Raw genomic sequence first — 71,383 nt, 5'->3', positions numbered from 1 at the left:
ACCTTGTTCACTCTCAAGTTGTCAGGAAGCCTCAAAGATCGACATTGAGATGGTTCATTAATTTCAGTGAGCTTCCATATTTTTGATTTGTCATTGGATTCATCAGTTATTCTAGGTTTCACATCTCCCAAGTTCCGAGCATCTCCATTCTACAAAAATAAATTTTCTCTAAACAATATATATATACATATAAATATATATGAAAGATTCTTGTATCACTAACAGAAAATTCATCAAATCATGCTTTTAGGCTCTACTCTACTCCTCATAAATAAAACATACTGTGTTAAAAGCATATAAATATGTAATTTTGTGATTGAAGTAATTGCTATTCAAGTTTCTAATGTGTGCTGGATATAAAAGAACAAGTGTTTCCGACGAACCAGTCCAGGAATAGTAACCACAGAAGCACTTCTGTCTGCAAGTCCTGCACTAGTTGCAGTTGCTGCTGCTGCCGCCGCCGCTGCTGCTGAGATTGGGTTAATTATAGGCTGCACGAGAGAACATTTGTTAGGCAAGACTTGATCTTTAACATGCAAACATAACATAAGAACCAATAATGTAATAATATTACCTTTGTAACATTTTCAGATGCTCGTGAGGCATCATAAGATATATTCTCAAACGAGCGCAACAACCTAAGACCATCTGAATTTGCCAATATTTTTATACCATTTTCATTGGCAGAAACTGCCAAGAGAGTGCCGTCTTTGTTGAAGCGGATTCTCGGGCTTGCCTAAGAATTAGTAAAGCCAAAAATGAGCACCTATCATCCTCAAAACATGCTCTTACTAGTACAAAATGAACTTACTGGAAGACCTCCATCAGCATCTATTGAAGTCAAAAGTTGAACATTGTCCATATCCCAAAACTTGATAGAGAAATCATCACCAGCAGCCAAAAATCGGTTCTTTGTTGTATCAAATTGCACAACACCCAAAGAACGTTTCCGGAAACCTTGATAGCTCCTTTTCACATTGCCTTCACTTTCATTCCATTCAACAATATGTGACTCCCCATCTTTACTTGTCCCACATGAAAAGAGCCTACAGTTTTCATTCAGAAACAAAAGGGACCAAAATTTGATGTTATTTTTCCATGTATTGATTTTCATCGAAAGACAAGATTTTGCAGTACAGTGAGTTGAGTATATTAACCTTGTACCATCAGCACTGTAAGCCATGGTTGTGCACCAGCGGCCAGGAGCCTCATAATCAACTCGAGATCCCAAATTGTCATACAACCAAGCTTTTATCTTACCATCCAATGCTGTTGAGAAGATAAACTGAGGAGGAAAAATAAAATAAAATAAAATAAAGAACGTGAAGCACCAGTGGAGACTGGCAATAATCTGTTGCAGGAAAGCAATAGACGCATAAAAAACCCAAAGTAGGTGACAAGAGACAATTAGAGGTGGTGAAGAAAAAAAGTTTGTGAGAATCAATTAGCTACCTGAATGTTTTCCTTATAATGAGGACAGACAGAATAAACAGGAGCCTCATGTCCTTCAAAGATATACTGTTTTGCACCACTAGCAGCATCCCATACCTAACATTACACAATAAATAAGCAACAAGGACATCCAGCTAATCCAGAACAGATACAGAAGTAATTACAAAAGAACAAACCTTGATGGTCTTGTCATCCCCACAGGTTATTACACAGAGTTGTTTATTAGGAGTGGAGAATGCAAGATCATTTACTCCCCCAACATGAGCATCAATCTAAACCCAGAAACCTATACTGTCAATTTTTGTTGAAGAAAATCAAAGAACACAACAGACAAACTCTATAATTCAGCTCAATTTTATACCTCCAGGTGCTGCCTTACATCACCACCGCCATGGTAAGAATATATTTGTACAATATGCCTCGAGTATGCAACACCTGTCATTGGAACAGATAGGCAATATCAGAGAGTTCATCCCATCCCTATAATATTTGATGAATGTGCTCTATAATGGATTGCAAAAGATTTTAGCTTACCAAATAAGGAACCATCAGGACTCCAAATCACACGGTTCACAGAGACACCAGGATCCTTGACTAAAGCCGCCTGAATTTCATAAAAAATAAATTTACTTTTCACTAATTCTAATATGACAGGCATTAAGCACAAAATATGTACAATAATTTAGATTATTGACTGCACAGAACACAATGGATAAACCTGAAGAGGCATAGAGCATGAACTAACATCCCAAACTTTGAAGTTTCTTGACACGAGTAGCTCCCTAGAACCAACTTCCCATAGCCCAACATCCCCAACATTGGTACCAACTGTAGCACAAATATTTGGTGATGAATTACCAAGTAAGGCAGAGAATATCAACCAAATGAAAGACATATAAACAATACATACCTAGAAGAAGAGTTTGTTGAACAGGATGAAAATCCATGCTCATAGGAGATGATCCCTGATTCAAAGTCCGTGCAACAGTCTTTGGCAAGTCATCTGGTGCATTAAAAGTCTGACCATGACCATGTCCTGGAAATGATACTGGCAACACATTAACTGGCAAATTTACCTGCATAAACAAGAGAAGTTAAAAGACATATATATAGGGATGAATATGTAAATAACTTCGGCATAAATAACAAAAACAGGAAAATTAGGCAAATTCACAACAAAAATAATAAAACATGGAGATCACTTCTGAATAAATTTCATGAACATAACCATCAAGCTAATTCATATTTGCATAACACAATCGGTTAAGTTAAAATAAGCTACCTCATCAGTAATTCCCATGGGCCTTGTCCGCTTTGCAACATGATCAGAATCTCCAGATGGGTAGTCCACAGAAGCGTTAGTTGGAGGAGTCCTTGGATGCTTCAGAGCAGCTATGCAAGGCAACAAAACACATTTGTTGTTAAAAACAAACAACCTGTTTCATACAATCTCAGCATGATGAGGAGAGCAACTTAAACATTCGTATCAAAACTAAGGATATTACCTGGGATTGATGGAGCACCAAGACCAATGGCTCCACCCCCAGAAACTGCTTGATGAGTGACTGTGGAAGGATTAGACATCCAACCTGCAAGTGGTGCTGGAACTGATGCTGGTGTAGGTTGAAATGGCTGAATACAAAAACCCAAGAACATTAAGATCAGAATACACCACAAATACAGAGCATTAAAACAGAACAAGCCAGGTAACCAACCCCATGTGCACCAAGAGGAGGAAACCCTCCAGCTTTTGGTAAGGATCCAAGCAAAGGATTATTTGCAGGTGATGGAGCCCGAGCACCATTTGGTTGACCACATGAATGGTCCACAAAGAGTGTTTTAATATCTGGATTTGGCCTCGGATTTTTACAAAGTTGATGCTGCCAATTCAAGCTGTAATTTAGACACGAAATAAGTTCCTTATTTGTGCACAACATCATGTATGAGAAAGTAATTAATGCCAACTAAATCCTTGATGTTAATGTGCATTCCGCAGAGTCTCTAGCGATTAAATAACCAACTGCAACCTCAGTATACTTGTATGTACATAAGGATTTTGCACAAGCCCGCCACAGATTACATGGGTGAGAACATATCTGTTAATGTTTATATGTACAAAATGCATTTATTAAAGACAGACAGATTCATATATCTAAGGACTATAAGAAAATTGTCAAGCGATAAAAGCCCTTGAAGAGACTTTCGGATAAAAACAAATCTCATCAGTTGGATTAACCATACAGCATCACTAGGAAAATTACCTTTGGTTAATGAGAGTCCGCAACCTTGAATTTTTAAGGTTAGGAAACTGCAATTTATCACGAAACAAGGGATTTGCTTCAATAAGCTTTTTGAGCTCTACCAACATAATTGCTCTTGCTGACTTTGTGTCTCCATACTTGGATAGTTGCTCATTCTCCCTGTAAACAAAACCACTTTCATTCTAATTGCTTTACTTACTTCACCCTAGGACTTCAAATTATTTAGCCTATGTCTAATACCTGAAATTTTCCAATGTCAGTAGCTGTGTGATTTCCTTAAAAAGCTCCTCATTGAATGTTGCAAACACTTTCAAATCCTTCACCAATATATCCACTGCCTTGGACCGATTTTGCCTATCAAAATCTCAAAAATTGTCATCCATGCATAGACAACTGTTGCAAATAAGTTATTACTCCTCAAATATAAATCGATATAAAACTGAAGAACCTTTTGCTTACTTATCCAATGCTTCTAGATATTTTTGCTTCCTAATTTCAAAAAAGATTTTCATTGAGTATCGATTATCATCCACTTTAGTGAAACCAGAGAGGTACTTCTCCACCTCATCCCAATTACCACTGTGCACCTCATCCTCAAAATACTTCATGTTAAAGAAAAACCCAGATTCCTGTTCAAGCCTGTTTTACATTTCAAACAATAATTAATGCGTCCACATTATTAACTGATAATTATTGGAAACATACCTAATAATAGCAATAATAAATAATTAAAAAAACTCACTTATGAACAGTCTCTTTGAACTTTTCCTCATCAAGGAACTGCAGTATCAAGAACACAAGCTCTCGACTGAGAGATGACATCTTAAACGCTCCGTTTCCACTTAGAAATGCACAAATAACACCCTAATTAGCACTAGATCTGGAAGGGAAATTCCATAAAAATACAAAAAAATAGTCAGCCATAAATAATAACAAACTATTCAACAAGGAAGACAAAAAATAATAACTTAGAAATTTAAAAATACACCTTGAACCAGATCATTTAACCATCTTCACCAAATACTCCACTAACACCAAAAATCATTGTTTTGGGCAAAATTACTCCACATAATAAAGCATTTAACGAAACATGTGAAGTGAAATCAGGATCATAAACAAGTAAACGAAGAGAAAACGAAAGCAAAATTAGGGTTTTGAAATTTTTTTTCAGGGATCAAAGAGACGTGGAAAGCAGCTTTATATCAGATAGGATTCAAAGATACAAAGGGCAAAATGAACCCAAACAAAAAGCGGGTCAAGCTTAAAAAAAAAAAAAAGAGCACTCGAAAAATAAAAAATAAAAAATAAGAACACAAAAAAAAAAATTAAAGTGATAGATTCTATAGCCTAAAGCAAAAAAGCGAAATTTCTAAGAAACTCACCTCGTAAACAAAGCAGAGAGATCAGAGACACAAAGCGAGAGCTAGAGACAGAGAGAGAGCTAACAGAAGCTTCTCTCTCTAAGAAAACGCAGCTTTATCTCTCCAGAAATGAAGCGAGATTTATCTTTCTCTTCCTAGACTTTCTCTCTCTATGAAATTATATATATATACATACAAACATTAAACCTTGTAGGAATGGCGATTTTTATAGGGAAGAGGAGACAGATAAACAAGATGATAAGCACCTTGACGTATCAATAAGAAGTTATCATTTCATATATAGGTTATCATAGAAATGAGACAGTGCTTATGAATAAGTCCAGTTGATTATGGTCCCCACTTAGCCGGCTACAATTTGTCGAGTTTATCGGCGCGGAATCTCTAGCTGACAACTGTCTAGCTCAGTTGAAAGATCATCTACGATAAAGTCTACTACTACCCATGTTCTTGCAAAATCATGGATCCACTTAGAGAAAGATCGTCTTGGTAATGCGATTGTTGAATGGATCCAACGGCTAGGAACTGAGGTGGAGGTGGAACTGAGGAATATGGTATGAAAGTTGAGAAAGCGATTTTTACCCTCTCAGATCCCTTATAAAACGACAATCTTTTCTCGGACAGGGCCCAATGAACTTACCCTCAGATTTGAGAGAATATTACTATACTACCATTGAGTGGTCAGTTGAGTTTACGGAGAGATGGAGACGTGGTACTGATTGTATCACGTGATACAGTATTTTTGGTTCATGATTTCGATACATGAGATGAGAAAATGAAGTTCACATTCTAAGAAAAATGTATTTTGCGATTTATCGCGAGATACTTTGGGGGAGAAATGATAGAGTTGATATGGGTTAAGCCATAATAATAATTAATTAGTGGATACATTAATAATGTAGGTAGGGAAGTTTGGTTGAAGACAAAGTGCATGTCACTATGAAAATTGAATCTCATCTGTTCGTACACACTCATTTGATTTAAATGCACCCAAACTGTGTAAAAATTTTATGACTTAGTACTACCTTAATTTTATAAAAATATCATTTAAGTGACAACAATTCTAAAGTATATCAAAGTTAATAAAAGGATAATGCTAACTCTATTCTATAATATTTATCACATTTGAAAAAATATTTTATTTTAAAATATTTGTTATATTTGTAATTTCAACGAGTAATGAATATTTTTTTCATATTTACCGTTTTTTTACATGACTAATAATTATTATTTTAATTTAACTATTTTTTAAAAATAGTATTAAATTAATGGTAATATAATCAATAATTTATTACAATTTAAACAGATTTAATAGTTTTTTTAAAGGACGTGAAATTGCAAATGTGACGAGTATTATAAAATAGGGGCTGTAATACATAATGTTAATTGTCATAATTTTTTATTCATAAAATGTTGAGGCTTTATTCAAAAAATTTTATATATTGCTTTCAAGTTTGGGGGTAAAATTGAAACTTATTTATATATATATATAAATATAAATCAAAAGAATGAGTTTTATTTAATTAAAAAACGGTCAAAGTTGTTCTTCACGGTCTTTCTACCTCCGTTCCATCCTTTTTGGGCCACTTAATTTTTGTTTTTGTGTTTTGCTTAAGTAATTCTCAAACTTGCGTGGATTTTGAATAAATATTTGAGATTTATTTATTTTAATAGATTTTGAATATATTCTCTTGTATCTATTTATTTTAATACAGTTTGAGTTTTGGTTAATTTATTTTTTTATATTATTATCAGCACTTGTAATGGTAATTTTATTTACATTAATTCGTTGTTATTTAGAAGATTTCATCTACAGTAAATAAAAAGATAATAAAGTAGAATAATGTTTGTTAGCGTAGTGTAGTGTACTTTCCGCTTATGGCACAAATTTATTGCTCTACTGAATTGAATGCTTGAAATCAAGCTAAAACTATTTGTTTATGCAATTTATGATTAGACTTATTTATATTTAATTTCTTTTGATGAAATTTCTATATTTGTCTTTCCTTTGCTTTTTTTTATTTCAAATATATAGTTTTTTCCTTATTTGAACGGTGAATAACAAAATTTTTTTAATTATATTCCTCCTTTTTTTTTTTTTCTTTTTCCCCTCAAATTCACTCAAATAAAACCGTTCTTACTTTAAATTTTCAATATATAAAATCAAACAACCCATATTTATCCAATAGATTTTTTATTGCCACATATTAATAATAACATTTTTTTTTTCCTAAGAAAAACCCGATATGAACAAGCCCCTGCTGGGAGGGACAAAATTAGCTGGAATTACGTGGCAATCAACCGTTTTTTGTTTTTTTTTTTAAAGAAATGAGGCTAAATAACTTACATTAGGTGGAATTATATCGAAATTAGCTAAGTGTATCTTATCAAAATTGACACTCTCTTAAACTTTAAAGACCAGTATAAACTTTATGCTACTGAACAATATTAAATATTATTAATCATAGTTGTGTTATATAGTAATTTCAAAGTTTATAATTCCAACGTATTAAATATTATTCCGTTTCACTTTAATAGCAATATTTATTCTTTTTATAATGATTAAAAAAATAAATTAAATTTATAAATTTTCTAAAAATACATGATAAAATATCTAAATTTTCCTTCTCAAATATAAATATAAAAATAAATTCTACCTAATAAATATGGATAAGAATAAAAAAAATAATTAATATAATTTTAAAATTTTAAATGAACATTTAAAATAAAATAAAATAAAATATATATTTATAGCTATTAAAATAGATCATGTTTATTTGTTTTCTATTTAAATCGAAAGGAATGAGTAGTAATTAACTAGGGTCAAAGATTTGATTGAGAAAATAAATCTTAAGACCGATAAATCGGACCATGCAGATTATTAAACTCAGGAAAGTTGACTTTCGGACGTGAAACAAAAAATAATTAAGAAGAAAAGAAAAGGCCGACATGAGCTCATGAGAAAAGAATGAGATGATCCGCATAGTAAATTAGACTATTATGAAATTCCACAAATTTCAAATCACGAGAAAGATCGACGGTGATTATCTGCCAAGAAAAGACACCCCATGACAGGTAAAATTCAAAACACCATAGAAAGAAAAGGGTAAGATTCTAGCATTAAACGGGAAATGATGAATAATCCAAGCCCACGCCCTGGTAAGGAGCGTGAAATAGACGAAGAACTGACAAAGGAACAAAGTGGTCGTGTGACTGGTGTCAGGGACTGGGCCCTACAATTTTTTTGTTGCAGTCTGAGGCAGATTTGATGTGATGGGTACCGACTGCTAAAAATTATGTCCTTGTGGTATTAAACCATACGCGTGTGGTCTTTTTTTTTTTTTTTTTTTTAATTCATTTAAATTAGGATATTCTCAAACCTTGTATAAAATCAAACAGTTTATTTTGTGTAAATTAAAAAAAAAAAAAAAGAGTAAACGAATTTCTTGTTCGCCACATAATTTTCGGATTGATTTTATAGAGAATTTCAATTAAAAAAATTATTGAATCATTTTTTAGCTGTCGACTCATAAGCGACTTACCCGTTACTTAAACGGTAAGTTTTATGATTTTTAAAATTTGATTTTGAAAATAAAATTGAAAAAACCGTCTAAATTTCTTTAATTTTTAAAATTTAATGCGATTTTGGACAAAAAGAAATTTCGTAGCCATTATAATTGAAATCCAAGGCTAATGGTGAAGGGGAAAAAAAAGGAAAAGGGAAATCGAAAGGCTCTATAAATAATACAGAAAAGGTAAAAGATCATGAAAACAAAAAAAGAAAGAAGAAAAGTGCAGCGGTAAAGCCTAAAAAAAGTATCTTTAGCTTTTGTTATTATCAAGCCAAGACTCTCAAAAGCCCTTCTTATATTGCATGTACGTGAGCAATGACCATTGGTTATGTGATAGAGTTTTTTTCTTTAAGAATTTTCCACATACTTCCTTTTTTCAATTAATTTTCAATTTTTATTATAAATATATTCCTTACACTAATACCAGTACGTTAATCAATAGAATCAAAATGTTTAATTTTTTTTTATTTATAAAATATATATTGGTGAGAATTGAATGCAATGATATATTATTTAATATTTTTAATATATTTTAATACTCGGTAATATTTAAGTAAAATCTTCCGATAATAGCAACTGTACAGGGTTGTTTAGTAAAATGAGTTATTTTAGTAGTTGCTATAGTAACTGTTAGTTGTCCTATTAGTTATGATCTATTTTACAAGAGTTTCATCGAATATTAAAAGGTGTAATCATTCATAATCTATTTTATTAAACTCTAAACAATACTGTAAACGTTATGCCATCGAATATTAGTCAAAACGCTACATGAAAAGTTATTATGGTTTAAATTTTGAAACTCTGACTTTATAAATAAAATTAGCTTAAAATGCAAGAAGAATTTTTAATGTTTTGATAAATAAAGGATAAGAAAGGTTGAATCTGATGTATAAAAAGAAAATGCACCAAAAAAGGAATTTAGGAAAAGAAAAATCAAGACTAGAGACAAAGGATGTGAAATGAAAGTTCTTAAAAAGAGTATTTTCCCACATTACATGTCTCATTCATGTATATATAAATAAATATATAATATATAATATATAGTACATAGCCCAATTAAATTTATTCCCCTTGACGCTAAAAACAAACCATGACAAGAAGTTCAATCAAAACCTTTCATTTATAGACATCCTTTTGCAACCCCACTATTGTATGTTGTGGGTGCCCTTTAGAGCGAGAGAAAAAATTCCACTTGCATCATTTTTTTTTTATTTAAAAAAAAAAATTCCTAAAACCATCACTATAATTAACTAGTGAAGTTGAAACTTAATTAACATTTTATTAATTTTAAGTAGAAACTTAATTATCATTAACTAAAAAAATTATATAAAAAAAAATTTATTCTCACTAGTGGAGATATAATTAACAACTCAACAAATCTTTGGAAGACTTAGCTAGCCTCAGATTTTGACAAAGCTTTGATAATGACTTTCTTGTTTTTCACCCTCAAGTTTTGATTGGACGGGTCTATATCTAACGTGATAAACTGATTCTATATAGGAATTTCACCTCATTCTCTTTATATTTTCAATTTTTTTTTCTCTCTCATTGAGATATTCAAATAAGGGAAAGACTTATTTACATTCTGCATACAAGACTACCTATACATCAAAATAATCAACACTATTTTAATTTAAATGATGGTATTTATGATCATAGAGTGAGAAAAATGATAAAAACATTATTTTAATTTAAATGATGGTATTTATGATCATAGACCGAGAAAAATGATAAAAACAATAACATTTGTTTAAAAAACCCTTTTTTAGTTACCTTGTTATATGAATTGTCTATACATCGAATATAGACAAATCGTATCCATTCAAATAAAACTTTCTCAATAGTTCCAGCTTTCAAATTCATGACTTTATAAATAAAATTTATTTGATTCAATTAAAAATTAAATGAATAAGTGGATTTATTTTATTTTTGAAATTATTAAATGAATTTTAAGTGGAATTTCAAAGAATTTCCTTTTGATAATTTAGAATTTTAACATTTATAAATTTCAAAGTAATTTACCACAATAATTAATAACTTATAACAATATTCATTATCTATAATCAAAATATAGAATTTATTATTATTCTCTAATTGTAACAATGAAGCAGACAACAAGATGAGGATAAGAACTAAAAGTTCATAGAGATACTACTTGATAGAGCCTTGAATTATCATATTACCTAAAAAAAGTGAAAGTAGATCAAAGACAGCATTCCTAGGATAATATTTTTTTAATTTAAATTTAATTATGTTAGGATTTATGAAATCAGAGACATTTCCTATTATAAATGCTAGGTTGAGACGTGAAATTGATTTTTTTTTTTTAAGAAATTGAAATTCAATAATGATATAAAGATTAAATTACAAAAAAGAAAAATAATCTTTGAGGGCTATAAATATACCTTTTGGTGGTCTAATTATAGGTTATAAAATTAATTGTCATTAATAATTGATATGGTACCAAAAAAATAAAAAAACAAAAAGTGGGGTCAAGTAGTAGTGGACACTAATAGCCACACACATGTCATTGTTAATTGCCATGTTAAGAATTGAAAAGAAGCATAATATAAATTCTTGGACAAGTCCAAAGAAAATAAAGTATTTGTCTAAATGGAGGTTTAAGTACATCAATATTGGTTGGAATAGAGCGATTGAGACTCTTTCTCTTTTAAGTAAAGATTTTAAATTCGAGTCTTGAATATAGAAATTATTATAAAGTTATGAGAGTCGTCTCTATATAGATCTTACAGTATTTAAAACTCACGTATCCAGAATTCGGTGGTTATATTAAAAAAAAAAAAAAGTACGGAAGGGTTATTTAGCTGGGGGGACAAGGTCTAGACTTCAACTAGTGAACCTTCTTTTCTTATTTATTTATTTGGATGATCACAACATAATTGTTGACCATAATCACATAGATTCTCCCTCAAATTAACTAGCTTCCACTACGTATTAAATAAACATTAGTAATTAAAACCTATTGCCACACTTTTCTTTTTTAAATTTAAAATTACACTATATATACACACACACATTATTGATGGAGGGGGTGTCAAGAGTGGGCTTCACCTCTAATTCAATTTATTTTTTAAAATTTTGTATTGTAAAATAAAATAAAAAATTTAATTGTACCATTTAAAATAAGTAAATTTTTTTACTTTGATTTCAAACTTTGTCTATATATATACATATACATATAGATTTTCCATGAATATATTCATATTCTTTGAGTAAAAAAAAGACTTTTTTTTGTAAATATACAAAGGTATTTAATATAGAACAATTAGCAAACATAAATACGAAGGATTAAATAATTAAAAGATATGTAATGCTCGGTTAAAGAGTGTGTCGAAAAATTGGGATATTCGTTCTACTGATAAAAAAGTAAACAAAATCGATTGATTCTATTTAATAGTTGAATGCTAACCCCTAATCTTATTGGTATCAAGCATATTAGAATCGATTTGAAGAGTAATTTCCACTAGTCAATTCATACGTTGTAGTGAATAATAAAATAAGTAAGTGATTTTGATCCTTGGCATTTAAAAATGTGGGTGGTAGGTTTGTCTAATGATTGGCCGACCACTCAATGTTTGAACCTTTTTTTATTATTTATTAGCCACTTTAAAAGTATTGATTCAGTCCTATGTCGTAGTAATACTATTATAATAGTTGTTAGCTGTATTAATAGGTGTCAGCTATTTAACATTTTATAAAATGTTAACAAATGAAATGACGTTTCTTTAACTGTAAATGCTCTTATAAATGTTAAGTCACCGACCATTATAAATAATTGAAATAGTAATTTGACTTTAGTCAGAATGCTAAGCTTTAGCTAAAAAGCTATTCAACATTCCATAACAGTGTTTTAACCATTTGGTTATTATCTATAACGCACTCAGATTTCATTAAATGTAATTGAATTGACAAAATTTCTTTATCTATTCTTTTAGTATTTTTTTTTTTGGCCTATATTCCGAAAATAACTCCATTATTAAATTCCTTAAAATGGCGGTATGATTTTAATGAATATGTATATTTACCTGTTGGAATTTAGTATTTTTATATAAGATTGATTTCTAGAAAAGCGAATTTCCAAATAAGTATTTCCTTCCAAAAATGTAACATTATCGCATTTCTTATTTTGTAAATCTATTATTATTCTACTTAAGTAGCTAATCTGTACAAAATAAAAATAAGAGCTAATTACCATAATACCCTCGATTTAGATAATTAACATGGAAAAAAAAATTTGCCACATAATTGGCAAATTTTTTAAAATAAAAGGGTTAAATTTAAAAATTAAAAGAAAAGAAGAAAAGGATAAATTTTTTGCATTCCACCTCAAAATTAAATTTTTTTCCTCACCATCTATTATCTACGTTTTCGGCGATACTAATTTATGCTTGAATCAGATATATTATTTAGGTAAATAAAATATTTTCATCAGTGGCACTTCTAAATTTTGAATATATAATCTTACTCCTAAAATTTAGGATTTCTTTAAATAGATAAATGATTGAAAAAACATAAATAAAGCTGTATCTATATATAAATTTTATTTATAAAATTAAAACTTTAAAATTTAAAATTATCACCGTCGAAATGATTAAAATTATTTATATTTAAACGGGGAGACACGCGTAGGAATCTTAAAAGAAAAAGAAGAAAGACAACGGAGAGAGATGTGTACCAAACAAATTCAAAATGATATAAGTTAATATAAAGAAAAATTATTAAATTGACTACATAAAATATAATAATATAGTTAAAAGCCTACTTATAATTGGCCATGGCTTGAGTTGTTACGTAGCCAAGCCAACGAACTATTTAACACTTTCTATTAGTTGCTTCAGCTAAAATTCTACTCTCTCTAGTTGATAGAGACACCTGAAAAAGAAAAGAAATATAAAATAATAATAATACTAAAAAAAAAAAAAAGAAATAAAGAAAAAGAAAGATGTTGATAATGCCAAACCATTGATGGAGGAGAGAGCTTTCAAGGAAACTCACAATTGAAAGGGACAATTTTATCCTTGAAAAGTTTGTTTAATTGCTTTATGATTTTGGTAACTGAATCATTTAAATTGAAAGCAAGCATTGAAAAGGAAACTTTTTTTTTTTTTTTTTAATTTTAAATGAAAAATATCAATCAAACCCCATCAAATATGAATGCATTTCTGTCACTTTTCATCTGCTTAAACAATGAGGTTTTGTTGGTCAAAATCCACCTTCTTGTACTCTTCTACCTTAGATTAGACTCAAGCTAACGTGACACCCTTTCGACCAAATCAATATATACTAGGGCAATTCCCATTTTTACCCTTTAGGCCGGATTTAGAACAATAATTTAAACCTAATTTAGATTCTAGCCAGCCTGTTTTAATAGACTAATTATTAGAAATCCAGTCACACTCTAACTTTTATCATTACTGCCTTCAAAATATAAATTATTTTTAATATTTCAAAAAAATAATAAATGACGTTTTTTTCAATATTATTTTTATTTACGTTATATATAACAACTGTTTTTTCAAATTACTTTTAATTTTATAATTTAAAAAATTAATTATTTTCTTAATTCATATCCAAAAATTTTAAAGGATGTATATGATTGTCTGATTACTCTGATGAGATGAATCTGTAGGCCCAATTGTGACAATGCCATGTTGAGACCTAATCAAACTAAGCATCTCTTTCAAAGGCCATTCACACTCTACTTCCAAGTTATTCAAATAAGCCCCCCTAATAAGTTAATAGCAACCCCTCACCAAAATTAACCCAATAATCAAAATCACTTAATTAGTAATCCATGTTGTTAGAACTTCATTACTACAATTTAATTGGGTGAAGAACATGTTATATATAAATTTCATAATTCAATTTGACGTCTAAATAATTTTTAGTTTAATTAGGGAATCAGTGTAATTATATCTGTTTGAAGATAAATCCATAATAATAATATAAAAAGTGTATGTAACTATTGAAGAATAAATGAAACAAAAGATAACTCTTACTGAAATTTAAACTCATTTCTATTAAGAAAATCATTTGAGTTTGGATTACAATTAAATATATTCTTTTAAAGTTTGATAGTCATCACAAATTCACATTATAATATTTTTGAATATCTATTCAAATCAAGATAGAGTATGAAAATTAAAAATTTATGAAATCAATAACAATATATTAATTAAATTAAAACAAGGTAGTTTTGGTATAGACTTAACTAATTTTCACCTGTTAAATCAGCTCATGAGTAGATTTAGTAAAAGTTAGCTCGCGAGGTAATGAATCGAGCTCGATCTCCACTTATTTATTTAATGAATTTAATAACATGACTCAATAAGTTTATCAAATACGATCAAGTGATTTTTGATTGAACTAAACTTCTACAGTTCTAAGGCAGCTAAAATATTTTACTCAGTTTTATATATTGATAATAATAAAATGTGTAAATTCATATTAGCAAGTTGGATTTTATATGCTAAAATAGTAATTTATAAATTCAAACCATCTAATCAACCAATTTAAAAATTGTGAATCGGTGTTAAAGTATGTATTAGAGCTAATCAGGTATTATTGTTCTTATGTCTCTTTCGTTATTTCAGTTCATTGCATTTTTCACGTATAAAAAAAATAATTATAATCTGCAGACATGAGTGATGATTCACATGACATGACATGTACTGTGTAAGGACATTGCTTTATTATTTTCCAAAACCATGTAAGTCCAACGGTTAAAAACTTTGAACCTCCAAACAGCAGAAAACTGTCTGCCTCTTATTTTCTATCCACATTCCACCATTTATGTGTCTTCTGTTTTTCCAAAAAAAAAAAAAAAAAAAAGACATGGGCCCCATCTTGGGTACGTGCAGTTATGTGGGTCCTTCTATCTTTTACTTTTAAAGCACAAAGTACTTCCATTTTTTAGATAAAGGATAGGTGTCTTTATTTTGGTGTAAGTAAGTGTAATTGATCTAATAATTTCATATATCAAAAACATTTTTATTATTCTTAAAAAAAACATTGATGAAAGTCATATTTTATTTTTATTTGCTAAATATGTTTCACATTATTTTATTATTATAATATTTTAAAATAGCCAATCATGTCCCTTTCAATCATGAAAAAAAAAATTTCATCTTATTTTATATGCACCGATTCGTAATTAAATAAATGAGAGTGATTCTCATTTTTAGACAAATATTACTGATCTAAGTATAAAAATATATGTACAAATAATAAATACTCCGTTCACTAATTTTTTATTTATAATTTTAAGATTTTTACTTCTTACACGAATGATTATCGATTAATAAAGTAACTAAATCACATATATTATGATAAAATATTTTTAAAATTGACTTAATTTATCTTTAATTTCTCTCATTACTTTAATTTTAATACTCCGCCCACTAAAATGTGATTTTTCTCTTCAATTATAGTTTAATGAAAATTATAAACAATATTCATTGTATCTGGTAGAGATTAAATATATATATTTCAAACTATAAATGAATAATTCTTTAATAAATAATTATTTAATCATTTTCATTATATGCAGTTAAAATACTAATTTGCTGTCATATATATATTATATATATAAATATAAATTCAAACCATCCTCTATCAAATAATAGTTTCTTGTCAGTTGTCACGTTACAGCTGGGCGACCGTACCAATTGCATGGCTTCTTTATTTTCTTTTTATTATTTATTTATTTGGTTGTTTTCTAAGATAGTCCGAATACTCACTGCCCATGCCTTGTCTACATCATAACTTACACGCGCCATCTCGGAGAGTATACTTTACTCTCTGCACTGAAGTGGTCTAGTAGTTTCATGACGTGTTGTGTCCTTTCCAATATTTTTATTAATATATTTTAATTATTCATATTTTTCTCCAAAGTCGAAACAGTCAATCCAGTTAGGCTACCAGATCCCGAGATTATCGCAAAACCAACTTATCATTCAAAAAATCTCAACAAGTGAAATATCTCGATAAATTGAGTTCTCGATAAGTACTTTTGGGTTCACTTTTATTTTTTCTGGCGTAAGGCGTCAGTTGTCAGATAGTGGGTCTTTGGTTTTTTATTAGGACAGTGGGGTTACGTTGTCAATGACCTTTTTTTTTTTTTTTGAGATACGGAAATTAATTTTATTAATTATGATTAATAAATTAGAATTTGTATTTACGTGGTCAATAGAAAGTGACTGATCTAAATTCTGAAATGTCTATGGAAGCTAGTGATATAATATTTATATGTATTGAATAAGGAAATTTGTCAATAAATGAGAGCCAAATCTTGAAATCTATTTCCACAGCTAGGGCATTTTTGATGTGGACTTCAATGGGTCACATTAAAAGTCTTTCTTTTAGTTGGATAGTGTTGGAGTAATTTTTAAAATTTTCTTTAGAGCGATACTTAATATGAACGGTATTTAATACGAACATGACATATTCATTGTTAAAATCACAATAAAAAAGTACAATAATTCATATATATATATGTGATTCTAAAAGACGAGCTTTTATACGTTGCAATTTTTAAAATATCACATCGCACACAAGTTTTGATTACCAAATTTGACAATTTTTATAATTATATAAATTTCGTAAAAATTGATATTTCTTGAGAAGTTACTAGAAAATTATATAATTAAACCTATAAAGTATATTCATGGAGAGGCAAAGCAGAAACTTGACTATTCGTGTTTACAATTAAGACTTTTCCAACATAAAAATAAAAAAGGAATATTCTTTTTTAAAGTTTTTATCTATTTAATTGTAGAATTAATTAAAAAATAATAATAAAAAAAATAATAACGAAAGTTCTGGATGGTTGGATGGGCCCATATTTCATCCTCTTTTTCAGCAAAGAGAAAAGTCAATGACTCAGTGTTCCTCAAATTAGTACTAGAAAAGTCCATTATCTAATGTTGGCATTGGAGAAAATATTACCTCTTTTGTCTGTCAAGAATAGTTAAATTTTGGTTTTCTTTAGTTCAAAATCACCTATTTTTGAGAAATATCTTTTGAAAAATAATTTCAAGAAAATTATTTTATAAAAAGTGTAATTCAAATATGTTTGGTATGAAAATTAACTTCCTCGAGAATAAATTGCTTTAAATTAGAAAAAAAAATAATATCTATAATATAAATTTAAGTGTATTTGGAAAATATGATAAATTGGTAAATTTATTGCACTTAATTAGAAAAGTTCCCAAGTTATCTCTAAGGAAAATACTTCCTTTCTATAAGGGAATATGAATAATCTATTTTTTGTAAAGTCGAATTGATAATGCAAACTAAATATAAACACTTTTTGCACTTTCTTAAATGTTACACTTACCTCCAACTAAATATTAGGTTCGTTCAATTTAATTTTGAGATATAAATTACAAAAATTTCTATTTTTATTTCAATATTTTCACTTAAACAAGTGATTTTGTGTTATATATCATTATTTACCTGTTGTTTTTAAAAGAAAATAGTTAATGTCTAGAAAGTACTTTTTATTAAGAATATCTTTTATTTATTTATTTTTATTAGCAATATGGTAGATAATTCTGAAGATAATTACTTATGTTTTAATCCACTATTAATTTTAATTATTTTGATTTAGTGTTCATACCATATGATAGCGGTTAACTGATTACTATTTGTATTTGGTAAAATTTTGGCAATGAAAATATAAAATTACCATCAAGAGCATAATAATTTATATATATATATATATATATATATATATATTATATTTAAATTGAAATATACTAATTTTTATTTTAATATATTATATTATTAAAATAATATTTAATACAATTTTATTTTTAATAACTATCAATGAAATGATCATAAAAACATCAATTTAAAAAAAAAATAGTTTTATTAGCAATAATTTTTATGAGGTTAATGAAGTTTTAAATAATATAAATATGAATCAATTACTAGCTGATGCTTGACGTGAAAAACCCTCAAAACTTAATTTATGGAAGCTGATTTAGACTTTTATATGCTATTAGCTGTTAATTAAAAAATTTATTAAAAACTTATCAAATACTTACAATCTAACTATTTTGATACGAAATAGTATCGACTACATGAATCAGCTAAATTAGCTGTAATCTAACAATATCTTTTATTTATGCATATTCAGATGTTAATCTGATTTATTTTCTTTCAAACATAATAAAAAAAAAGAGAGAGAAAACGAAAACACCAACCTATTGTTTGTCCTTTTACCAGCGTTGGTGTTTGGTGACTCATAACAGTGCAGTAAGTTGAAGACAAACGAAACAGGCATAACATAGTTTGTGTTGAATAATTTGGAAATGTCTCTCAGGTTGATGTGGGGTTTGTTCTAATTTCAAGGGGAAGGTCTATAATTTCCAGAGAGAATAATATTTTTTTATGACTATATAATATAATATAATATTTCAAAAATAAAAAATCAAACGTGTAAATATAAAGAGAGACTCATTCTTATCTCTTATGATAACTCTTTTTCATTCTTTCTCTTTATTTTATAAATTTTTATGTTTGTTTCGAATTAATAAATTCTCGATCGTTTGGCACAAATCAGATTAGCTTTTGCTTTTTTATTGTTTCTTGGCTTGTCGTGTTTATGATATTTTCGTTTTATGTGGAGTATTTAATTTTTGCATTAATTTTTTTTTTGGATAATAATTTACTCAATAGATGACCTCTGTCTTTTTTAAACTTAATACTACAGCCAATTTCTCCATTAGATCTAATGGTTCAAATATTTGGGTTCATTATTAATAACTAATTCGTGAATAATTAATTAGAATATGTATAAAATTTGCAATAGCAAAATACTTTGAAGATCCACGAGTTTTTTGAAATTCACCTTACAATTTTTAAATAGAATTTCTTATTAGGTTAACCAACTCTATTGTGCCATTTTGATTATAACAATTTAGTTACGTCTAGTCTTTATGCAAGGGCTCTATGATTTGTATTGATTTAAAGAATGAAACCTTAATATATTATATTAAAAATCCTAATTTTATGAAAGTTAGGGTTAATTATAATTATTAAATCTCATCTGATTGATTAAAATTTTTATTTTTTTTTTTCAAACACGTGCATTTAAACTAGAAATGACTTTCAGTTTAAACCCCCCAATAATATCAATTTAGATTTCGAATTCTCGATTTTATATATTCCATTTCCATTGAATATCATCATCTTATTCTTTCACTTAAAATATCAAATTACTAGTTCCCTTAAGTATTTTAATGTAAACTACCGGTATTTGGATTCATAGTCAATAATCATCTAATCCGATTTTGAATTTAATCACAGTTAATTGAGCCACATTGTCAATTAAGAGCTCTTCTCATATGTTTAGCCTACATTGCCAACTGAGCCACGATTTATATATGGTTACTTTCAAGTTTTTTTTTTTAATATTCTTAATTAAGAAATGGCCTAATAACACACGTGACGAAAACCCTTAAACACTATTTTTTTTTGGCGGTTTGAGTTGTTATTATATATGTGAGTAGAGAAGTGCCATGTTGCGTTTCATTCACGTTTGTGGAACCAAAAAGAAATATCAAAGTGCTAAAACATCATCTTTGTGCTTTTCTTCTTTATTTTATGATTAAAAATTTGAATAGTATGATATAATTGATAGGATTTTTTTCCCCTAATTTTGGATTTGTTGAGCTCTTACAAGTTTGAATATTGAAGTAATGATGCTGAGTAGGCAAAGGGCACCAATGTGTTTACTTTTTCTTCATTTGGTTAGAATTGAAAAAAAAAAAACTTAGACACAGTGGTAAAAGGGACCTTAATTATTAAAATAAGGGAAAAAAAAAGCGATTAAATCTCTAAATTATATCTAAATTAACACTTAATTCTATTTATTTTTAAAAGAAATAACTATGACTTTTCTAATTTTTACTTTTATTTCCATCCAACTTTTAACTTGTATATTTCTAAATGGGAAATGCTAATTTTTTAAATAGAAGGATCTAATAGTAAATAAAAGTTAAAAATGTCATATTTATTTCTCAAGAGCAAAAGGATTTAAATAATTAATTTAGTGAATTATTTATATTTTCAATCATTTTGTTTGGAACTACTGCTTTTACTAAAAGTTTTAAGGTCAAATTTTTAGTGTATGTTAAGAGAGTTTCCCATGCATAGGCTCTATTCCGGTATTCAAACGGGACATAATCGAAAATTAGTAAACTTTTGAACACCGGTTGTTATAGAAGAGAGAGAATTTTTCGTTTTCCTAAAATGTACATATTGTGGCAATAGCCATTATAAAGAACTAACGAAAAATAAGGAAGAGAAAATTATAAAGATTGAAGAACCAATTTGGAATAAAAGTAATTTGGTTAAGTATAAAAAGTTTCAATTACCGTTTTAAAATGTAATTGAAAGATGAAAACAGACAGAAAATGTAATAGATTACAAAAAGAGAAAAATGTCAATCAACGAGTAATTATTTATTTATATAAACTCTATTTAAAGCTTCGATGTGAGCTTTCTTGATAAAATAGTGACGCTAAGATTGTTGTTGCATTCTCATTGGACACTTCTCTCCACTAACAATACACAACACCCATCTCCATTCATATATATATATATTGCTAATCAGAGTACATGCTTTGTCGGAAGTAAACTTCATCAAAGGACGTAGGACAAATAAAAGGGAAGAAACGTGTGGATGACAGATTTAGAAATTATTTTTTTCTCAGATTAATATACAATTTTTAGAAAAAAAATATAAATAAATTCAACTTTACGAATTAATTTATATATATTACAGAATTTTAAAAAAAGGTATATATTTTCTACCTCAAAGAAGAAATATTCTTATATAATGTAATGCTTTTTTTTTTAAAGTGAATATATATAATGTAACGCATTTTTGAAAAATAAAATGTTATTTGATCAACTTATCTAGAATGGAAATGATGTCACATTTGGACAAAAACAACTGCAATTTGCATTTTATAGACAATGGTGTATAATTTAACCAAAAAGGGTAAAGGTTTGTTTGATACAGCAGTTGCAATTAGTTATTTAATTATTGATTATTAAAAAATTATCTTGATTACGGTCTAATTTTTGGGTTAGACCGTAAATAAATATTTTTTTTATTTATAAAATCTCCTACTCTTAATGCAAAAATGCAAAAAAAAAAAAAAAAAAAAAAAAATTGTGTCTTTCTTTCTTTAGATGATGAGGACGTTATTTTACTCCTAATGCCCTCCCTTTGCTTTGGAAGTGACACGTAACTCAATCCATTTTGATTTTTAAGACGTTAATTATCATATCATTAGTCCCTTTGCCTTCGTCTAAACGCACTATGGTTAGATCTATTTTGACTTCCATGCTTAAGAATTGGAAAGGGAAGTTATACCTAACTACTTATATACCCTAATTCAAAACCTTGATTTTCCTAAAATTCTCCTTTTTTTTTTTATTCTCCATATTAATTAATTAATTGCTAAAAGCAACATATTTGTATAATTTTTTCTTAAACCTACACTTATTAAATAACAATGTATGTCCCTATAATAAATTAATCATTCCTTTTAACAACGAGCCTTTATATTATTTAAAAATATAAAAATTCCATTAATAAAAAATAGTTGGATAAAGGATAATGGATTATGTTCTCAAACGAACTTTACTTGTAAGATTGAGATTCAAAAGCTGAGATATCAACTATTAAAACTTAGAAATTACTTTATTGGCAATCTATTTATTGTTTTGTATCACTTATTTTTTTCCATGGTTAAAATTGCAATTTTGAAATTCAAAAGGCAATCGTACCTTAATAGGTTTGAATTAGTAATTTATATATATATATATATATATATATATATATATATATATATATATATATATATATATACATAAAGTTAATTAGTGATTCAATATATATAATGAAGTGAAAGTTTTGATTAAATTAGAAAATATATATGTTTAAGAAAAATCCAACGGCGAATAATAAATGGACAATTAACTGATAAATCATATTTTTAAACTGAAAATAGAATGAATTAATTGAAAAGACCAGTTTTGGCCTTTATTGCATGAATTTGGGTATTTGTTATTCAATGAAACGTGAACCACTACCAAACGCACGTTTCACGCTTTTAATCCTTTATTTACTTCTTTTATCTTCTACTTCTGTTTTTAATTATTTAAAAAAATATTGAGAATTAATCAACCGGACATGATTTTATTAGTCTTTTCACTTATGTGATTAATAAGAAATTTCGAATTTGAATTCTCTCAACTACAAGAGTTTTCATTAAATTGATGAGTTAAAAGAGCCTACAATATTATTTCAGCTCATTGAACTATTTTACAAATAAAAAAAAAGTGAAAATCATAAGTAAGACCCAATAGTTTTTTATATTATTATTTAGTTCAATTGTTTTTAAAGTATTTAATTTTTTCATAATTAGAACCTATTTTTTGATTTTTTTTTTAAATTAATAGTTAGATAAGTATCAAGAATAGTATACTCATGTGTACATTTCTTTTTGTCTTATTAAAAGTAGAATATTACCATGGGGAGACTAATAAAATAGGAAACATACTTAAAAAAAAAAATTGACCAAATAATATAAATTGTGATAATTTTTCTTCCACATTATTAACTTGATGGTAAAATCTTTAATTAAAAAATAAATTAAAATCTTATGATAAAATATATACATGTTGGTAAATGAGAAGTCAAAATTATCAAATGCTAATTGAACACGTGCAATTATATTATCATGCTTCACTACGAATCTCCTTGAACATTTTATTTCTCAAAAAAAAAAAAAATCTGATTATTAATAGTCAAAGGAAGCACCATTTATTTGACCCATTATTTTCAAGTATTACTAAAAATACGAATTTTTTTTTTTTTAATTTTTAACCGAAATATAAAATGGCTAGTAAGATAGAGCTAAGGTCTATCAAGGATGATGTGTCGTATTGTTAAGTCCATTCTCCACGTCCATCATTCGTACGCGCTCTTTTATTTTGTTTTTGACTTTCTTTTATTATATTATCTGGCCAAGTAGCAACCACTCTCTCTCGATATATCCTCGAGATATCGCAACGAATTGTCGCTGTTCAGGTTTTTTTAAGTTTGAATAAAACAAAATATCTACCCGTAATAACAATTTTTTAAATTCTCGCGAAATATTATCGGTATTTCTTAAGTTGACATGACATAATTCCTAACTTATTTGTGAGGTCCATTATTAAAAAATAATAATAAAAAAAAGTGTTCTTCATCTTCTCGCATCCTTTTTGAGTGGTTAATGCGTAGAGGCGAGTTCAAATTATTATAATTAAAAAATTGTCATTAGCCGGATTTAAAAATATATTATTTTTTAAATTACAACTAATTAATTATAATTTTTTTTATAAAAAAATTGATAGAATAAACGGGCAATAACGTTTTAGTACAGTTTTTAAATGTCTAACCCAATATTTGAACTCTTGAACATGTCTAACGAAATGTTGTAAGAATATTTAAATTTTATTTGCATGCTAAATATAAATTAAAGCAATTCAAATTTTATAATAAGAAAATTAATATTATTATGCGGGATTAAGAAAACACTTAATTTCTTCAAATTACCATTTATTTCACATTGTTACTCTTATTTCGCATTATTATTATGTATTTAATATAAATAAGTGTAAAATTGAAAAAAAAATATTATTGAAAACGCTTATGATTGAGATGACTCAAACTTAAAAAATTTTCATTAATCATATTAGTGAAAAAATCAACTAAATCATAACAGATAGACTTTAATTAATATTTTATCGGTACGTAATGTTTTACATAGATCGAGAAAATAGTACATTCTTCTCCCTCAACCCATCCTATTAACAATTTTATTAATACTCGGTGAATAGTAAAACGTCAACTCAAAATTATTCATAATTAATTCTAGAAAACTTATTCATAATTATACCTATTTAGGAAATATTGAAAGAAGATATGAAATCACTATGGATTGCTTTATTGGTCATTTCAAAAGAAAAAAAAAAAAAAGAATATGATGGGAACGAGATTGTTTTAATTAATTTGTCAATGTCAGCCCCACCATCTCCAACAAAAGCCATTAACATCAAAATGTTCAATAATAATATTAAATTCTAACATGTTAGTCCATTTTAACAAGGATTTAAATTTCTCTTTTTCATAATTTGATAGGCTAATTTTTACATTATAATATTATTTGTATTAATTCCAAATGTTTTTATTTGTATTAGTAACATATGCGTATAAATTGATATGAAAATATAATACAGATAATAATAATAAAGAATAAATAAATAAAAGAGAGAATAGCTTATATTAATCATGTATCATCTGATTTGTTTTTCCTAGAAATGACAATTTACATGATTTGATTGATCAAATTTTAATTGATTTGAAATGGATTTGAATAGCATTTTTACTATTCATATTGAGTTGCGAAGCAAGTTCCAGTTTAAAGACACAGATACTCGCTACCCGTTTAATTAATATTCTAAAAATATTTAAAATAATTATTTTTTCTCAAAAAGAAAACTATATATATATATATATATATATATATATATAATGTTAAATGGGTTTTGATGAGTTCGGATAATAAACGTAAATTTATAATCGGGTTTGAGTAGTATATTTTAAGTAGGTACCTGATCTATCGTCATTCATAGTTTTTCTGCAACTTATAAAATATATAAGAAGCGAGAAGTTTCGGATTCAAGTCATCTTCACTATAAAAATTATCATTAATTTAGTAAATATTATTCGAAGGAGAAAGTTATCCTTACTGTATAACTCATAATGTTATTTCGGTTCCAACTCTGTGTATCAAAGTGAGAAATTAAAGTTTATATTCCTTGTGCTTGTTCTCATCTCACCATAATGATCCTCAACCTTTTACTATTGGACCAACAATAAGAAAGTTGTAACAAGTGAACTTTCCTTTTCAATCTCTCTTTCACACTATAGAGAGATACAAAAATAAAATGATGTGATATTTCACAAAAGCAAAGAAAGGTGTGAAAGTAGGATTAAGGGCTGAGACATGAAAATGGAATCATTGATGATTGTAAATTTTAACCATTATTGATAAGTTGTAACAATTTAATATATTAATTAAAAGAAACAACTTCTTTAAGCAATATATATTATTAAAAGTTGTCAAAATGTAATTTTGTTTATTTATTCAAAAAGTTGTCAATATATATTACTAAAAATCCAGGAGTACCATTCTTCTGAACTCACCAAATCGATAAAAACACAATTTGAGATCTCTTACTCATTACATAAGTGAGGAACCAATCAGACCTCATCTAATAGACAAAATTAATAGCTCATTTATTTTATGAGTGGAGATATATTTACGTTCCATTAATTTTTATTTGTATTCCATCTCTCTTTAATAGTTGAATAAACACTTAAATAGTTATTTTAAATAATATACATGTATATTATCAATTTATTAATACGAAATTGAATAATAAAACCTTTACCGTAGGATTCGTTGATTGAATAAAAGAAAATTCATACACGGATAACATCCTTTTTCTATGAAATTTTTAAGTACTATTAACTTAAATGGAAGTTTTCGCTTTAATCTTAAAATTATTAATTTATTAGAACATTTTTAAAACATATTACTTATAAAATTCGAGTAAATTATGCGTCCTGCATTATATTATTAAATTTAATCAAATTTTAAAGCATCAAATCCTATAATTAAAATTATATACTTAATAGATTTCAAAAAATTATGTGCAACACATGTACATGCAATGCTATATAAACTGAAAATTACTTGTTTAGATCGGATTTATAGCCACACTTATGGATCGAACCAACGACGGTAATTATTCTTTAAAAATTGTTTCAATCTTATTTTTTTTCAATATATGGTAAAAAATATCATCGTTTTAATAAAAAAACCTCATGGACCCGTTTACATAAAATTTTTCCCATATAAACAAACATACGAAAACAAAATCCCTTGCTCAAAACTTGGAACATCATTCAAAAGTACACTGTGTTGGGCTTAGGCCTTTTTGGCCCAACTATATATAGTTCTCTAGTAAGTAACAATTTTCACCAATAACTTGCCATTTTTGCCCTCTTCGTCTTTATCAAAGACATCAGTTTCGGTTCTACTGCTTTGTGAATCAACATTAAAAATCATCGTCATTCCAAGAATTCTCAGGTTCTGCCTTTCTGTTTCTTTATCTTTGTCATTTTCTAAGAATCCAGTTATCCACCAAACCCATAAATGCGAAATGATTAAAGGTCCAGATCCATATCATTAGAAGCCTACGATGATGCTAGTGATAATGATCCCATACGAGACTGAAGCTCAGAAGTTCTCTCTCTGGATCTATTTGCATTTATAAATTTCACAATCTGCTTCTCATAAGCACCCAACTTATCCTTGAAACCAGGTAAAACATTGTCTTTTGAAACATGTAAGAATGATATCATGCGCTCTAGCATTGTCTTAAATGTTTTTAGTTTCTCAAGTCCCTCTGGCATGGGTAGCTGTGGAAGATAGTCAAGCAGCAAAACAAAGAATAACATATCTGTGAGTTTCCAAGAAATGCTCAGGCAATGAACTGATACACAAATATATAGCATGTTCAATTACCTGCTGTATCTTCGTCAACGTTTTCTGGTACATCTCATTTAGTTCAGGCAAAAATGTTAGTTAGATCGGTGGGTTGCACTCCGTACTGCCTTTCTGAAACGCCATACCCAATCGCGATACAAATGCGTACCAGAACACCAAAATTAGCAAATCGAGCCAATCGGTTATTATAGAATACTGAGGGTCAAAATTCTAGTTAAACTCCTCTAAATTTTAGACTTTTAATTATAGTAGTTAGTCACTTAGCATATTTAATAGGTTTTAAATAATTACTTTTAATTATATTATTTATCATGCATATAATTCAAAGCGAATTCAATAAATTTTTTTATCATCTTACATATCCATATAGCGTACTGCTTACCGCAAATTTAAAAAGTATTGTACCCTGCACCCATACTCATACCCCTACCGGGTATCACAGCGTACTACGATTTAAGTAACACTAATACATTTCTGCTTTGATCTATAAAAATATGGAAAAAAAAAAATACCATAGGTTATCAAAAAGAGTAAGGATTTATTTCTTCATAATGAAAAATAAAAGTGTTCCATGAAAATACGAAGGGAGCTAAAAGAAATGTAAATTTCCTATAACATATATAAATTTTCTCAAGCACAGATATGTCATGAAAATTACCTCTTGATAGACTTCCTCTTGCCAATCACATCCATTTGCATGTCCAGTTCTATACACACTCTGTAAAGAATCTTCATAACAAAAGAATATACAGTTGTAAGAACATATCAAAATATGCATTTCCTTAAGCAGAGAGAGAGAAAAAAAAAAAAAAACAGTAGAAGATATCGTTGACAATTCTCTATCGTGATTAGGCTGTAACTGAATTCTCCAATCACCTGAATCCATAGCAGGTTCTTCACTTCGGCTAGTTACCCCCAATTATTGGTACCCGTCTGATTTCAATCAAGAACAATTAGTCAACTAGGGCTAAGATTACAAAGAAAGAAAGTCTTTTGATCTCCATTTCAGTATTAATTCTACTGCAAATAACACATTAACAAAAATAAAAATGCAAAAGCTAAGATCTTGCAGTTAACAAATAAAATCATAAAGTTCAAAATTTTACCTTTAAAGCGTAGACCGATATAATTGTATTCTGGTATTTTGATTCTACAGCAAATAACTGCATCAAAGGAATAAAAAGACAAAATTTTAAACTCTTTTTGCTTAGATAAATACTTAAAATTAATATTTAGATGAAAAACTCTAACATAAATCAATAAAAAGGATAGAAATTAAAGGGCAGAAAAATAAAAATTTCAAAACCAAACACAAATAAAAAAAAAAAAAAATCAAATACAGGGTTTCCGTTGACCGATTACCTGATTCACCATTTCCCTTCAGTTCTTTCCGCCATCAAATTTCTAGAGAGAAGAAAAATCTGTTTTTAGTCCTCAAGAAGGAAGAAGAAGAGAAATAAGCTGCGCGTGTCACTTGTTACCGTTACATAGGTGGCTTGAGACTATTAATAGCAGAACAAAATTTATTATTTGGAAAAATTACCCATTTACATTACTATTATTATTTAAGACGCGTGGTAAATCATTGTTGCCACAACAGAGATTTTTCCATTCACCCCTTAATATATATATATATAAATTACAACACCATCCTTTCACTTTAGCCTTTTCATATTTTATAATTACGGTAATGCTATCGATTCAATTTGTTCGTTTAGCCTTAATATACTACCACATTTTCACTTTTAATCTTTTTGATATCTTTTTAATTACAATTATGTCATTTTACTGCCGATTGATAATTTTACCTTCAATTTGCACAATATTATCCTTAGATTATTTAATAATTTTTTAATATTAATGAAAAAGTATATGAAAAATTTATGAAAGATAATTTATAAATCATTAAAAGTTATATTACCTATTTGATAGAATTTGAGAAATTTAAAAACATAAAAAATGAGTAAATATTTATTTATTTATTAATTTTTTATAGTAAAAAGTGATAAAATAAAAAAAATACGAAATGTGAAGCTTATGTTTCTCATAATAAAGCTGAATCATTAAAACTAAAAATAGAACTTTGAAAACACTATATAAAATAAAAATAAAATAGATTAAATGCAATAAATTTAATGATCGTAATAATCATTCTTTTCTTGATTATACAATTACAGTATTTTACCTTAAATCCTACAAGGCTACAACTCAAATAACCACTAAAATGATTAATTGGAATATCCAATTAGTTATAATTTTTTTAAAGAAATATTTATTTAATATTACTTTTAACTATAGCACTATCCAATCTATCATATTTCTTTAAATGTATAAATATAATTTTTCACTTTTCCTCCCCTATTATCTATTTTTTAAGAAATAAGATTCAACATGATCGTTCTCTCTATCCTCAAAGATTTTAAACAGATAATATTACTTTAAATGTTATGGAAATTCAATATAAAATTTTTTTCTATATTTATATAAAATAAAAATGTTTCATCTTTCAAAAAAAAAAAAAAAAAATCCAATCATATAGGGGAACAGCAATAGATTTTGCTTAGGTCATTACCTGGTACGCATTGCTTTTGTAAGGCAGAGGAGACAGCAAATCAAATGTAACCAAGTCATCGTTTGAAGTTAGAGCACAGATGACGTGGCATGACTTTTAGCTGAAAAAAAAAAAATTCCAAAATCATTTTCCACCAATAATCAGACATTTTCCTCTTTCAAGCTCTATTTCTCTCTCTCCCTCCCTCCATCAAACACAAATAACAAGAGCAGAAAAACAAGGTTTGACTCAGAGTTAGATCCTTAGATCTAAGGACCTCTCAATATTTACCTGTAAGTTTTGTTCTTTTCTTGTTTTATTTCAAGATCCATTCATTTTTGTTGTCTTTGTTTCTATATATATGCAATGGATAGCAATTACACACCTTTGCCAAAGACTTCATACGTAGAATTACAATTGCACCACGATCCTGAAACCCCAATATACCCAAGAAAAACCCACCTCCAATTTGATGGTGGGGACAATTATAAGGATTCCAAAATGGAGAATCGTAAAGCTGTAGGTGATGATATGGGCGATGACGATGATGGTGATGATTTGGATCTTGATAATTACCCATTTGTTGTTTCTAAATCCAATCAAGAGTCTGGTGTTTATGGTGCGGTTTTTAATCTCGCTACGTCAATTATCGGGGCTGGGATCATGGCTTTACCAGCTACAATGAAGGTTCTTGGATTGGTTTTGGGGGTTATTTTGATTGTTCTGATGGGCATTGTGTCTGAAATTAGTGTGGAATTGTTGGTTAGGTTTTCGGTACTTTGTAAGGCTTCTTCATATGGTGAAGTTGTTGAAAGTGCTTTAGGAAAAACTGCTAAGATTCTGTCTGAGATTTGCATAATTGTGAACAATGGAGGTTTTATGGTTGTGTATTTGATAATTCTGGGTGACGTTTTGTCGGGATCGCCCCATCATTTGGGGGTTTTTGATCAATGGTTGGGGAACGGGATGTGGGATCAAAGGAAGTTGCTTATTTTGATTGTGGTGGTGATTTTTCTTGCACCACTTTGTGCACTGGACAAGATTGATTCGCTAAGCATGACTTCAGCTGCTTCGGTGGCTTTAGCTGTTGTCTTTGTTGTTGTGTGTTTTATTGTTGCTTTTATTAAGCTGGTTGAAGGGAAAATTGAGTCTCCAAGGATGGCTCCTGATTTTAGTTCGAAGAAAGCCATTCTGGATTTGCTTGTGGTGATTCCCATTATGACAAATGCCTATGTTTGCCATTTTAATGTTCAGCCTATATATAATGAACTCGAAGGGCGGTCACCTCAGAAGATGAATCGTGTGGGGAGAATCACGACTGTTCTTTGCATTGGAATTTACATTTCAACTGCAGTATCAGGTTATTTACTCTTTGGGAAGGATACTGAATCTGATGTATTGACCAATTTCGATGTAGACCTTGGGGTTCCTTTTAGCACTGCCCTGGATTATATTGTCAGGATTGGTTATGTATTACACTTGGTTCTTGTTTTTCCTGTTATTCATTTCTCTTTAAGGCAAACAGTGGATGCCATGTTATTTGAAGGATCACCTCCACTTTCTGAGAGTCGAAAGAGATCTTTGGCATTAACAGCAGTGCTATTGGGACTCACTTATTTTGGCTCTACCATGATTCCCAACATTTGGACAGCTTTCAAATTTACAGGAGCAACTACGGCAGTATCATTAGGTTTTATATTTCCATCTCTTGTTGCATTGAGATTGGACCAACGAGGAGAGAGTTTGAGCCATGGAGAGAAGCTCTTGTCATGGTTTATGTTAATTATGGCAATAATTGTTGGAATTGTGGGAGTAATTGGAAATGTTTATAGCCTCAAAGGTCAATCCAAATGATGTTTTGTAGCGAGTTCCTACCGGTTTCTTCCATGGAGAACATTTTTATCAAAGTTTACACGAGGTCAAACGGATCATACTTTCTCTGTTTTCATGTTTCTCAAAGTGCCTATCCTTTAACAATTGAATCAAATTGGGAAAATCGTTGGACAATTGTCGAAATATTATATCAGATTTGCAATTACACCAGCAGGTTCGCGCAGAAGCTTCAAATGTTTCACATACAATGACTTCCCAAAGCAACTGCGACGTGCTGGTTTAGCATAAGAAGAATGATTGGGGAAGACACTGTATGGACAACAGCCACATGTTAAGTTGATCGAAATATACACATTTCAGTTGATGCAGCATTTCTTTTACCATTAATGTTAAATCTGTATACTGTAACAGCAATTTTTTTACGAGGATATTTATAAACATAAGGAGGCATTCTAAATGAATGTTTTTTGTTTAATTTATTCTGATGATTTTCTCCTCATATTTTGATTCTCAAGTGTGGTTTTCTTTTCAAACATCTATGAGATTGGAAAATTTATGAACAGAACAGAACAGAACAGAACAGAAAGGACGGGAAAGGGAATTGATGGGTGGATTTTTTAGCATATGAGAATCCTTTTAGAGACTTCATTTTCTAAATGAAACGGATAGAAAATAACTCATGTAGCTAAGTGACTCTTGTTGGGGATTGGGTCTAGATTGAGTTCTACTACTGACAGTGTCAGTTTTATTCAACTTGTTCCGATTGCCGTTATCGTTTTCTCTTTGCACTGGATTGGTTTTGGTTGGTTATTTCTCCAAGGAAAGATCCGTGTTTTATAGTATAAACAAAGTTTAGTTCCAAATTCAGCAATGTACTGTACACAGGATTCTGCTCTTTAACAGGTAACATATTACGTTGTACACAGAAGTTTACTTTTACCCTTCGTTTGGAAAGCAGGATTTTGTTGTTTTTTATTGCTTTTAAATTTTTTTTGGAGGAAAGAAAATATCCAAGGAAAAATATCAAGGGAAAGGATATTCTCTTGTTTGAAAAGGGGAAGAAAAATATTAACCATTTTCCTCTCAACTCCATAAAAATATAATTTCTCCAAATTAGAGAAAGAATCTTTAATGAATTTAGAAAATTACATTATTTGAAATGAAATAGATGTTATTTCATTTTACAATAGGTAGGTGATGGTTTTGAGCTGTTAAGGCCCTTAGTTAGGTGTCTAATGGGCTGGGCCTATCCTTATTTGGGGATTAATGGGCTTTGCTATAAGAGTTATCTACAGGAAGAATCTCACCTAATCCTTCCTAACTAGCTACTTCAAACGCCTAAACGAAATCACCAAATCTAAAATTTGCTAACAATGTTGACTGTAATAAAAATAGTTTAGCTGGCAAGTAGTAATATCATTAATTAAGATTTATTTATATTTTAGATAAAACTATAAAGAATGTATTTTTTTTCCTTAAATTTTCTAATTTTAATATAATCAATTTGCTTTTAATATATAGAACCAATCGGAACCGTTGATTTAGAACCGTTAAAGAACCGGAATTGGAACCGTAACAGTTCGGTTCCAAACGTAGCCAGAACCATCAATTCCCGATTCCGTTTTGGTTCCAGATTTTTTGGAACTAGAACCATCGGTTCCAAAACCAAAATCGACGGTTCCGGAACTGTGGCACCCCTAGTCACAATTAAAGAGGGGGGTAAAAAAAGAAAAAAAAAAAAAAAAACTCAAACCTAACAATGGAATTGCTCAAATTATTGGTCATGTGACCAACTTATCCCAAGCTTGAATATCTTAGAGGGCCAAGAAATGGGGGCTTTAATTTATATGTTCTTAATTAATCATTCACTCCTTTAATATTCTTTAATTAATTAAAAAGGACTTTGAATGTATTTGCATATAAAATTTGAAGAATAAGATCATAACTTGTTAACTACTTTTATTAGATGGTTGTTATTTCAGTTAAACAAAAGCAAATTAGGTGTGCAAAGATGATGTCTTCTATGCATTAAGTACCATAACTACCTACCAAACCATATATGTCACTTGCTTTGAGTAGTTCACTGAATCTTTTGAAACTTTGAAAGCGATATTGTCCCAAAAAAAAAAAAAAAAATATTGCATCATTTCTTTTCTTTATACAATGCTTAAATTGCACATCTATATTATAACTTAATTGTCTCTTACTAATTAAGCTTAGTTTGTTTTATTAATTAGTTTCTCACCGTTAATTTTAGGTTCAAATTTCTTTATCACTTAAGACTTATTCGGTAAAATTAACTGAATATATAACCGTTAGTTGTTTTAGTTGATAGCTACTGATAGTTGTTTAAGTAGTTTTGTTTAAAATGCTAAAAGCTAAACGTTATAAAGATAACTTTTTATAAAACGTTATATTAACTTCTAAAAATTAGTTTAAATATTATGTTACCGAATATTATAAAAAATAACATAAATAGCATTTAGTTAAAACGTTAAAAAGTATTTAAAAAGTTGCTGTGAAAGGTAACATTAAACTTAAATGAGAAATTATGATTAGAAAAGGAAAAAAAATATCTATTTATAATGGATTAAAGAAATAAACAGAAAATCACTTATGAACACAATTGACAGACAGAAGTTATCGTCCCTTTTTTAAAATTTCGACACTTTTTTCATATATTATATAGAATTTTATATAAATTCTTATATTTAATCTCCTAAAATAATATAATAAATCTACATCTATGTGATAGGTACATACCCAATGACATATAGAATCAATAAAGAAAAAACATAGACTCAGTGGAAATTGGATGGGTGATCCATGATTTTGGAACATAGGCTGCTTTCTCTTTTTTATTTTATTTACTTAATGTGGTTTGAGAAAAGTTTTGGTTTTTTGTTTCTATCAAAAACATCCAAAGATGTGAACTAGAAAATGTTTCACTCTAGCTGGGTGAATTATTTTAAAAAAAGAATTAAAAGTAGAAAAATCCAAATGGTAATAGTAGAAAAGGTTTTGTCTTCAAAGGGAAAGCGATGGATGTTTGTATTTCCCTTCACATGGAAATAAATCAAGTACATGTCCCATTCTATACCATCTAAGCCCGTGAACCCTACCAAATTTTTAGGTTCAAAATTGCAATCGATGGGCATGTGAATTTGGGAGATTTCGGATTTGCAAAGACAAGACTTTTGTTTGTGCATTTTTCAGGCAAAAAGTTGTGTTGGACCCTTTGCCAAACAAATCTTTGCATGTGATGGGATTTTTATATATAGAGTCATCACATGGTGAGATGGGTAAATTGCCTTGTCACTAATTTATTTATTGATTTTATCCCCTTGTTTTGTTTAATAATTGATGATTGATTATTCATGGTTGATAGTTAATTATATCAAAGCTTGTAATTAATTGGAGAGTAAGTATTCACACTAAAAATATGGATTACTAGATTTTGAGTCTATTTAGTAACATTAGCTGTTGTTGTAGTACCTTTTAGCTGTTAGCTATATTAATTTTTACCTGATAATTATTCATTAGCTTTCCAAATGAAAAGTGTTCGGTAAAAATAATTATTTAACTTTAAATGATAAAGAAAAGATATTAGTTATTCAATTAGCTAAATTCTGAAGAAAAAACAATATGTATAATTTAAAAAAAAAAGTTTAATTAAAAGGTAAACACAAAAAGTTAGAGTGCTTAACATTTCGTAAAAAATTAACTCAATTTCTAAAAATTATTATAAAAGCTATGTTACTAAACATGTTAAAGGTTTGTTTGACAAAATTAACTGTTTTGATAACCGTTAGCTCTTTTAGTAGCGTTTAGCTGTTAGGTTTTCAAGTAGCTTTTCATAAAATGCTAAAAGCTAAATGTTATATAAATTAGTTTTTTATAAAACACTATCTTAATCTTTAAAAGTTAGTTTAAGCGTTATATTATCGAATACTATAAAAAATAGTGTTTAATATTTTGACAAATCAAAATGCTAAAAGCTACTAAAAAACTTTCGAGTAACACAATCTAAAAATTAGTTCAAAAACTATGATCCAACAAGCTTTTAAAAAGTTATTTGAACCGGTAGAATTATAAAACCTTTTAATGAAAGGTCAATAGTTAATTATATTGAAAGGCAACCTTGCTGTCAGTTATAATTAACATAATTAAATTAATGTGTCTATTGTCTAAGCAAGCATGATTATGCTATTTGAAGTCTCAATTCAAAAAATATTGGAGGATTGCATGCTCTTAATCAATCTACGAACTTTTATGGCTAAAATTACTCTAAAATGTCTTGCATGCTCTGATTAACCATTATTATGAGACAAAAATAAAAAAAAAAAAGGTAAGTCAATGAACTATACATGGCTGCCAGTTCCATTGCTGACAAGATGATTTTAATTTCTCTAGTTTAAGATGACATTTTTAGTTAATGTTCCTTAAAACATTATTCTAATGAACTCTATGTTCTTCATAATTTCATAATTGAAAAAGTATATATTTAAAATACAATTCTTTTCTTTTTATATAAAAGTGTATTATTTATTGTTAGAACTAGAATATGTCAATCGTAAAATTTGGTGCATGAGTCAATGGTTTTACTAATTCGGAGGTCATCTTATGGTGGATTATAAATTAGATAGCATTAATTTAAAACCTAAAAAAAAAAAAAATAAAGATAAGATTAATTAGTGTTTATGCTATAAAAAAGAGTAATTAGTGATTGATGGCAGACCACGATTGATAAAAATTATGCAAAGAATAAAATTAAAGTCAAGTTTAAGTCTAAAGCAACAATTAATCTATAATATTTTAGTTTAATCTTTTCTTCTTTTAATTTAATAAAATCATTAAACAAGTGAAAACTTTTATTATAACTGTAAACTGAAATATATATATATATATATATATATATTCGAAACTTCACTCTAATCATATGATACGATCTTTTTTTATTAATATTTTGAAATTAATTTTTCTTTCCTTTTATTGGGAATGAAAATTTTCTTTAGGCGAAGAAGAATTCAATTGATGGGTATTTTGCTAATGCAAACTATAAATAGCCCAAGATATCAATTAGTTCCAAGTTTTTCAAATCATGGCTTAAACTACTCCTAATTAGCAATAGTAATGGTGGACAACAACTAATACGATAAAATTAGCAATAATTAATTAAAATTAAGTCAAAGTCAAAAATTTTAATAGACATTGCTATAGTATTTTTATTATTTTCCAAGACCTACCTTTTTTATTGCCGGAGGAAAGCAGACTCCTAAAATCAAATGTGGAATACCTTTTCCATATTATTAATCTTTAAAAAAAAAAAGGAGACAATATGTTTATTTCTTGTGTTAGAAAAAGGGTCGTTGAATTAATATGTGCACTTTAGTATAATGGTTCATATTTATTTCCTACGAAACACTATACAATTATTGACCCGCAGGAGCGTCCTTAATGCACAGCCAACTTTAGTTAATTAATTCAATTATATATATATATATATATATTATTTTAAGGTGAATATAATATTTAAATTTTTTTGTAACGTTATTTAATAGTTATTTTTATTTTTAAATAATTATAACAAAAATCATATAAAATATTAATGTAAAAAATAATTTTATTAGTAATTATTTTTTAAAATTAATATAATTCAAATATAACATAAATACAAATCAGCTAGCAGCGAACAAAGTTTAAAATATAACTGGTAAGTATAAATCAATATTCAATTGTACGAAGCGAGTGAATTGAACACCCTTTTGATTTTATTTTAATTAAGATGGGACAAATATAAATTATTTTGCAGGCGGCAAAAAATTATTCCATTTCATTATTACCCATGAATATTTAGAGAATATGCATTATACATATATTAAAACCAAAAAATATCATAAAATATAAATAGAAATATATGAGCAATCTCAAATTACAATAATAAGACTCATAATCTCAATCTTTAATAATTAACAACTATATATAATTATAAAGTTTCCCTTATAACAGGGCTAGAAAATTAGGTTGGTAGTTCATAGAAATTTCCCATCAATTACATGATTCAAATCATTAGGTTAGAGATTAAAGAATAGTGATTAGAGGAGTTTCTTTTGTCTAAACCAAAATACACTCCAACTTTAGGGAAAGAATGAGTTGCCAAGTTTGAAATTGAGAGTCCAAAATTTTCCACTTTCCTCCACTAACCACAAAACTTTGTTCACCTACATACAAAGACAAGACAAGTAGTAGCATATGACCCCACCCACTACTATTTCTCCATGCCGTGATTGATGCCATTACAATTTTCATAAGCAAGTCTTGGGCCTCACTCCTTATTAAGCTTCAGAATTTACCCCATTTTTGTAGGGATCATGACCATATAAACCCCACACCCTCTTCTTTATTCTTTAGTCACTCTCAAGATTTAACTACCAAGTTAAATTTTATAAAACAAAAGCAAAACCCATCCTTCCCTTAAAAAACAAAAGTCCAAGTCTCCTCTAGCAAACCTCACCGCCTTCTACACTAGCTAAACACTTTCAATTCCCACCTTATTTATACACAACTTTTTCTCTTAGGCATTTTATCAAACGCAGACATATAAGCTCATATACTATCAAAAAAAGCCATGGATTGGTTCTCTTGGCTATCAAAAACTGGCCTAGAGCCTTCTCTTGTATATGAATATGGTCTTGCCTTTTCTCATAATGAGCTTGAAGAAGAAGATATTGCTTATTTTAACCATGAATTTCTTCAAAGCATGGGGATATCAATAGCAAAACATAGGCTAGAGATTCTCAAACTTGCAAGAAAAGAAAAGGGAGCTACCCCTCATCCAATGGCAAGAGTTCTTGTTGCCATTAAAAGGACAAAGATGCGTTTAGCTAAGTATATAAGAGCACTGGCTCACCGTGATGAATCTGCTCTTGTTGTTGTTCCTAGGCCTGCAGGTTATGCTACTAGATGGAGAGGAGCAATGTTGAAAAGAAACAAGAAACTGATGATGGGTAAGCAAGGGAGGTTATTGCTTACAAATGGAAGTCCTATGGTGGTTTCTGGTCCTAGACTTGATAGTTTTTCAAGTCCTGTGGTATATGATCTTCATAAAGAAGAAAAGATTGATGAAGGTGATGATGATGGGTATTGGTCAACTGGTGTTGAAGAGATCAGGTGGGATACTATGTTCCAGAATCTCAAACCAACTTGAATTGTTATAGTTTTTAGTTTTTGCTTCTTTGTTAACTAGGCTCTAAGGGAGCTCTAAACTTTAAACCTCAGCTCTAGAAAGACTCCATTCTAATACCACCTTTTCTTTTCTTTCTTTTACTTGAATTCAGTTTCTTGATCTTAATTTTAATGGTGAGAGATGGGTTTTTTAGGTTCTTCCACCAGAGTCTTGTTTGTGTATTCAAGAAGACATACTTCTTTTTTTAATTAGTGAGGGGTGGGTCAGATAGAGGGTACACACTTTAGCATCAAGGGTCTCTTCAGTAATGAGATTGTCTCCCCTTGCTTTTGTATGCTGTAATCTTTTTTTTTTTTTTTTTTTTTTAACTTTGGCAGAAAAGAAGGCATTTGTTAGTATTTAGTCTCTTTATGAAGAGATTGATTGTTTTAGTTTTAGCCTTTTAGGTATGCAAACATGTTGTGCGGTGCATATCCATATGTTATGTTATCTCTTCTGTAAGAGAAGCAGCTATATTTTATCACTTTAATTGATTAAATTTCATATCTTTTGATTTCTGGGGAGATGGGTTTTCTTTATCAAATCTTTAAATTCCAATCTTTTGATTTCTAGGGAGATGGGTTTTCTTTATCAAATCTGCATACACTGAAACATGGACACCATTCACTTTATATATTAAATTGAAAACAGAGCATAGGTAAGAGTGAAGTAGAAGTAACTTCACCTCCTTCTTTTTCTTTTCTTTTCTGGAAAATTAAATTACATTTACTATTCAGAAACAGCAATTCAATTCAACTGAAGTAGTGCTATGGATGCACAGGCCTATCCCGGCAGATAATACTGAGAGGAATTTAATAGCAGAGACATGGTGAAGCTTAGATTTTTCATCGATGAACGGGCGGGCAGCTATGTGATATATAAAGAAAAGATATTAAAATGATTCCACATGACTTGCGAGAGATTGAACCTTGGAGTAAGCACCAAAATAAATAAAATAAACAAACAAATCTGGGATATATTTTTTCTTTATAATGGCTAGTTTTGAATCCTTGAAGGGAAACAGGAAAACACTGGACCCATGTAAATCTTCAGTGTTAAATAAAGCCTGAAATTCTGTTAACAGAAATGACATTGAACCTTGATGGTAGAATTCGGCAAGAACTTGAAAAAACATTAAAAAAGAGAAGGAAAGAAAGAAATTATCATATTGATCTAGCTGTGATTATAGCACAGGACATGATTTTATTGATACAGAAGCAAAAACATTTCTCAAAGGGCAACCAACACAACAACTTGGATGTATATGTGTGTACATACAAAATTTTCAAGTCGTTACAAAAAGCTCTATTGCACAAACAACAATTAGCCACCTACAGCTAGCTAATTCTTGATTGGGGGAGATTACTATCTCAGCAATTTGCACCATAGGCAGCAATTTGTAGCCCATGCAAGTCACTTTCCTGAGTACTGTAATACTAAAAACTCTGCAGGATATGCATTTCTCGCTTTTTATTTGATAATAGATAACAATTTCTGCTCATCAATGACCTGAAGATTGCGGTAGACGAAAGGAGCCTCCTGCATAAAGCATTTGGTATACTGGGCGTATTCTAATTGTCAGGATTATGCTGAACAAGGCGCCCAATCCACAGATGCCAGCTAGAACAAGGAATGTCAACTTGAAACAATCAGAACCTACACAGGTAGAGCTTCCTTGTTTCGCAGCTTCTGCATCATATACATAACCTGCAAGCAGCCCTGAGAAAAGAAGGGCACCAATAGGGTTGCCCAATAACATAAAGGCATAAATTATGCCAAAATGTTTCAAGCCGAATAGCTCAGAGGCAGTTGATACTATTACAGAATACAGAATACCATAACAGATGCCAATCAGAGCAGTTGCAACATAAAGAATACCATCAAGAGCTAACGCAAATAGAACAAATGTTACAACCATAATCATATGAGCTAATGTCATCCAGATGGTGCGTGGAATTGTTTTTGACCTGCAATGTGACAAATTTAGTCATTGTAGCAAAGAAAAAAGTCATAAATCAGGAAAACTGGGAGAAGGTTGAAAATCCAGAGGAAAGAAGATAATTCCATACATGTTAAAGGGAAAACAAGGACACCAACAACATTTTTTCAACTTACTAAAAGAGAAATATTACGAGTGCCTAAAGAAAACATCAATACCAACTATGGTGCTCCTACAAAAGAAAATATTTCGCATTCCAGTTTAGTTCATGATGCTTAAGTCAGTAAGGAATTACCTGACAAAGTGCTCAGAAATGGCACCTGAGCCAAGACGGCCAACAAAATTGCAAAAACTGAAGACAGCGAGGAGTATCGTTGTATCATCAAGACCAAATGCGACCCCAATTTGAGCCAAATTATTGAGAATAGTAACTCCAGAACCAACTCCAAGAAAGTATACTACCCAAAGAAGCCAGAAATCAGCCTTGATTAAAGCCTGACGAAATTTAAAATCCTCCCCTCTCTTAGGTCTTCTTTTCTTCTTTACTGCTCCCTCCCCCACTGCAAGAAGTATTTCCACCTCTGAAGCATCCTCACTATCAAGAAAACTTCCAAGATATGTAGCTGATGAAGATGGTGTCAACAAAGGATCTGCTGAGGTTGATCCATCTTCCCTTGATACCAGGTTATCTGAGGAATCAGATGCTGGGATATGGTTCTTAGACCTTGCCGGAAAAAGAGTCATTTTGACAGGAATTGCGAGAGGAGACATCAAAAGAATCACCATTATGGAAACTAATATGTATGAAACAGTATCACTTAAAGAAACCATATCACTTATTATAGTGGACATAAGAAGATATAGGGCAAGCACAACACTTGCAGCTTGGGTAAAAACAAAATGGCCATGCTCTGAAGAGTCTTCTTCAGAAGCTGGAGTACAGGGTCGAACAAAGTACATCATGGCTAGACATATAACTGGAATGCCGAGTGTAAGGAATAGCAGAAGCTTTGAAGCAGAGTCAGTAAGTACCAAATTATACAGCACTGTATATACTGCAGCAGAGATTCCAACATAACCTTTGAGAATGCCAGAAACAGTACCTCTACTGAGAGGAAAGTTTCTCATATTGGTTACAAGCACAGCTGTGCCAAACCATGCATTGCTATTAGTGGCAACAACAAGTGCAAGCCACAGCTACAACAACAACAATAGAGAAGGTCAAAGGCACATATATGATAAAATGAGAAGCTAAAAAGACAAATATTTGCAACCAAGACTTAATCCGCAAATCTGACTAAGGATATTGGGAACAAAACAAATAACTCGCTAAATTTCAACGAATAGCAGATGGAACTTAAATGAACATAATGAAATTAACAGGAATAGGCCAACAATCACTATCTATAGGCACTTCAACCGATACCATCTTCAAGATTTGTAGCATATGTCTACATTTACGTGCCAAAAGAGAGTGGAGAAAAAAGGCCAGTGGGATCGATTTTAGAAGATAGAATATGGGATACATGAAGATTCTAGGAAAACAGAAAAATTACAACCATAAGGTTTCTGTAAGAACATTTTTAATCTGGTAAACTCTAACAATGCTTTGAAAAGTAGAAATGAGTTGCGTACAATTACTTTCTAGAGGTTTAATAGTGGTCAAAAACTAACTTCTGTAGTACCACGGGATCTTCTAAAAGTCAAAAGAACACATTCGTAAGTTACCTTAAAGGAGATGGGAATTTGCCATGATTAATGGGATCAGGAACAGGTACACCACTTAAAATTTGGACTGATGGAGGTAGAAGGTTAAATGGCTTATATGTGTTGCTTAGAACATATTAAGTAGTTCTAAATTAGCTTTTAACTTGGAAGGTAAGAACATAATCTTGCTCGCATTTCAAGTTAAAGAAGCTATAAAATTAAAATAGATGAGGCAGTTCTTCAAACAGCATATGCAGATTGCTTCACTAGAAGTCAAAATGATAGAATATTTTGCCAAAATATACATGATAAACTTTTAAAATATTTTGCCAAAAAATCATCACTATCTTACCAAATTCTGATCTTGAAATGCACAACCTTCCTAGGCAGCATAAATGCAGAAGTTACCATATGCACCAAATGGTCATCCACATTAACTCAGAAGTGCCTAGTTTGTTTCCGTCCTCCTTATTATATCCACTCTATTTTCAACATCATGCAAAATTAACAAGTTTACCTTGTTTTTCCTTCCCCTAGCTAAACTTTGTAACAGAAATTACTCTAAAACCATCATTAGAATCACAGTTGCCTCGTCAACCTCCTCCAATAACTTTCAATATGTTACTTGTTACCAAAATCCTTTCACCAGAGACATTATAAGATTCTTTTGATCTCTGAAAACAAAAAAAATAAAATCCTGTGCAGACTACAGCATATGGCCTGGGATATAAGATTTATCCATCTACTATAAAATTTTTCTATTTTTTGCCATTGGAGGATTGCAGTAACAAACAACAGCTCTTTAAAGTAAAGGGTAGATAAATCCGGTAAAAATATCCTTAACACAATTTTTCAATCTCCTGGTCCAAGTTGAAGTTGGGAAACTACTTGAATATGATCTAAGTACCCTTTAATATTCTACAATTCCTAACACCAAGCTAGGAGACAATCTTCTTGAGATGAATTAAAATATAAAGATAAAAGGAGGGTTCTGCCAAAAATATTTATAACCCAACCAAATGAAAGTTCTAAACTAAATATACCCCTATAGTTTGTAAAGAAGGTTTTCGGAAAATAACTTCAATACCAATGTTTAAATGGATCCAATCAGGTTAAAATATACCAGGATTGCTTGAGTAGATTTAACTACTCAGTTTTCGTTACTTGATTTCATGAAGGGGACTGTAAAAGACAGTCACCCAAATTTTCCGCAGGAAGATCCAAGTAAGGCAAACCACTCAAATAATAAGCTTATCTGTTCTAACATTGTTCAGCATGTGCTGATCGCTTTAATGGAGAAGATTGAATACACAATTCTTATTCCTTTGTTTAATGAGAACCATGAACAGCCTAGATCAATGACCGTATCTGGGATTCCAGTCCTGTAGAATAAAAATAAAGATGCAAATTCTTGCTTCAAAACTCTCAAAATGGAAAATCCTAGCACAATAATCCTTTGCAGTACATACAGAATTTGATGAACCTTTTAAATCATGGCAGAAGCGATTGACCCAATATTCTTAGAATGAGGTCCAACAAAGAAACTTCAGTAAATTCAATACCTCAACGGGAGTGCTTTCAGCATTTCATAAAGCATTATACTGAGTTGCAATGCTCCTTAATCAGGAAGAAGATTAAGTTCACTTTTTTCTATCAATCTGTGTTTGAAAGTTTAGGATTTCCCTAAATTCATTAATGTATGCATTTTACAAAGGAATAGCTTAATGCCTTTAACTATTTGGTTAGAATATATGATTGTTACTATTTCAATCAGGAAACTAGAAATTGATGGTTTTACGTGTCTCAAGCATCTAGGTAATACAAAGGAAACTTGAACATTGATCACAAATGAGTTCACCAGATTCTAAATCCAGACCAACTTCATCAGGAGCATGGCACTAATGCAAAATGAACATATATACACACACACACACACACACACACACACATAAATATATATAATCACTAACAATAAAGCTATATTTATGGAGAACACGACAATCTAAGTTTAGAAATTAATCAAGGAAATGGCATCCAATAACGCACAGATCAGCAAACAATTCATATATATTCGTAGTTAAGAAGACAAAACTTCAAAGTGGATTTTTTTGTAATTAGATTTTCGATTTTTTAAGTAAAGATTCAACAAAATTAGGATTAACAACTAGCAACGGTCTCAAGCAACCAAGCAGATACTTTTGGATTTGACGCACAACAGAAATCAAGAAGTCACAACTAAAATAGACAGAAGAACTTTCAGATAAATCAAATCCAAGGTTTAGCTCCAACCAATCAATTCCGCTCAAAAACTTGATTGTAAGCCAGAAATGAAATATGAAACAACTAACCAACCGGAAGAAACAACACAACTATTGCAAGCTTGCAACTCCATCAAAAATCTATTAGTTTATCAAGCAACTGAAAAAACAACAGAACTCACAACACACAGGGAAGGAATCAAAAACCTAAATTTACTACCATGTCATCAATTTCAAATGAATTGGAGAGAAAACAATATGCAATAATTCAAAATCCACCGAGTCATAATTGTACGAAAAAAAAAAAAACAAAAGCAGAGGACTTCAATTGATTCAAAATTCAACTTACCAACCAATAAGGCAAGCCAATGACAGTTTCGCTAACAGCAAGCCAAAGAACACCATAACCCAAGAAACAAAAAAGAACACCAACAGAAAGCACAGACCAAGGGGGAAATTTATTGATGACGATGCCAGGAATCAAACCCAGATTCTCTCCAATATCACAGGCCACTCCAAGGATTGTTAGCTGTTGCTGGTTGAATCCAAGAACTGATTTAAGGGCAGTAGAGTAGAGTGGGAAGTTATAGGCATTCCCTGCAGCCACTTGAACCCAAGCTGCCGCAGCCAATCCTACCCATGGTGGCCTACTCCCTGCTTTAAGCACTATATTTGGCATTTTAGATCAATGGACAGTTGCAGAATAGAAGAAGAAAGCATTCACAGGTTAGAGATTAGAGTTCAGAGATTTTCTTGTGGCGTGTAATAAAATTAGCAACTTTTTCTTCAATGGAGGAATGATTATTTTTGGGATAGTATTGTGATTGTAGCTTTATGACATTTGCTTCTTTTATCTTTGACAGGGAGATTTGTATTTTTCTAATCAATAAAACCATGAGAAAGACTTTTGATTCTTAAAATGACAGTTTCTCCCAAAGCTGCTTCTTGAATAATGAAATTCAATTTGCAATTAATAATTTCAAATTTTTGATTGCTACATCATAAAGTAAGCTCTAAATCCGAGCAGACAATACTGATTGAAAGGGATTCAAGCAGTAACACTTTGTTCAACCAACAATTTTTTTAAAATTAGCTCAGAGCTTTAAGTAAATAAAAAACCCTTGTAGAAGAGATCATGCAGATATATTTTGATAAGGTCAGAAATTTAAATAGTAAAAATTAAACATTGATAAATCTCAAAATGAGAATAATTTCATGCTCAAAAGCTATGGAATACTCGGTGTAATACTTAAAAAAAAAAAAAAAATTCAATCAGACAATAAATAATTTTTTAAATAAATTAAACTCTTATTATGTTAAAAGCAATATATTATTTCTAGTGGAAATATTTTTAAAATTCAATTTTTTTTGTATAATTTTTAATAAAAAATAAATGGACTTTGATGTGACAAATTTTAAAGATGTTCAACCCGTTTAAAACAAATGAATTATAATTGTAGAATTTATTTATAAATAAATTCCAAGTATAATTTATTTACAAATAAATTTGTCATGTTTGGTATGCTATAATTTAAAATAAGAAATTCAATTGAATTCCACAAAATTATGTTTGGAAGAAATTCTTAAGTGAAATTCATTTGTCTTTCTTTCTTATAACGCTCTTGCTACAATAATTTAACAAAAATAAATAATAAACACCAATTATATTTATTATATACAATATAATAACTTGTCATTTTTTTATTACAATTTAAATAATAAATTTCATATAAATAAGTACACTAATATTTCATGCTAATTAATTAATTATATAAGCAGTAACATTCGTCATAATAATTATTTTTAATTAATATAAAAATTTTATTGATTTAAATAATTAATTTGGAAACTAAAAAAAAAAGAATGTTACTATTGTTTTTAATTGCATTTTGAAAACAATTGTTGAAGTTTTTTAGTTTGATATTAATAATAACGTTATTACTAGACTTAAAAAAAAAACCATCATTACTAGTTTGAAATTTTTCAAAAAAAAAAAGGAAAAAAAATAAAAATATAAACTAATGTCATTATTGGATTAGAAAAAAATAACGTTATTATAATTTGAAATTTTCCAAAGAAATAAACAGAAAGGAACGGAAAAGTAAAAATAATTGAGTTTATAGCGAAGGGTAATTTTGTCAATAAATATTTCATTGATCAATTTTGTAAAATTTATTTACAAATTCCATCACTTTTAGTAGAATTTGAGTTAGACATACCCAATTCCATAGAATTTAATTCGTAGAATTTAACTCTATAAATTTTTGCATTCCAAACTCAATATTTTAGATATTGCAAATGAATTTCACAAAATTTTATGCAATTTATTTATTTCGAATATGCTTATTAGTTAAATATCTTATGTATTAACAATATAAGAGTTAAATATGAAATTTATATATCAGTCCATGTTTTGAGATTTGGGATCATCACTGATAGGAGAACTTTACTCAAATACGATTATTGAGCGTTAGAAATAAATATATGAAAAAAGAAAAAAAAAAGTTAAATATAGATACAGAAATAAGAAAAAGAAAAAGATATTCGGTTATTTCTTAGCCCTTTTGTCATCTGGAATTTTTTTGAAATAATTATTTTAGATTTAGCTCTTTTGTCTAAGTTAAATGAATCCAGTAATTAATTATTTAATTATCAGTATAAAAATTTATATTGTTTAATGCCAAAGAAATATTGATTGGATTGGTAAATAAATATACGGTATGTGTGAAAAAAAAATGAAAGTCCGACAAAAATCAGGTCTGAAATGCTATTAAATAAAAATGTTGATGAAATAAAAATTGAATCTTATTGAAAGACACGTGATAAATGTCAGGTTATGTCTATCAATCATTAATTATTAAGTGCAAATGAACCTTTAATTTGCTCTTTTATGGTTGAATTGTGTGATCATAGAAAAGACAAGACACATCTTATGCGGTTATGCCCCTTATCAAGGAAAAGAAAGAAGAAAGAAGATGACAAATATGTAGAAAGTAGTCTTCGAATTGGATTTTTCATAAGCTGATCCCTGTAGGATAAGATGTCGACAGATTAACCATTATTTGCTTTCCTATTGCTGCCATACCATTTCCGTTCAGACAATCCACTGCAATTTTATATATAGACTGATTGGTGTTTTTTTTTTTTTTTTTAAAAAAAAATAATTTTCTTAAAATAAATGTAGTTCTATGGGAATTAAAACTATAGGCTTTTTCATTTTAAGACCATTTTTATATGATCAAAACATATTACAAATCAATGTTTCCTGAAAAAATAATTATCATTCAATGTGATTGGTCAACTACCTATTTTTTTTAAAGGAAAAATTAAACTATTATATTAAATCAAGATCATTAAACAAAACATGAAAAATAAAATTAGAAAACTCCAGCAATCACAAAATAGATATTTATCGCTAACAAGTATGCAACTCTATTAGTAGATAGTTTGATAAAACAAATAAAGTACTTAAAAGTCAACTATCTATTATATAACTCGAATGAGGTAGTTCAGTAGCAAAGAGTACTTAAAAGGATTGATCACCATAATTTATGTAATGAGTTCAATACTCTTCAATATAAACTCTCCTCAGACTAGCCCCTTCATCTCTGAAGATGAGGATTGTAGACATTTAAAACAGATATGTACTTACACACCTTGGGCAAGTATATAAAAACAGATATATACCTATTAATACTTTTGAAATCTACTACTTCTAATGAGAATACGAGACATATGCTAAGGATTGGGCTTCTCAACTGGACAATTTGCTGGTCCGGCAACCTCAATTTAGGCAGAGCTGCCCTTCACGTAAAAGGCCCAATTCTAAAAGGTTATATTTGAAAAGGCCTTGTTGTGCAGATAAAAAAAATTAAAATTAAAAATATAAGCATGATATATAAAATTTGTGCAGACAATTTTTTTTTTTGAGAAAACTTGGACAAAATACCTCACTAGTCCTTGATAGAAACCTAATTATACCAATACAATTTAGTTGTTAGTAATATTTTTGTAAATCAACTGAACTTATAGAAAGAAGCTCTTTTAGCTTTGAATTTTGGTTAGTGAGTTGAGGTAATTTTTAAGGCACGTGATGAGAGGGTGAAGCGTGAGAACTGACAAAGGCATGTAACTGTGTCTCCCATCCTGAAACAATGGTGCCTAGATTGGCTTTCCGAACTCCAATAACACAACCACCTTACTTTTACTCTGTCCAATTCCAAGTATTTGTTTTCTCCTTCCCTTCTCATGAGACTAGGTTCTAATTAGGAATCTTTGTGTCGGTTAAATTTGATAATTTTTTATTTTATTTAGACGATACTTTAAAAGATTGAAATAATATTTATTTTAATTTTATCTTTATTTAAATATATGTATTAAATTTTGTCTCAATTAAATTAAAGGAGTATTAATTCAGAAATAATTTAGTCAATTATTTTTATTTTTTTTACATTTGAGATCAAATTTAATGGAACAGTGTGTTAACAAATTCTTTCGGAATTGAAATTCTTCATAGTTCTATATGAACGTCTTCTTCATGAGGACACGTGACAAAGGTTATTTTTGATAGAATTACAAAGTATGATTCTTTTTTTGTCTAATTAAAAAGTTATTTTTGATAAAATTACAAAAATCTCAAAAATTGAATTTCTTTTTCAATTAAACCTTTTTTATGTTAGATGTTTCGAAAAGTGAAAGAAAAATTTTTAAATACTATACCTTTACCCTTTGTATGAAAAGGAGACGAAGGAAAATAACCGTATGTATCATTAAAATCTATAAATTAAATACTTTATTTATATCATTAAAAGCCATAAAAATCGTTACTTAACATGTCTTTAATTTTTTAACTTTATACTAATTAGTTATGTTTAGCATAATTTTATTCGATTAATAAACATTTATAAATTCAACTTATTCTTAAATAAATATTGGCTAAACGATTAACACATATTATTACCATGTAATGTAAATAAACAAAAAGTCAAACAACTATAACATTTCACTTCTTTGAAATTCTATGTAATAAATATAAATTTATTATAAAGTTCAACTTCAGCAATTATATTTAATTTTATCGTTTCAGATTTGAATTATATTTATAATTGTATATATATATATATATTATATGATGAATTATTAAATATTTTAATCTGACATCAATCAATTACAATGACATAGTGGAAATAAATAAATATGTTAATGAAGTGGTTAAGCAGTTGCAGCTAATCCATATCCCACAAAAATTTAAGCATTAATTTTTAAGGTTACATAGGACAATCCGCACAGGTCTCATACTCATTTACAATCACACCAAATTAATCTGAAAGAATTATTATATTCAAATAATCTGAAATTGACCTTTTCTTAGATATCTCTATCCAACTTATCACTTACTTTGGAGATTTCAATACCAATTTTTGTTCAACAACATGAAGTTTTTTTTTTTTTTTTTTAAAAAAAAAAAAGAAAAGTAGTTTGTATAACATTAGATTAACTTCTTTGGATTATTAAAAATAGTAAGAATGAAAATTTCAAAATTTTCAATTTATAGCCAATTAGTAGATGGTCTTGTTGGTCTTCTCACTGATGTGAGGAGTGTGAGGTTTTGAGTTTGAGTCCTCTCGACCATATTAATTATTTTCACCAATTTGGTGAGCCAATGGGAGGATTACCCGTGTTGTATAGCCTCACAGTGTAATTTTGGCCTTTTTAAAAATTTTCAATCTGTATAAAAATATATTAGTATGAAGTAAAAAGATTGAGAAGATTTTATAATTCCATCTCCTACAATATGAAATAGACATTTAACTATTATAAATTATTAAATATTAATTAATAGTAATTTTGTATGACAATAGATTATATTGACCATTGGATCGATGAGGGCTTTTATATGTGAATTTTGTCTCCTTATCAATTTTGTAAGGTCCATTGGAACTTATCAAGGGTCACTCTAATTAGAAAATTTACAAGTATAACAACCTGAATAGTATATTCCGCTCATGGTTTTGAAATAATCAAGTAAGTTTTGTTAAGATTAACAAAATCATAGATTAATAGTTAAATTAGATATGTTAATTGAATTTCAAAAATAAGTATTAGCTGATTACCTATTAAATGTGCGATAAGGAGAGTAATGTGACGATATAGATATATTTTAGTTGTGATAGAAATATGAAAATAGAAATATGAAATTTAGAGTAATATATTTTTCAAGTGTGCAAGTCATTTAAAATGTCTCAAACTTTGTGTTTTATTTTAATTGTATCACCTCATTTCAAAATTTTGTTACAATTAATCCAAATTAAAATTAGTGGAAAAAAAAAATTAACATGTAGGATCAACTGTAACTCAACTCAAGTTGTGTCGAAAGGTATGCGATGGATGAAGGAAGTGGAAAGCTGATGGTGACGGGGTTAGGGACGAGAGAAAACGTTGTCGTTTTCGGATTACTTGCAAGTTACAGTGGGCGTAAACAGTCCAGTTGAAAGGTAAAATATTATAGAGGATTATAGGAGGAATGAGAGGGATTGTTGACTTAATAATAAAATAATAGATTAACAAATTTAAATTACTAAAAATGCATTCTAAAATTAAAATAATATCCCTCGAAAAACAAACCAATTTACTGAGGAAAAGTGTATTAACAAACTGAAATTTAAAAAGAAAATGTCCAAGAAGAAATTCTCGATATTCGAAATGGTCAGAGTGTTGGATTCACTAACGAGAAGAAATGTTCTAAAGATTTAATAACAAAATTCTAATAGTCCCTCAACAAAATTTTAATTACAATCAAATCAATCATCTCCCGATCTTTCCCGATCTTTACAAATATTGCCTCGTCTACTACTGTTATCGATCTATAAAATCACGATATAAAAAAGAAAAATTATGTGTAAGCAACTGAGTCAACACACCGATTTAAACAAAAACCGCTGCAAAATCAAAAGAATTCATGAATCGCTGGCTTTGGACATGACGGAGAGCCGGCTAGGTCTCGGCTGGAAATCGGCCCGACGCCGAAGCTGATGCGAAGAAGGCCGAATAAGAGCCGACAATGCTCTCTTTACCAGCTCTCCTTCCACACCTCCGATCCTCACCAGCGAATTAGTCATCGCCGACCGCCGGAAGTTCAGTCTGCTACTGGAGTGATACGACGCCGATTGTGTACTATAGCCATTGTTTCTCATCAATGCCCTGTGGAAGGCGCACCGGAAAGAGCCTGGATGCGTCGTAGGTGAACACGCACACGTTCTTTTCTGATTCGACACTGCATTGCCATTGGACGCGTTCCTTTTCATGGATAACGAACGGTTGGGGGAGATTGGACGATCGATTGAGAATCGCAAGGACGGCGTCGATTGATTGGTGTTCTGGCGATGGTGGTGACTGTACATATTTACACGTGTAGGGGATGTGGCACGTGTGAATAAGTTCGCGGTGGCAGAAGAGGCGGAAGATCGAGTTGTGAAGCTGGAGGCCGTCGAAGCAAAAGAGGAAGAAGATGACGACGGCGACGAAATCAACGCCGGTGGCCGGCGACACGTGCAGAGAGAAGACCCGTTGGATTTGTTTCTTGATGTCGCCATTATGGCGCAGTAAAGACTAGAGAGCAATTTCTTTTTTGTGTTTTTTTTTTTCGAAGGCGGCGTAACAGGCAAATTGGGCAAACCTAGGGTAAAGCAAGACAGATATATATATAGGGATTGCAGGCACGGGCTGATTGTAAATAAAAGATGGTTAGGAGGGTAATTGCTTTGTACAAAAGGCGGTTACAGTACTTCAGTATGAGTACAGTTGAGCGCAGTTTGTAAATAAAGTTGGTTTACTTTCTGAAGAGCCGTTGGTTAAGGAAAAAACCAGACGGAGGTTAGACTTTCGTTTTCGGGTCCTAACTACTAACCAGAACCAATGGGCTGTTAAAACTCTTCTTTGCACGAGTGTATCGGAGAGTGTCATCCACGCTGTTGTTCCTTTTTTTTTTTATATAATTATGCAATATTACTCAAATGCTAATATTTTGGAATATTTGCAAATCCTTGAGTATTATTTAGGAAGTATTAGATATTATGTTTTTAGTTCTTAATGAGAAAATATTTTTTTTATTAAAAATTTTAATTAGAAATTATTAAAATTAATTTTATAATAAAAAGAAAAAACTTAATCTAAAAAAAGGTTTTTTTTTTTTTTTTTTTGGAAATGGGAGGAAAATATTGAAATGGAATAACATTTTAGTTATTTTCTATTTGGTCCCATATATTTTGCAACTCTAGTAGAAAATAATAAGAACAATGAGAATTTATTTATTTTTATTAAATCATTCAAGTACTTAAAAATAATTAGAATTATATTTATTATTTAAAAATAAATAAGTAAATAATTGTCAATTTTTAATGATAATATTTTTTTTACTCTAAAATGTTTCCCTTTTCGAACAAAAGAAAATAAATTTATTTTACTTCTTTCATTATATCTAAAATAAGTGAAGAAAATAACTATGAAAAGAGAAACGATAATTTAGATAAAAAATTATCAACAAATATATTTTAGATCTCTCCAGTTTAGATAGAAAATAATGGAGAAATATATTTTACTTATTTTTATTAAATTATATAAATATTTCAAAATAATTAGGATCACATTTATTGTTTAAAATTATATGAGTATATAATTGTCTATATTAACAACGATAATATTCTTTACTCTAGATTTTATTAAGGAAAATAATTTATTTTTTTCCTTTATTTTATTTAAACACAATGTTGTAAAATAATTATGGAAATAAGTTGACAATTTAGATAGAAAATTGTCAATAATTATGTTTTGAATCTGAAATACCTCGAATTTTTATTTTCGAAACTTTCGAATTTTTATTAAATCAAAAATCTCGATTTTTAACTATATGGACTATAAATACCAAACAATTTCAATTCGAGCCCAAGTTTGTGAGTTGGGCCTAAGCCCAAATATATCATCGGAAATTCTCGATTTGAGAACAGTTAAAATTTTCGAGAAATAATATGAAATTCCAGCAATTTAATCTATTATGAATATATATAAATTAATTATCCTGAAATTAAATATTGTTACTATTAATATTTTTTTTTATTCTTATTGAGTTGATGGAGAAAAAGTTACGGAACCTAACTAAAACAATCGAAATAAATCGAACTGAACCCGGAAATCGAATTGATTTTCGAAAACCACACGAATAACTTGAGAACCAGTGGAAAAATCCGAGAATCAAGCGAAAATCATCAAATTAGACCAAACCGGTTTGAATCGAACCGGAATGGCCTAGAATTTGCTAGAAACCGACTTTCTTTCTTTCCTTTTTTCTCTCCTTTCTTCTTCTTCCTGCAGCGCGACCTCACCGGGCCGTCTCCTCCTCTCGTTTTTCGATCACCGGAGACCAGTGCCATGCCTTGCCGTCGCCTCCACGCCATAGTGGATTCCGGCCTCCCTTCTCATCTCTCTTTCGTCTCTGGCGTGCGCAGAAGGTGCAGGAGAGCCGCGACATCCTTCGATCGGAAAATCGCGTCGAGCCTCCTCCTGCTTGATTTTCCGGCGGCGTCGATTTCTCTCTTGTCGGTGAAGAAGCTTCGGTCTCTTCTTCACTCTCCCCTTCCTGTTCCGGCTGGCGCAGCAAACCCAGGAGCTGCTCGCAATAGGTACAGTCGCATTATCTGCTTTTTTTTTTTTTGAATTTTCGACTAGTCGGGTAAATTATTTTCAACCCTATTCAATACATTTCATGAATTTTGATCCTGAATAGGAGAGTTGATATAGAAATGGAAATTCTTAGCTACTGTTATGAAGATTAACTAGGAAATTTTGATAAAAAGAAAATAAATAAATATATATATAAATGGAAGCTATAAATTGAATTCATATATAGAATAGCTAGATTATTGAATCTATTATGAATTTTTGTAAGGAAATGATGATTCGTTAGTATGATAGTAGGTACTTGTGGTCGTTGGTTGAGTTCTTGGTATGTTATGAAGGAAACCTTAACTGTACCATTTCAATTGGACTATAAACTGAAATGGCGAATGAATTGAGAAACTTTCGGTAGTGGCAGCAGCTATTTCAATCATTTATATAAATTATTGCTTGATATGGAATATTTGAAGCAGTAGATTTAATTCTTGTTAAGAATTAGTTAGTTGGTATATTGTAAGTTGTAAATTGGATTTCTTGGTAAGATGTACTCATTAAATTTTAATTTAATTGAGGCATTTGTTCTTATTGGCTAATTTAAAGTATGATAAAGGTATGAATATGTGATTGTCACCTTTAAGCAAGGATGAAGAAACGAAGGTTTGATAAAGAGTTCTATAATATTTAAAGGCTAGGTAACTATCAAACGAGGATGGCTGAATTTAACTTAATGATACAAGTTTTGTTTATAAATTGTACATTTATTTGATAATTAGTTAGAGAATAATTAATAATGTCGTTGGAACATGCTTGGAGGTTATTATAATTTGTAAATTAATTGGTGCGTGTTGACATGGTTGTTTTGAAAGGAGGATGAGAATTAAGTTGATTGATTGCCCGACGGATGGACTGTATGTATTGATTGATAAATATATAATAGTATTGTGATATTTAAATAGGTGGATAGTCAAATTTTTAGGGGAGGTGCTGCCGAAATTTCAATAGAACTTAGACTAGTTTTAAGTAATAACATAATTAATAAGTTTATTTAGATTAACTCTATAACTTAATAACTATTAAATAGAGTGCTCTAATTATTTATTTATTTTCATTATTATTCATTGAATTATTCAGTTATTTATTTATTTTCATTATTATCATTTATTTTAGTGTTTGTTTATTATTAATACTATTTATTTATTTATTTATCTATTTGCATTGATTTTGGATGTTTAATTGTGCATTACATTACGATGTCTAATTGATTAATATGTCTGCATTCGATTGCAATGTTTGATTAATTGTGTTGTGATATTGCTGTGCTTTGCTTGTGTGGAATTGGGATGAAGTGGGTCACCATGGGTTTGTGAGACTGTTTCTGTTATACGGATCCTGATTCTGATTTATGTTATATTCTGATTCTGTTATATGGATCCTGATTCTGTTTCTGTTAGCCGGGTAAATGGGAGATCGACGCCCCCGTGTGCACCTACCGTTACCGTTAACCACGGGTTGGCTTCTCGTCGTTGCGCACCGGACAGTCTAGATTTGATCGCAGCCCGCAGGGTGGCCTCCTGTTGTGAGCGCTTGATGATCTAGATTGGATGGAGACCACCGGGTTGCCTCCTGTTGGTATGAAAAAGAAAAGAGAGGATAGAAAAACAATGAGAGGGCTTGTCTAGTGAGGATTAGACTGGTCGGCCAGTATGGGGGATCGGCTCCCTGGTGCACATGTGAGAGGATGAGCCATGTGGGAGGACGGCTCATTGGGATTCGGTGACTCCACTGACTAATTTCCACGTGATGTGATTATTTGAAGGTGATATTGTTTGTGAGTGCTGGTGACATGCCATTTGTGTGACTGATTGCGTGAGCATATAACTAGTCGGATGACTAGATTGATATGTTTACACATTTGTGTGACTGCGTGTGTTGTGCAATAATTATTACTCCTTAGAAAACTCACATGTCTTGTTTGATTTTTCAGGAAGTAAGTTTTTCTTTAATCCGATTTAGGCTATGTTTCTCTGCGCTGGGCAATAGAGAAATTTTCCTAGTTCCATAATTATTTCACTATGTAATTATGTGTATAAAAAGCTATGTATACCAAGAGTTAGTGACTCCGCAATTGTAGGATTTACATATATTTAGTCGTGAATTAACATAGACAAAATAATTCTGTAAGCCATATTAGAATGTGATATATTGTAAACTGGACCCGAACTATAGAATGCTGTAGAAGATAAACTTGGGCCGAGAACTAATAAAATGTTGAGGTTTATTTTTCATAATCATATGGGCTGAATGTTGAAATTTATACCGAGATAATAGATTCTAGTGTTTCAGGCTTACTACGGGCCTCGGAGGCCTTAAGCTTACCTGGGCTCTAGTGCCGGTCCGGCCCATGGAGTCGGGTCGTGACAGAATCTCTCCAATTTAGATAAAAAATAATGGAAAAAAAATGGAGATTTCACTTATTTTTATTAAATTACCAAATACTCAAAAATAATTAGAATCACATTTATTGTTTAAAATGAAAATAATTTTTAATAATAACATTTTATTTACCCTAAAATTTTACTATTTTTAAACAAAGGAAAATAAATTTGTCTTCTTTCCTTCATTACATCTAAACACAAGTGTTGTAAAATAATTACAGCAAAAATTATCAAAAATTATATTTTAAATATCTTCAATTGAAATAGAAAATAATTATTCAAATACCGTAGATATAATCGTGAATTTTCAATAATAATATTTTCTTTATTTTGAAAATTTACCGATTTTGAACGAAGAAAAATAAATTTATTTTGTTTCATTTATTATCCATTTAAATATAAAGGTGTAAAATAACAATGAAAAAATTTAATAATTTTTTAATATTCTCCTATTATTTTCCTCCTCTTTTTTCCAAAAAAATTGTAAGAGTGTTCAACATTATTATTTGAATTTCTGTTAACTATTTTACTAAATATTAATGTGAGTTGACTAAAATTTATTTTCAAAATATTTTATAGCATTTAATATAAAATTGCAAAATAATTAAATAGCACTCTATGTTTTATATTCTTATATTTTGTTTGTTTGCATAAAATAACTTGTTGAAAAATATTTTTTATTATTCTTCATTATTTGGTTATAATATTGATAATTAATTAAAAATATTAAAATTTTTATCTCAGAAGACTGTAAAAATATTAATAATAATAGAAATTTTATAATTTAAAATTTTTATTGTAAACTACAAGAAGAATGTAAAAAAAAAAAACGTAAATTGTGAAAACCGTCGCTAGTCAATGGTGATGGTAGCCGATAGCAGTGGTTGGTAAATAATGACATGTAATAGTAATTACGATGATTAATAAATTAAAAAAATATAAATTTATAACATTTGTCAATATCTGAAATATGTTTATCCTCAAAAATAAATATTATTTTCATTACAAAATTATTTAATTTTTTTTATTAGAAAAATATTTTTGCATTAATTTTTTTTGACAACGAAAAAATTATAAAAAACATTAAAAAAAACATACTTTTTAATCACAAAGCCAGAAATTCTCTAAATTGGCGCAAAATGTTTTAAAGTGGGCCTTGAAGACGTCACGTGAGAGACTGACAGCAGTTTATTTAATGAATAACGTGGTCCAATTGAAAGCTGACACTATACGGCTACATGTCTTGATGTGCTGTCATTTTATATATCATTTTTGTCCCCTGTTATATGACTCTACTACCCTTCACGGATGCCAACTTTACATCTTACAAATTTACAGTTCAAACACAGTTTTTGTCTTAGACTGCCGATTGTGGGCAAATTATCAGAAGCTCTGCGTTTAGCTGTTGACTAATTTTTTTGTAAAATGTTAAAAAAATAAACTAAATTTTTTATAAATTACTTTAATTTTTAAAAAATTAATTTAAATTTTATTATAAAAATAAATAATTAAAGCATTAAAAATTATTTAAAAAGTTATTATTAAAAACAAACGTTTATATTATAAAGGAAAGAAAATAATACCGTAAAAAAGAAATTTGGAAAAAATGTGATATTTTTTCTTCCTCTTTTCAAATTAAACCAAAACTGGCTCCAAACACAATCATTTAGATTTAGGCATTTTAGTTTCAAATTTGAATATCAATTTTGCTCCATAATGATTATCCATGACGGTGAGAGTTTTTTTTTTTAAGTAATTAATTATTAACTTAATACATGGATAGATCCATACATAAAAATGTTTTTTTTAGTGATAAAATTATAAAAAATATTATACAATTATTCTATATATTTTATACATGCGGCTTTGGATGTTGAGTTTTATATAAAACGCCACGAGTTATATTTTTGTCACAAACTAAGAATTTATTTTTTTTTTGGAATATAAGATTTAAGTTTATATTTTTCTCCTAGGGCAAACTTATCCGCTTACCCTTCTTTTTTTGTGTCTTTGAAAGGCACTTCAGCCTTTTCTTTTTCTTATTTCTTTTTAGCTTTTTGCTTTTTCGAACTGCAGAAGAGCCTTTTCTTACACGTTGGACTCACAACAGCTGTTCAAATTTCGTCTTCTTAGAGTTATAATAACAATTGAGAGGAAAACGACAAAATCATGGATCTAAACGACCTCCCAGATTATACTCTTTGACCGGCAGTTTCACTGATTTTGGGAAGTTGATAAAAATGACACCGCACATTGTATTTCTACTCGAAACAATGTAGTTGAAAGGCGACACGTGTTGCAAGTTTTATGGACCGTCATTTTCTCTTCTGGAATCGCGTGGATAACTCATAATTGTATGTGCCGTGCCGCGCCGGACCACAACGGTTTTGCAAGCCACGTGGTAGACGGCGGTGAAATTGTCGCCTCCAAGTTCCAACAGACTTCCAATCAGTATATTTCCAACAAACTTCCGCCGTGAGTGAACCTATATATTTGGCTTGTGTTAAAATTGAAGGCATTGTGACCCGACTTAGTTGGAACAATGCAGTTGAGACTAAAAATAGAAATTCTACCCGATTCGATATTAGAATAGATTCAAATAATTATTCACTATTTATATCATATTCAGATTAGATTCGAATTTAAGAACTCGAGTACCTGCTATTTATTACTCATTTAATAAATATTCAAAAAATATTTAAACTAATTTTTTTTTCAAATTGTATATATAGTTTTTCCTTTTTATTATAATTAAAGGTATAATTATATTTACCATTTATATTATATTTTTTATTAAGTCAAAATAATAAGTTTATAATTTTACTTACTTTTTATCTTTGAAAAAAAAAAATAAAATGTATGTTTAATGCTTAATAATGGGTTCAGAGATTTAAACGGGTAATTATAATCAATTTTAGATGTTTGAGTATTAAATGTGAGATTTTAAATGGATTTGGATACCTAATTTATAATCAAATCAAGTTTGACTGGTGCATTTTAAGAGGTACCCAACCCGATGCCATCTCTAATCGAGACTCATTCTTTAATCAAAAGTTTCGAGTTTAAATATTAGATATGAAAATTACAAGCAGGGAGAATCTCCTCACTGTATGAGTCCTACAATGCTCGAATCAAACGTAGCGAGTGTTCAATGGGTTTTAGACCGTGGTGGTTATAGGGAAAAAAAAAAAAAAAGGAAGATGGGCTTTGTCATGGGCCTTGAGACAAATGGACCCAAAGTGATCTCAAGCTTAGGAAGAATTTTGTCCCAAACCCAACTGTCTTAAGGCCAACCATAATAACTGACCCACACTTAATTAACATTTTGACTTAAGGTTTAGTTTGACTGGGTCGAAGTTCAAAGATCTTGGTGCGACTCTAGCTAGTCAATCACCTCAGCAAGTAGTTACAAGTTGCACCTAATTATATCTCCAATTTGGTTGAAAATTTTAAAAAATGATTTACAAATTGTATTCATTAATTATCTTGAATGAATATTACATTTGACATATTAAAACAGCTGAAAATTGATTTACAAACCTAAAAATGGGAAAACAAGAGTAAAAAAATTATACATAAAATAAATCAAGATTTTGTTTTTCTTTTTAAAAAATGAAAGAATCAAAGAAAAATAAATTGCAAAACATTATCTAATTAGCAAAATGTTTGTCCCAGAGCTTAATTAGTTGACGACACTGCATTGCTTTCTGATTTCACCTTGAGTACCAGTAAGGACATCAAGAGAACCCATATGAACCATTGCCTTCGCAAACTTAGCAGCCCATACTCTGCTGTTTCTTGCGTTGTTCACCACCATATTCTGTGTAGAAGGGCTGTTCATCAATGTCTGATCTGAAGTCAATAGTCCTCTATTCTTCTTCAATTCCATATAATATCTGTTATCCATCCGGTTAGGCGTAGGATCAAGCGCCACCGTTGGATCACTAGTAGAGCCCCCATTATTATTAGATGGTGGGCATCTAGTCTTCAAAAAAGCCGCATACGCAGAATCCATGGATGGATCTTGAGCGTGAGTGGAATTAAAAGAATAAAGACGGTTAGAGAAGGAAGAACAATGCGATATGCCAATCGAATGGGCTCCTGATAAAGTCACCATTTCGTCAACTGACATTCCTTTACGGGCAAAATTCTGTGAGAGTTGTTCTGCGTTGAAGAATGGAGGTGGCAGATTTTGCTCTACTTCATTTATGTTTGATGTACGCCCATCCCTCCTTCCTGCTGGAACGGCGTAGTTTATGCCTCCAAGTTTGTTGGAACTGTCTCTTGCTGCGAACGCAAGAATGTCTGCGCATGATACTGTCTGTGGACATATTGCTTCTATTTGTGCTTTGGCTTCGTTAATTACTTCGAAACCTCGTAAGCTTGGATTATTAGCTATGTGTTCTCTTTCTGATGGGTTTCCTGGTGTGGATTCTAGCAGTACTGATGCATCACAGCCCTGTAAGCAGAAATTTATCAAATTAGGATCAATGCTACATTGCTTTTTTAAGAAAGAAAAAGGCAGATATATATAGGTGAAAACAAGTACCCTGACAAAGCAGTCATGGAAATGCATCCTAATAAGGCCGGCACCTAAGCCTGGATTGCGAGACACAAACTTATTTACTGCTCTTCTCACAATTGTTTCCGCTAATGGACATGTTGATTTGTAAAATCCCACTCGAAGCGACGCTGACGAAAGGGTAGCCAATGAGCACAAAAGCACAAGAAAAATAATGGAAGACGACATGCTACGATAACTCATTGAATTAATTATTGTATATATAATTTGCTTAAATAACTAAAGGCACAGTATATATAATGGGAGAGTGCTAAGAAAAGGGAAATTAAAAAGTGTATGGATGTTTAGATGAGTGTTATAGTGAAGAAGAGAATAGGTATTTATAGGTGCATATTTTGGCCAAGACGTGTATAGATGTGAGAAAGAGTGCAAGTGCAATTACAAGTTGAAGTTGAAATTTTCTCTCTTCGAAAATTTCTGGTGTTTGGCTTCCATGAAAGTTCATTCATTAATTAACATATAAACTGTTTCTTTTCTGTCCTTTTGGTCTTACCTTACTTTCTGTACAAGATTTTATGGAAAAGAAATGATTGGGTAGCTGGAGCGCCATTTTCTTTGATTTGTGCAAATTAATAATAACAGCTTTTGATGAAGAGAAAGTGATTAGGTGATTTAGGCTACATTTCGTTTCATAAAATAACTTGCAAATTTCGTTGCTTGGGAACTTCATAAAAATAAGTCAACGGAAGATATTTTCTTGATCAAAGGAAAATTAAGTTATTTTTTAAAGAAAATAACTTTCCGTTCTTGAGAGAGTAAAATATTTTTTAGACATTGGCAACCTTATAAGTCCATATTTTTTAATTTATTAATCATCATAGTCACTACCACCGGTCACCATTAACCACCGACAATCACCACTGACTACCACCACGGGCCACCGGTAACTTTCATAATTTATATATTTTTTTGCATTCTTTTCATATTTAGTAATAAAATTTTTAAATTATAAAATTTTTATTATTATTAATATTTTTATGGTTTTATGAGATAAAAACTTTGATATTTTTAACTAATTTTCAATATTACAATCAAACAACGGAAAATAAATTATTTGGAAAATATTTTTCAAGCAAAATATTTTTCATGAAAATATTTTTCAACAAGTTATTTTACGGAAACAAATGAAGCCTTAATTATTCATTGATTATTAATGTCCTTTGAGAAACCTCAACTCTTCAAACTTATATTAATTTCAGTAAACGCGTATCCCAGCTTTTTGGTTTTTTAGCTTTATTACTTTGATCTAGTCATAGTCGGACAATCAAGTTGTTCTAATAAGATAAGACAATCCACAGTTTTTCAATTTTTTCTATATTTAATTTTCAGTGCTGTAACTTTGGTTTAAGTAGTTGTTTTTTCTTTTTTTTTTTTTACTTTTCTTGGGTCTCAGAATTTTGGAGTGTTTTATTGTTTTTTGTTTAATTAATTAGTTCTCGGTTATATTAATAAGTTTTTCCTAACTCTATTAATTAATAAAATAAAAATTTATTTGCAATAAAAAAAAATTCATATCAGTTATTCTTACAATGTCTTTTTCTATTAAGAACATGATGTTAAATATATTTGTGAAACTTATGTTTTATGTAGGATACAACTTACGTCTTGTATACGAAGCGCAATTATTGTCATCGAATTTAAGGACGATTAACGTCCCACATAGGGGATAAATATATCTGTGAAACTTACGTTCCATGTAAGGTACGCTCATTAAAAGGACGCTCACAGGGAATAATGCTAATTGTCCCCAAAAGTATTAGAGACAATATTTTTTAACTTAAGAAGACAATTTTAAATGTCATTTGATGTACTATTTTTTATAGTATATACTTGTAATAGTATCTACGAGAGTTATGGCTTAGTTGGCAATGCGGGGTGAGCATGTGGGAAGACACATTAGTAAAAGGGACGAACAATTATAACTGTGACTAAGCTCCCGGCTAGATTTAGTCCGTCCCTAGTAACTAAGCTGTAAAACTAAGAAGGTGTAAAGTTTGATTAGGACTGGTTAACGAGATATATATATGTATATAGTTCAATGGTTAGCTAATCCTTGAAATTTTCCACTATTGGTGCATGCTTGACCATAAGGAAGGGCAAAGTCAGACTCAGACGTGCAACGAAAAGGTAAGAAAAGAGCCAAAAAGATCAACCAATATCATGTGCCGTCTGATGGACACACACAACTACTCGAACTAGGAAAACTTCAACTTCCACCCTTTTCAGTACCATATTACATTAATTAATACTCTCTCCACCTATGTATAAATATGAATGCTACACTCACTTCTTCCATCTCATCACTCATCAGCTAATAATATAAACTTCATCATCATTTTCCTCTCCTGTTTGATTAATAATCAGTTCTGGGTACTTACTAAAGTTCAACACTAGCTCTTACGATGTCGTCTTCCATTATTTTGCTTGTGTTGTTGTGTTCATTGGCTACTCTTTCATCAGCATCTCTTAGAGTGGGGTTTACAAATCATCATGTCCATTAGCAGAAAAGATTGTGAGAAGAGCAGTACATATATGTGTCTCGCAATCCAGGCCTAGGTGCTGGCCTCATCAGGATGCATTTCCATGACTTCTTTATCAGGGTAGTTATATATATATATGCTCTTTTTCTTTTTAAGAAAGCAATGTAATATTGTTTATTAGTATTAATTATGAAATATGTTCTTGATCCTAATTTCATAAATTTCTGTTTACAGGGATGTGATGGATCAGTACTGCTAGAATCCACACCAGGAAACCCATCAGAAAGAGAACACGTAGCTAACAATCCAAGCTTACGAGGTTTCGAAGTAATTAACGAAGCCAAAGCACAAATAGAAGCAATATGTCCACAAACAGTATCATGCGCAGACATTCTTGCATTCGCAGCAAGAGACAGTTCCAAAAAACTTGGAGGCAGAAACTACGCCGTTCCGGCAGGAAGGAGAGATGGGCGTATATCAAAGATAAATGAAGTAGAACAAAATCTGCCACCTCCATTCTTCAAAGTAGAACAACTCTCACAAAATTTCGGCCGTAAAGGAATGTCAGTTGACGAAATGGTGACTTTATCAGGAGCCCATTCGATTGGCACATCGCATTGTTCCTCCTTCTCTAACCGTCTTTATTCTTTTAATTCAACTCACGCTCAAGATCCATCCATGGATTCTGCGTATGCGGCTTTTTTGAAGACTAGATGCCCACCATCTAATAATAATGGGGCCTCTACAAGTGATCCAACGGTGGCGCTTGATCCTACGCCTAACCGGATGGATAACAGATATTATATGGAATTGAAGAAGAATAGAGGACTATTGACTTCAGATCAGACATTGATGAACAGCCCTTCTACACAGAATATGGTGGCGAACAATGCAATAAATAGCGGAGTATGGGCTGTGAAGTTTGCGAAGGCAATGGTTCATATGGGTTCTCTTGATGTCCTTACTGGTGGTACTCAAGGTGAAATCAGAAAGCAATGCAGTGTTGTCAACTAATGAACCTCGCTAAAATGTATGGCAAATAATTTTTTTTTCCATTGATTATTTGAAATTTTCTAAAGAATTATTCGTTCATTTGTTTTCTTTTTTAATGTCTAATTGTATATATATTTTATCAACTCTTGTTTTTTCTCATTTGATATTTGTCAATGCAATTGTAAATTATTTTTTAGCAGTTTAATATGTCGAATATCGAAAAAAAAAAATCAATTCAAACCAATTCATAATAATATGAAGTTGTTCCAATTTTTTTTCCCTCTCGGACCATTGTAAGCATATATATATATATATATATATATATATATATATTTTTTTTGTTGAGTATAAAAAAGAATGATTCAAACCTGAATCTATAATTAGATCGTATAAAAATTTATCACTAGATCATATCTTGGTGCATTCTGAACATGATTTTGAATTTTATACTCTTAAACAATTATACTCTTATACTCTTAAACAAAAGTAGTTAATATTTATATATTGAGCCGATTAATAATAATAATAATAATTTGCTTAATGTTGAGAAATTCCGCCACTGAGCTTGATTAATTTAACCCAATCTCAATTTAATTCAAACCTTGAAATGAAACTCAAGGAAAAATCTTCTGTAAAAGTAAAAAGATTTTCTATTTTAATATTTAATATGTAGAATAATGAGGAGGAAAAATAATTTTTATTTCTAATAATTCAAAAAAAAAAAAAAATACAGTGCTTAGACCCATATAAATGTAAATATAAATAAATTTTTTCTAAAACACCTACAAAGCTGCAATACGTAAATTAGCTTAAGGGCATATATTCCAATTGAACATCAACTTATTATAATTTAAAAACATTATTCTTATAAATACAATCCAACATTGATTAATCTTGAAAATAAATTATTCCTAGAACTTGAGTCTAACAATAATTGATTTTAGAATTATTAATAATATTATATTTAACAAATTTAAGAAACTGATATTTATTAGCGCACTGCTCAATGGTCAATGTATACAGCTGAAGGCCAGGTTTGACTTTGCCCATCCGTGACCGCGTGCTCCTGCATGCACTCATAGTGGAAAATTTCAATCAATAGCTAATCATATAAGAATTACACATCTCGGTTTCAATTGCTTCAATTTGCACTAAATTATATCTATATTGGTACACTAAAGTTTGAAGAGTTGTTGAATTTTTTTTTTATAATAACCATGAGCTGTTATACTCTCGTGCTATAGTAAAGTATAAATGATTTTTACCCTTTCAACAAAATACTCTTTGCGGATATTGAATTTAAGTGAAATTTTTTATCTTTTTAATAAAGTTTTTCTCACCCTTACGAAAATTGAACTCACTTAACCTTCCAATCAACATCTTGCTGATACTTGATGAAGTTTTTTAAAAGACATAATTAAACAACCTAATAATATATTACTTTCTCTTCATCAAAAGCTGTTAATGTTAATTTGCACAAGTCAAAGAAAATGAAGCTCCTACTACCTAATCCTTTCTAATCCATAAAATCTTGTACAAAAGTAAGGTAAGACAAAAGGGGCAGCAAAAGAACAGTTCATATATTAATCAATGAATGAATGAAATTTCATGGAAGCCAAACACAGAAATTTTCAAAGAAAGAAAATTTCAACTTCAACTTGCAATTGCACTTGCACTCTTTCTCACATCTATACACGTCTTGGCCAACATATGAACCTATAAATACTTATTCTCTTTGCTTTAACACTCATCCAATATCCACAATTAAATTTCCCTTTTCTTGATACTCTCATTATATATATCGTCTCTTTTAGTCAATTAAGCAAATCCATCAAAAATCTGTATCTATACAATAAGTTATCGTAGCATGTCTTCTTCGATTATTTTTCTTGTGCTGTTGTGCTCATTGGTTACTCTTTCATCAGCATCGCTCAAAGTGGGATTTTACAAATCAACATGTCCATTAGCAGAAACGATTGTGAGGAGAGCAGTAAATAAGTTTGTTTCTCGCAATCCAGGCCTAGGTGCTGGCCTTATCAGGATGCATTTCCATGATTGCTTTGTCAGGGTACTTATTTTCACCTATATATATTTATATATATGTTTGCTTTTTTTCTTTTTAAAAAAAGCAATGTAATATTGTTTATTATTTAAGTATGAAATATCCTGTTGATCCTAATTCGATAAATTTCTGTTTACAGGGCTGTGATGGATCAGTACTGCTAGAATCCACACCAGGAAATCCATCAGAAAGAGAACACATAGCTAACAATCCAAGCTTACGAGGTTTCGAAGTAATTAACGAAGCCAAAGCACAAATAGAAGCAATATGTCCACAGACAGTATCATGCGCAGACATTCTTGCATTCGCAGCAAGAGACAGTTCCAACAAACTTGGAGGCATAAACTACGCCGTTCCAGCAGGAAGGAGGGATGGGCGTACATCAAACATAAATGAAGTAGAGCAAAATCTGTCACCTCCATTCTTCAACGCAGAACAACTCTCACAAAATTTCGGCCGTAAAGGAATGTCAGTTGACGAAATGGTGACTTTATCAGGAGCCCATTCGATTGGCATATCGCATTGTTCTTCCTTCTCTAACCGTCTTTATTCTTTTAATTCCACTCACGCTCAAGATCCATCCATGGATTCTGCGTATGCGGCTGTTTTGAAGACTAGATGCCCACCATCTAATAATAATGGGGGCTCTACTAATGATCCAACGGTGGCGCTTGATCCTACGCCTAACCGGATGGATAACAGATATTATATGGAATTGAAGAAGAATAGAGGACTACTGACTTCAGATCAGACATTGTTGAACAGCCCTTCTACACAGAAAATGGTGGTGAACAACGCAAGAAACAGCAGAGTATGGGCGGCTAAGTTTGCGAAGGCAATGGTTCATATGGGTTCTCTTGATGTCCTTACTGGTACTCAAGGTGAAGTCAGAAAGCAATGCAGTGTCGTGAACTAATTAAGTTCGCTAAAATGTTTAGCAAAAAATTTTTTTTTCTTTGATTCTTTGAATTTTTCTAAAGAATTATTCGTTCATTTGTTCACTTTAATTTTCTTATTTGATATTTGTCAACCAAACTGTAAATGGAACTCATTCTTTAGAAATTTAATATGTCAAATGTAATAGTCAATTCAAACCAATTAATATAAGTTTTTTTTTTCCCTCTTAAGACATTCTAAGCATGATTTTGAATCTTCACCTACTTCACAATCATAAAGGGTGGAAACTTGATCAAGAAAACTAATTGAAATATACTAGCATTATGAAAATGGTTTTCTTTTTTCTGTTCTTTTAGTGAATATGATTTGCTTAATGGAGCATCCAAGTTGCGAAGTGATTGTTCAATAAAGAGAGGGAGGAGTTGCGTGGATAAAGCGAAATTTAAAGTAAGAGATCGTTTGGACTAATGGAATTTAAACTAAAAATTTTCGAAGAAATTAAAAACTCAATTCCAGATATTATGGAGGATGCTTTTGGTGACATTCAGAACGGAAGAAATTTAAAACTCAATTTCAGGTTATTATCGGAGGATGTTCTTACACCCAATTTACTACCTTTATAAGCTACAGATTACAGAGCATGAAATTTTCATTATTTCCCAAAGTTAAGTCTGTACATTGTCCACCAAAAGCAGGAACATTTCCAAATTGCCTTCACTTGAAAACTTTGCATTAACCAAAATAACATCCCATAAACTGAATATACAAATATATCATGTTTGCTGACAATCTGTCACAAACAACACAAATTAACAGATTGCAGTCTTGTATAGATGGATTATAATCATCTAGTGTCCATCTGCTTAGTGCTTCATTTCTTGAACTTAGGACATAGATATGCATCAGATTACACAACAACATACAATGATTATTCTAAGCTATACATAGCAGACAGCCCCATGTAAAGACTTGCCAGCCTCGGGGAAAGTATGGCTGAAAATCAACGCAGAACTATTCCTTTAGCTTTTAAAAGGAATCATGCTGCACTCAAGCAGTTTTCCCACGTCCCATATTTTGAGCTGAAGCTTCCTCCACCACTCTGCTGCGCATGGTCGGAAATAACTGCACGCGCACAAACATCCCAGGTCTTTGCTATGTCCCCGAGTGACATGGGTTGTGAAAGGCTTCGGAGAGAGATGTTAAACCTTGACTTAGCCTTTACCGAAAGATCCTCGTACTCCTTACTGTTGATAGATGGCTCAAGTTAATTAATAACAATCAAAAGAATAATATTCCAGCGCAAGCAGGAATCTATGGAAGCACAAAAATGAAAAACTCCTGTAAACTAGTTATAACTATTTTGTTCATTATATCCTGTTATACTGTCGCACAAAGAAAGTGGGGAAATTATGCTGCATGTATGAAAAAATTCACACATGGGTTTATATTTGTGCCAAACATGGAGAAGCAGAGTTCTAATTCATCAAGCAATAAACAGTCAATGAGAAAGCATATGACGAAGCTCAAGGGAAATTTATTCCATGTAAAAGTCTAACTTGGACTAGGTTTCCAATAAAATGTAGTCTTTCATTGTTTTATCATTCAGAGAAATCCACCAGACAAATCAAAGTTATTCAAAATCATTTAGGTGCCTAATAAAACTTCCTGATCAAGATTTACATGGTCATTATTCATGCAAATATTTCATAGATACTGAAAAGATTGATAAAACTTTTGCTATGTATATATGTGTGTGTGTGTATGTATGTATGTATATTAAGACGACTTTCTTTCTTGAAACAGAGAGAGAAGGAAAAAATTAGGGACGAAAAATGGGCGAGCCTTAGATGTCACCAATTTCCTCAGAGAGAGAGATCCCAAACATTCAAGCAAAGTACCAGCACATGAGAAAGATGAAGAAATAGTAAAGATCAGATTCCCTTGTTCCCATACCTTACTTCAACTGGTAAATTGTCTAATAGTATTGGAGAACAATTAGGATAATTTGCAGGCACAAGCAATCTAAGAGGCTGAATCGGTGACTGCACAGTAAAAAAATGAACAAGGTAAATACAAAGAAATGAATGGCACATGTAGTATAAAACTTCATATTAGGTCAGAATGCCCACCATTTGTGCTGAAGCATACTGTGACTTCAAGTTTGGACTAAGAGCAACAGCACTGAAAGAGCACTTGACAATGGTTCCTTCACCCCCTTCAAAAGCAGCAGCAGCTGCAGTTGGATCAACATCTTCCTCACTAATATCAACCACTGTGTCTATGAGTCGCTGATTAATTTCCCGTATCTCTTCCAAAAGGGCATGATTAGCCTGCACAGGAACCATGCCATTTAACCATTCAGAGGAAGTGAAAATGAGATTTCCAAGCAAGAATGAGGTGGAAATAAAATGCTACCAAAATGTTGACTCAGAGTGAAAAAGGACCAATGAAGTTTTTCCATGTATCAGGATATTCGGATTTTAATTTCATGTACAAGCAAATTTCCTTGAACATATTATCAAAAGACAAATTCTTGCTTATCCATTCAGAATTTCTACAGAAGCACACGAAGCACTTAAAGCAAACACAATCCTTTTTTTTAAATTTTATTTCAATCACTTTTCTGGTTGTTGGTGCTAATGATGAAAACGTTAAAGATTATTCTGACTGTTTTCAGAATGTATACTAAAATTTTCTAACATAAAACTAGTCAAAATTGCAGATGAAAATGTTAAACATATAACATATGGAACTGAACCTTTTGTGAACCACCAAGCAATACATCTTATAAAAGCAAGAGAATCTGGTATTTGTAGCATGAGACGTTACAAGCAATAACAACAAAAGTATTGTTCTAACATAGAACTAAAAGAGATCCACAGATTAATATATTTGAACTGGAAGACAAAATCCTTAACCAGTTTTCCATTGATTCATTACAAAATTTTTAAAGCTTTTATCATTTAACAAAAGTAAAAATACCTCAATTCTAGGCCTCTTGACACATGATGTTGCAGTTGATTCCAAATCTGATGTCTCTGGACCACTCAACTGCTTAAAACTATCACTTACACTGCTAGCTGATGACACAACATTCAATGGCATAGCACTTGTATATCGCCTCATTTTCTTTGTCCCAGACACTCCATCTTGGGTGATAAAATTTCTTGCCTGAAGACGACAATTTGTCATTGCCACCAAATCCTCACCAACTGCAGCTCTAGATCCATTGCCTGGGGCTGATCCTGCAATTCTGTCAATCATACTGACAACTGATCCTATGTCACTGACAGATGCACTCAGTGCTTTAGGGGACATAGACTTAACCTGTGAAAGGCAATTATAGCATGAATTTGACATTCATAATCAATAAAAATACCAAGAAAACATTTTCAAGGGTCCATCCTCCCCCTTTAACCATCC

General features: G+C 30.1%; 9 protein-coding genes and 1 non-coding gene across 16 annotated transcripts in view; 4 read left to right on the top strand and 6 right to left on the bottom strand.

Annotated features, from left to right (window-relative positions):
- LOC105634800 (protein TOPLESS) overlaps positions 1–5,268 on the bottom strand; it is a 10,209-nt gene extending 4,941 nt beyond the window's left edge. For 2 of the 3 annotated variants that reach the window (XM_012217717.4, XM_020679565.3), the window contains exons 1-19: positions 5,096–5,268; positions 4,456–4,593; positions 4,173–4,352; positions 3,954–4,067; positions 3,714–3,872; positions 3,168–3,345; positions 2,958–3,084; positions 2,735–2,844; positions 2,363–2,528; positions 2,171–2,280; positions 1,987–2,056; positions 1,814–1,887; positions 1,629–1,724; positions 1,453–1,548; positions 1,158–1,285; positions 812–1,046; positions 575–736; positions 384–491; positions 3–149 (exon numbers count right to left, since the gene is read on the bottom strand). In XM_012217717.4, coding sequence (XP_012073107.1) covers positions 3–149; positions 384–491; positions 575–736; positions 812–1,046; positions 1,158–1,285; positions 1,453–1,548; positions 1,629–1,724; positions 1,814–1,887; positions 1,987–2,056; positions 2,171–2,280; positions 2,363–2,528; positions 2,735–2,844; positions 2,958–3,084; positions 3,168–3,345; positions 3,714–3,872; positions 3,954–4,067; positions 4,173–4,352; positions 4,456–4,535 — 2,340 coding nt within the window. In that variant the 5' untranslated portion in view covers positions 4,536–4,593; positions 5,096–5,268. The remainder of the gene's footprint in view (positions 1–2; positions 150–383; positions 492–574; positions 737–811; positions 1,047–1,157; positions 1,286–1,452; positions 1,549–1,628; positions 1,725–1,813; positions 1,888–1,986; positions 2,057–2,170; positions 2,281–2,362; positions 2,529–2,734; positions 2,845–2,957; positions 3,085–3,167; positions 3,346–3,713; positions 3,873–3,953; positions 4,068–4,172; positions 4,353–4,455; positions 4,594–5,095) is intronic. The other variant, XM_012217718.4, reaches the window with a different exon arrangement.
- A 21,421-nt stretch (positions 5,269–26,689) lies between these two features.
- LOC110009537 (uncharacterized) lies at positions 26,690–28,825 on the bottom strand. The gene is made up of 6 exons (XR_002284441.3): positions 28,692–28,825; positions 28,436–28,492; positions 28,206–28,262; positions 27,988–28,058; positions 27,348–27,440; positions 26,690–27,241 (listed from the first exon to the last, which is right to left on the bottom strand). It is a non-coding gene; the product is annotated as an uncharacterized LOC110009537 (transcript).
- Positions 28,826–30,029: 1,204 nt separating this feature from the next.
- On the top strand, positions 30,030–32,188 carry LOC105634791 (Transmembrane amino acid transporter family protein). The gene has a single exon (XM_012217708.4). It carries the CDS (start codon positions 30,247–30,249, stop codon positions 31,732–31,734), a length of 1,488 nt encoding a protein of 495 aa, XP_012073098.1. The 5' UTR covers positions 30,030–30,246; the 3' UTR covers positions 31,735–32,188.
- A 5,791-nt stretch (positions 32,189–37,979) lies between these two features.
- On the top strand, positions 37,980–40,025 carry LOC105636580 (uncharacterized). Of its 3 annotated transcripts, none has more exons than XM_020679613.3 (2): positions 37,980–38,883; positions 39,720–40,025. In XM_020679613.3, exons 1-2 carry the CDS (start codon positions 38,342–38,344, stop codon positions 39,769–39,771), a joined length of 594 nt encoding a protein of 197 aa, XP_020535272.1. In that variant the 5' UTR covers positions 37,980–38,341; the 3' UTR covers positions 39,772–40,025. The 3 variants fall into 3 exon arrangements, with proteins under 3 accessions (XP_020535272.1, XP_037491875.1, XP_012075284.1); XM_037635947.2 differs by having other exon boundaries at positions 37,982–38,883; positions 39,676–40,025; XM_012219894.4 differs by lacking the exon at positions 39,720–40,025 and having other exon boundaries at positions 38,037–39,456.
- Positions 40,026–40,106: 81 nt separating this feature from the next.
- LOC105634794 (Major facilitator superfamily protein) lies at positions 40,107–45,966 on the bottom strand. Its single transcript, XM_012217710.4, has 3 exons — positions 45,192–45,966; positions 41,173–42,074; positions 40,107–40,905 (listed from the first exon to the last, which is right to left on the bottom strand). Exons 1-3 carry the CDS (start codon positions 45,519–45,521, stop codon positions 40,440–40,442), a joined length of 1,698 nt encoding a protein of 565 aa, XP_012073100.1. The 5' UTR covers positions 45,522–45,966; the 3' UTR covers positions 40,107–40,439.
- Positions 45,967–51,566: 5,600 nt separating this feature from the next.
- On the bottom strand, positions 51,567–52,530 carry LOC105634795 (uncharacterized). Its single transcript, XM_012217711.4, has one exon. It carries the CDS (start codon positions 52,432–52,434, stop codon positions 51,799–51,801), a length of 636 nt encoding a protein of 211 aa, XP_012073101.1. The 5' UTR covers positions 52,435–52,530; the 3' UTR covers positions 51,567–51,798.
- Positions 52,531–60,472: 7,942 nt separating this feature from the next.
- On the bottom strand, positions 60,473–61,797 carry LOC105634796 (peroxidase 5). Its single transcript, XM_089725397.1, has 2 exons — positions 61,496–61,797; positions 60,473–61,405 (listed from the first exon to the last, which is right to left on the bottom strand). Exons 1-2 carry the CDS (start codon positions 61,709–61,711, stop codon positions 60,629–60,631), a joined length of 993 nt encoding a protein of 330 aa, XP_089581523.1. The 5' UTR covers positions 61,712–61,797; the 3' UTR covers positions 60,473–60,628.
- Positions 61,798–63,873: 2,076 nt separating this feature from the next.
- LOC149499356 (peroxidase 5-like) lies at positions 63,874–65,236 on the top strand. The gene is made up of 2 exons (XM_089725786.1): positions 63,874–64,128; positions 64,243–65,236. Exons 1-2 carry the CDS (start codon positions 64,102–64,104, stop codon positions 65,020–65,022), a joined length of 807 nt encoding a protein of 268 aa, XP_089581912.1. The 5' UTR covers positions 63,874–64,101; the 3' UTR covers positions 65,023–65,236.
- A 1,529-nt stretch (positions 65,237–66,765) lies between these two features.
- Positions 66,766–68,064, top strand: LOC149499355 (peroxidase 5-like). The gene is made up of 2 exons (XM_089725098.1): positions 66,766–67,069; positions 67,203–68,064. Exons 1-2 carry the CDS (start codon positions 66,869–66,871, stop codon positions 67,977–67,979), a joined length of 978 nt encoding a protein of 325 aa, XP_089581224.1. The 5' UTR covers positions 66,766–66,868; the 3' UTR covers positions 67,980–68,064.
- Positions 68,065–68,660: 596 nt separating this feature from the next.
- The window catches only part of NRB4 (mediator of RNA polymerase II transcription subunit 15a-like protein), a 17,506-nt gene continuing 14,783 nt past the window's right edge, over positions 68,661–71,383 (bottom strand). For all 3 annotated transcript variants that reach the window (XM_089724278.1, XM_089724272.1, XM_089724276.1), the window contains 4 exons: positions 70,943–71,287; positions 70,090–70,290; positions 69,914–70,002; positions 68,661–69,204 (listed from right to left, as the gene is read on the bottom strand). In XM_089724278.1, the coding sequence (XP_089580404.1) occupies positions 68,997–69,204; positions 69,914–70,002; positions 70,090–70,290; positions 70,943–71,287 (843 nt within the window). In that variant the 3' untranslated portion in view covers positions 68,661–68,996. The remainder of the gene's footprint in view (positions 69,205–69,913; positions 70,003–70,089; positions 70,291–70,942; positions 71,288–71,383) is intronic.

Source organism: Jatropha curcas, chromosome 1 (assembly GCF_041381405.1).
Source record: "Jatropha curcas cultivar XTBG-Jc1 chromosome 1, XTBG_Jcur_1.0, whole genome shotgun sequence".
NCBI lineage: Eukaryota > Viridiplantae > Streptophyta > Magnoliopsida > Malpighiales > Euphorbiaceae > Jatropha > Jatropha curcas.
This window is presented reverse-complemented; position numbering and strand designations above follow the sequence as displayed.

Bases quoted from the DNA above. Each gene is read 5' to 3' on its own strand.
- LOC105634791 (XM_012217708.4), top strand. From the start codon at position 30,247: ATGGATAGCAATTACACACCTTTGCCAAAGACTTCATACGTAGAATTA.
- LOC105634796 (XM_089725397.1), bottom strand. From the start codon at position 61,711: ATGAGTTATCGTAGCATGTCGTCTTCCATTATTTTTCTTGTGCTTTTG. The intron at 61,406-61,495 runs GTACTTGTTTTC...TTCTGCTTACAG, and splicing joins TCCATGACTGCTTTGTCAGG to GGCTGTGATGCATCAGTACT.
- LOC105636580 (XM_020679613.3), top strand. From the start codon at position 38,342: ATGGATTGGTTCTCTTGGCTATCAAAAACTGGCCTAGAGCCTTCTCTT. The intron at 38,884-39,719 runs GTGGGATACTAT...ATGGATGCACAG, and splicing joins ACTGGTGTTGAAGAGATCAG to GCCTATCCCGGCAGATAATA.
- LOC149499356 (XM_089725786.1), top strand. From the start codon at position 64,102: ATGCATTTCCATGACTTCTTTATCAGG. The intron at 64,129-64,242 runs GTAGTTATATAT...TTCTGTTTACAG, and splicing joins TCCATGACTTCTTTATCAGG to GGATGTGATGGATCAGTACT.
- LOC149499355 (XM_089725098.1), top strand. From the start codon at position 66,869: ATGTCTTCTTCGATTATTTTTCTTGTGCTGTTGTGCTCATTGGTTACT. The intron at 67,070-67,202 runs GTACTTATTTTC...TTCTGTTTACAG, and splicing joins TCCATGATTGCTTTGTCAGG to GGCTGTGATGGATCAGTACT.
- LOC105634794 (XM_012217710.4), bottom strand. From the start codon at position 45,521: ATGCCAAATATAGTGCTTAAAGCAGGGAGTAGGCCACCATGGGTAGGA. The intron at 42,075-45,191 runs GTAAGTTGAATT...TTGTTGTTGTAG, and splicing joins TTGGCTTGCCTTATTGGTTG to CTGTGGCTTGCACTTGTTGT. The intron at 40,906-41,172 runs GTAATTCCTTAC...GTCACATTGCAG, and splicing joins ATTTCTGAGCACTTTGTCAG to GTCAAAAACAATTCCACGCA.
- LOC105634795 (XM_012217711.4), bottom strand. From the start codon at position 52,434: ATGGCGACATCAAGAAACAAATCCAACGGGTCTTCTCTCTGCACGTGT.